The sequence below is a fragment of the Dipodomys spectabilis genome, unplaced genomic scaffold (assembly GCF_019054845.1).
Source record: "Dipodomys spectabilis isolate Male_0828 unplaced genomic scaffold, ASM1905484v1 ptg000343l, whole genome shotgun sequence".
Taxonomy (NCBI): domain Eukaryota; kingdom Metazoa; phylum Chordata; class Mammalia; order Rodentia; family Heteromyidae; genus Dipodomys; species Dipodomys spectabilis.
This window is the reverse complement of record NW_024871020.1, coordinates 876,909-948,997: the sequence shown is the minus strand read 5'-3', so window position 1 is coordinate 948,997 and position 72,089 is coordinate 876,909. Positions and strand designations below refer to the sequence as shown.

At 41.0% G+C, this 72,089-nt stretch overlaps 1 non-coding gene and 1 pseudogene across 1 annotated transcript; one reads left to right on the top strand and one right to left on the bottom strand.

The window, feature by feature from the left end:
* Positions 1-42,059: 42,059 nt before the first annotated feature.
* LOC122095305 lies at positions 42,060-67,141 on the top strand (annotated as a pseudogene).
* LOC122095321 lies at positions 45,764-45,927 on the bottom strand. The gene has a single exon (XR_006145094.1). It is a non-coding gene; the product is annotated as a U1 spliceosomal RNA (small nuclear RNA).
* Positions 67,142-72,089: the final 4,948 nt, after the last annotated feature.

Genomic DNA, 72,089 nt, shown 5'->3' with positions numbered 1-72,089 from the left:
AAGGTTCCACCTCCTGACACTGCTACATTGAGAAGTTAAACTTCAGTGTGAGCTTTGATGGTGACAGGCCATTAACAGGCTTCTGGTAGAGACAGGTGAGACCATTGGAAGCCTAGGGCATTCATACAACTAGGAACCCTAGACTGCTGCTTGGATCTCATTGATTCTGGTATTTGCTATATTTGGGACCATATCACAGCCAGGATCCATCGAGTCCATGTCTGTTCCATGTGCCAGCTTCAGTTATGCTGACTGACACAAATTGCTGGACAATAGGGAGGACAAGGATGGAGGTGGGCACGAAAATGGAGGTTTGGCGTTCTTCGTGACACTTAATTAACATTATTGATTTATGTAGAAAAAAATCATTAGAAAGCTGAATGTCTACATAGAGCCATGTAATAACTACTGTATAACCCAGAAAGATACCTTGTAGAGCAGTCTGTTTACACATAATGCAGACATTCCTCTGAACACAAAAGATAAAAAAAAAAAAAACAAGTTCTGGCCTACAAAATTAATTTTCATTAAATATATGGTTATGGACCAGTACTAGGTCTTGAACTTATGGGCCTTCTTCTTACTTCCACACTTCCAACTGGGATCTATACCTGTCTTTAATATTTTATTAATTTTTTCAAGGATAGATCTAAACACTGACCCTAATTTTTGTCTAAAATAAATTTTGAAAGTTTTCCAGTGAGTGAAGTGTTCTATTTCACTTCGTCATTCTATTATCTTCAAGTTTCTAGTGTTTCTTGGAAATTAAAGACAGGCTCTCGGTAGCATTTAAAAGGAAATCTTTTTTGCCTAGTCCTGGTCTATAATCTTAGATTGTTAGGAAGCTGAGATGAGAAGAATGTTGCCTTAAAGCAAAGGCAGAGAATTCCATGACATATCATCTCCAAAATTGTGTATTTTTTACATATATAATATTATATGATATATTTAATATGTAATATATTTGTGAAATATATACATACTATGTATGTATATATATACTGTGTGTGTGTGTGTGTGTGTGTGTGTGTAGAGCACGTGGGCAGCAAAGATGGCGCTGAGAGGGAGGAGAGTGGGCAGAGCCCGATTTACTGTAGAGCACATGGGCAGCAAAGATGGTGCTGAGAGGGAGGTGAATAGGCAGAGCCCAATTTGCTTTATGTTCAGTGTGTAAACAGACCATGGAAGCTTAGGTGCATGATAAGGTGTGGCCTTGACAATGACTGGTTTCTCTTCCTTTCCTGCCATGCCACCCACTCTTTTTTGCTTTAAAAATGGCTTGCTCTGTGTTAATAAACGAGTTTTCCGGCTTGACGACTCCCCGCTGCGTCTGATTGTCTACCGGGCTGAGGGAGGCTGGGGAATGGGTCTGTGGCCGGCCGCACTTACCTTTCCTCGGACCCTGTCCATCTTTCGTGGGATAGATGGACGAAGACCTGACATCTGGTGCCCAACGTGGGGCACGAAAGGAAAAGATACCGGCCGAGGCTAAGTGGTCTCTCAGGGTAAGTGAAACCCTTAGTATGGGTAATACTATCTCACAGAAGAAGGAGGAGGAGGCAACATTAGGCTTAGAAGGAGTAAAGGAGGATTAGGACTTGGGAAGTGAGAAAGAAAAGGAATGGGTCAAATTCGACGGAGAACGCACTGAAACATACACAGTGGAAGTCAAAACAAGGGTGAAGGTTACCCCCTCTGATTCAGGTGCCCCTGATGGTCCTAGGCCCCCTCCCTATTCCCCTGATTGGAGAGGAGGTACGTGACCTGCGAGAGGGACCTGCAAGACTCGGACCCCTACCGACCTTCCATGGAGGGGCCGAGGGCTGGGGAAGTAACCTACTCGGAGGCCGACCCTGGAAGTAAAGGGCCACCGGAAAGCCTGGACCCTAGGCCACAGAATTCACTTCTCTAAGCGTATCCGGTCACTCTGGCACCAGGAGCTTATAGGTCCTTGGAATGGTATCCATGGGAAGCTAAGGATCTTAAAGAGCTCTGTAAGGCGGTGGCGGAGTACTGCCCAAATTCTCCTTGGGCTCAAACCCTATTACAGGACATTGCTTTTCACCCATGTGTCCCTAGGCTGGATGTGGCCAAAGCTGTCCTTACTAGTTCTCAGTTTATTAAACGGTGTGCTTTCTTTAAGGGGGAATGCAGAGTGAAAGCAGAGAATAACCCGTGATACCTATTATTTATGCCATGTTAACAGAGACGGGGGAAGGGTACTACACTGGTTCTCCAACAGGCCACAATACCTGGCCCATACTCTGACCAGGTGAGGCAGGTAGGACTTGCTGCTTGGTACAAACTGGATGATTGGACTACTGAGTCCCCCATAGCAGGAGTGAGACAAAAACCGGGTAAGCCTCTAGCTGAGTTTGTAGACCAACTCTAAAAGAGTATTAACCACAAGCTGCCAGCAGGAAACCTCCGAGATCAGTTTATAAAGCTGCTAGTCTGGGAAGGGATGAATGCAGACCACCACATGGCCTGCAAGGGATTGAGAGAGAGTTCCCCGAGCAGGTGGGTGGTGGCCTCACAGGATGTGGTAATGCAACAGGACCAGTCCCAATCATTAGCTTTAGCTTTACAGGTTCAGACATCTGCTATGACTGAGGCTATTACCCAGGCACTGGAAGCCCAGGGCCGAGGAACTCCAGGACCAATGGGGAGAGGGACTTGTTTTAAATGTGGGCAGGAGAGGCACTTTAAGAGGGACTATTCACAACAATCCCTCCGACAACAGGCCTGGGTGGTCCAAACCGCTCCCTACACCCTCCCCCAGGTGCAGGAAGGGGTACCATTGGAAAAAGGATTATCAATACAAATTTTTTGTAAATGGGAAGCGTTTAAACTAGGGGAGGGGCATCCTCCAGCCCCGTTAACTCAAGGAGGAACCCCCTCTGCTGTGAGGCCCAGGCAGCCTCGTGGCTGGGTGACCGAGGTCCATTGGACCGTCCCCCTGGTAGAAGGAATCCACCCTAAAATGAGTATTCTCATAGGCAGAAAGAGGTTTCACTGTTTAATTGACACGGGGGCAGATCAAACCATACTCAGGGAGGAGGAAGTACCCTTGGACTTTAAGCTTGCACATGGGCCCCCGATATTGGGGGGTAGGGGGCAACTCCTAGTCCAAAGAGACAGTCGCCCTTATGAAATGGACTAGCCCAGATGGAGAACAGGGAAAGATATGCCCTTTAGTGGCAAAAAACCTCACTGCCAATTTACTAGGGCAAGACACGCTAAGACAAATGGAAGTCGTGGTCACTACAGACCATTGAGCAGCCTATGATGATATCCTGGATGGAGAAGAAGCACAAAGGCTTAAACAGGATCTAGAGGGAGTTAAGGAAAAGGATTTTTTTAACTTTCATAATTACAGAGAAGAACATAGGGGACCCGCTCGGTGCACCCCCAATCCTAAAGGCCACTGTCCCCAGAAGCCCAGAAGCCCTATCTGAGTGGAGCAGTGGCCATTGACCAAACCTAAACTTGTAGCCCTCCATGTTTTTACTGATGGAGGTAAAGCAGGCTCTGCATATGCAGCATTTGAGGAGCAACAAAAGACCCCGAGCCAACAAAGATTTCAACCTTGTCAAGGGTCAGCACAATATAAAGAAATGCAGGCCGTAATTATGGCTCTTCAGGACATTCAAAAACCCTTTAATTTGTATTTTGATAGCCTATATATGATTAACTTGCTTCCTCATATTCCCCAGGCACATAGTAAGCTGGATGAAAACAATATTTCCCCTCTTATGGTTATCCTTAAAGGCCTATTAGAAGGGCGGGAGCCCCTATTCATATTCAGCACTTGAGAGGGCATTCAAAACTTCCTGGGTTTTTATCCCTAGGCAATAATTGGGCAGACCAGTTAGCGACTTGCATGCAAGTATTAATGTTACAAGAGGCTACCTGTTTGCATGATTTAACCCACATTAATTGGAGAGGTGTTCAGCATAGATCTCCTCAGATTCCTGTAAAGGACCTCAAAAGGATATTACATACCTGTAAAACATGCCAGCCCTTCTTAAAAGTACCCCCATTACAACCACCAGGGGTAAATCCCAGAGGCCTTAAACCTAACATCCTCTGGCAAATGGATGTTACTCATCTCCAAGCTTTAGGCAAGTTTAAATATATCTTTGTCTCTATAGATTCTACTCAGGAGCATGGTGGGCCACATCATATACAGGAGAAAGAACTAAACATTCATAAGCACATTTTCTTCAATGCTTTGCCACCTTGGGTCTACCAGCACAAGTTAAAACCCATAATGGACCCTGTTTTGTTAGTAAAGCAATGTCAGAGTTTTTTGACAAATGGCACATTAAATATTACAGGAATTCCTTATAATCCCCAAGGCCAAGAAATTATAGAAAGAAATCACCAATGTCTTAAGGAGCAATTATTAAAACAAAAAGGGGGAGTTAGCCCCCATATACAGTTACAGATAGTTTTGCTTACCGTTAACATTTTAAATTTTTCAAAAGGGGCAACTGAATCCAGATTACGGAAGCAATGGGGGCAACTAAACTCTAAGCCCCAAGTGAAAGTCAGGTGGAAGGACCCCCTGACACAAAAATGGAGAAGACCTGACCCCCTAGTTACTATGGGCAGGGGATTTGGATTCTTTTCTCCCATAGGGGAGACAGCCCCCATTTGGATCCCTGCCAGGAACCTTAAGTTTTTACCAATTTCCTCTATACAGTAGGATGCCTAAGGATAAGCTAACCAACAAGGAAAGAAAAATGGTTATGGTGGCCGAGGCTTGTGTTTAAAAGAGAAAAGCCAGAAAGATAACTACTAACCATCCCCAAGGGCAACCAGCCCTTGAGAAGCTCTTGTGTTCTCTAACAATTGCAGTTGTTGATACTCCAGCTGTTGGCTGTCCTGGCCCTCCCAGTCTTGGCAGTGGCCCTATGGAATCTGCATCAACCTCAATGGGTGACCTGGGCAATGATCAGCACGGGCAATGCAGAAATCATCAATAGCACCACAAGAGAAGCTGTCCCTTCGACCTGGTGGCCTGACCTTCATTTTGATACATAATGACCTATGTCATTATGTATCGACTGTTTAATATTTCTGTAGGAGCCAATTATTTTAATGTTACCTGCTGTAATTATTCTTTTACTAATTGCTCGTATAGCAGCATTATTGAATCCATACTTATTGCTAAACAACCACTTTTTGTTATGCTTCCAGTTTAGGTCTTTTTCAACCCCACAGGCAAATAGCTGGATTAGAACAAGCCCCCCCTCTGGACTCTGAAGTGGCAAAGACTGCTATCCCATCCTTGACTAATGTAAAAGGACTGCTAATGACATTTTTTGGCCTGGTAATGCTTTTGCTGATGGTTTTTCTATGACTTCCTTGCAAAACTCTTATGAGCTTAGCCAGCCAGTTACATAAGATCAAGCTCCAAGTGAATAAAATTCCCCGAGAGGAATCGCAGCCAGAGATGGATAAGAGGGGGTGTCAGTCTGACCAACCTAAGACAGGGCCTTCAGCTTCGCTTTGAAGAAGTTCCCAATGATGGGTAAGGCAGACAAGGTGGTCCACCCAACCTAAGACAGGTGGGTTCGCTTCTTTAAACAAAGACTGGGGAGATGTTGGGAGCCTTTGGGAGCTGACAGTAAAGCTCAAAGGTCATTTTGACCCCTGTGCTTGCTTAAAGGTACGTACAAGGAACTGTCTTACTTAAAAGACACCAGTTGCCCAGGATTCCTTTGCTATGTCTGCAGAATTTGTTTTAAATTTTCCTTGTTTTTCTGGACTATAGTAGAATGGCCTGAGTGTGGGGTCCCACGAGGATGCACCATGCCGCATGTGTGGAACTCCCAATACCCAAGCGATGGCGCTGAGAGGGAGTTGAGTGGGCAGAGTCCAATTTGCTTTATGTTCAGTGTGTAAACAGCCCGTGGAAGCTTAGGTGCATGATAGGGTGTGACCTTGACAGTGACTTGTTCCTCTTCCTCCCCTGCCATGCCACCCACTCTTTTTCTGCTTTAAAATGGCTTGCTCTGTGTTAATAAATGAGTTTTGCTGCTTGACAACTCCCTGCTGCATCTGATTGTCTCCAGGGCTGAGGGAGAATGAGGAACGGGTGAGAGGCCGCACTTACCTTTCCTCGGACTCCGACCCTCTTTCGCGGGACAGATGAAGACCCGACATATATATATGTGCATGTGTGTGTGTTTGTGTGTATGTGTGTGTATACCTCACAAATTAAGCCAGGTTCAGTAACTGAAAGATTCAATAAGTAAACTTAAAAAAAACGAAGAACTGAAAGATTTCCTCCCATATCCATCCTTTCTTTAAATATTATGTGGGTTGTAGTCTAAAAAGGTAAATCTTCCACCAAAAAGGAAAACCTTATTTTTGATACATCCTAGGCCTTTTTTCTCCAATATTTAAAGTACTAAAACACCTACCTGGACAATGGGTATTGTCCATGTCATCCAAAATGATGAATGATTGTTAGATGAACTGTCCAAGTCTGTAGATAAGGATTCAAGCTGGAATTCTCCAGTGTGAAATTGAATTGAAGACCTGGGTACTGTTGTTTTATTATGGAAGGGCTCTGAACCCTTTCTCTTGAAAAAACTTTCTTTGTAATCTGTGAATGTTATTTTTAGGCCTGCACACAGCATCATATTCTGCAAATAGTGGTAGGTATACTGCTAGCAACTCTCCTCCAATCCTGTCTCTTATTTGAGATAGAATTTGTGATCTTATTATCCAAAGGGAAGGACTTTGTCCTCTTACCAGCATCTCCCATTGTTCCTCAGGAAGAAAGAGGAACTAAACTAAACCATAGATTCATGGTGTGTGATCATACTGGAACAGGAGTTCTTCTGCAGGAAGCAGAGGAGAATGGAAGGAAGAGTGGCACTTCTCTTCAGTATTGTTGGTTTGTCATCATAGGACAATTGAAATTCCAATGACAGGCAGGAAGTCAGGTTTTCCATTGTAGAGGAACAGGAAAGGTGTAAATTTCTACATGAGATGGGCGTACTGGAACAATTGTAGGCATTGACTTAATTTTGCTGCTGGCATTCTAGTTTAAGTCATTTTTAATAAAAAAAAAAAAATAGATGGCCATGATTTCATTGAATGTCCTGTCCAATATTGATTTGTGGGTATCAAGCAGGCTGTAACTCATGTCACACATGAGTGCAAGAATAATAGGGTTCAGCTCATTACATAGTGGTTCATCAGGATATAAGAAATATTCCTCGACTTGGTTGAGCTAGACTCCATTATTTGTTCTATACTCTGCCTATGCTTTGAGTCTGCAGTTTACAGTTTCAAGATGATATTTTGTCCTTTTGGAGACAGGTGAATGGAGCAATATACGTGACCTCCAAGACAATTATCTGTATCTGGCTAAAATTCATATATTCAAATGGGAAATTTGCCATCTCCATAAAATACAAAAGATGACTCCCAAGCACCAGATGTCTACTTTGCAGCCATTGTGGTTTTCATGCAGGAATATTTTGGGGGGGGTCCAATCGTGGGGTCTGAACTCTGGACCTGGGCTCTGTTCCTCAGCTCTTCAGCTAAAGGCTAGCACTCTACCACTTGAGTCACAGTGCCACTTTCGGCTTTTTTTTCTGCTTATGTGGTGATGAGGAATTGAACCCAGGGCCTCATGCATGCAAAGCAAGCGCTCTACCACTGAGCCACCTTCCCAGCCCTGCAGGAATATTTTATAGGGACAAAATCAAGGTACCAAATATGTCCTTAAGCAACCACCCTTGGGTAATCCTTGTGCTTATGCCAAAGTCATTGACCTTCACATTGCATTTGTCATCCAACAGGATGCTATTGGGTTTAAGGTCTCAGTGTGCATTTCTATTTTTGTTAAAGTAATGCACAGTACACACAGTCTGTTTGAACAACCTAATTATTGAATAGGCGGTATGATTTTCACATTTATCTCAGGAGGTCTCTGGGTGGCCAGTTCCATTACCAAGTATTGGTGCTCATCCTTCTCCCTCACCTGGTACGACCTGATCATGTGTCTGTGATGGAAAGTCTTAATAATATCCATCTCAATTTTGATCTGACAATTGTTGAACTCTCCCTTCACTACCATCTTGAGGTTTATGAGGTGGTGCTAGGTCAAATTTACATTTGGATAGCTACCATAGCAAATGATCTCCTTCATACTGTATTGTTCAGTGAAAACCTCTTCCGTCCATAGCCAATGATCTTCTTCATAATGTATTGCTCAATTAAGGTCTCCTCCTCTAAAGAGTTTGAGGATAATTCACTGTGTTCTCCCATCTTTCTGCTAGGATGGCAAAGAGTAAATCTACCTAAACTTGGCTAAGAAAATAAAAACCCCAGAGCAATAACCAAAAGGAAATACCCAAACCCAAACAACACAAAGTTCCCACTGCCCCCAAAAAGTACGCGCGCGCGCGCGCACACACACACACACACACACACACACACACACAAACACACACAATTGTCAACGTAGCACTGAGTCAAGCAGGTCACCAGGAACTTCCAGCACTGTAATAGATTGCAGAGACTGTTCACAATGGCTGCAATAGATCAATCACAGCTTGGCATGAGCCAACTGGCTCTTTTGGTCTTGAGCCTGGAGGACTACTGCCAAGGTTTCCACAGGGATGCGAGGGTAGAATAGGATGCCACTGCTGCTGCCATGGCAGTGTTGCAAGAAGTACAAGGGAATCAGCCAATGCCTTCTGTCCTTGGTGGCTGCCAGGTCCTAGTGTTTGCTCCCAGGGGGACATCAGCCAGTAGACTTTGTCCTTGAGTACAACCCATTTCCTTAGGCCTGATCCTGCTAGATCCCTGGCCATATGCAAGAACCAAACATATACCCACCAGTGGCTTCCATTCACCACATGTGTAGGTTTTGGAGCTTGCTCCAACACTCAAATAACAAAGTAGATTCCTATGTATTTCTAGGAGAAAGGGGTGCATGACAGTGTCCAACTGGGAAACTCTCACTAAAGTGGATCCAGATATTTTTGAAGGTAAGTAGTATTAGTCTCCTATAAAATGACTATTGCCAAGATGAATCCTCTGTAGAAATAAGTTTTTCCTTTTCAGTATTTACTAATACAATACATCCATGTATTAATGACAACACATTACAACTTTAATATAAATTAAGCATGTTTTCTATTCAACTCAGTGAATTTTGACAACTATTTAAATATGTAATGCTAAGAGTCCTCTTATACATCAATAAACTGGCACTTTTTTCATTTACATTAAAATGCAAAGAAACTAAGACCAAGAACGTTTTTGGCTTAGGTGGGTCATGGAAGCTGCTGTTTTCTTACTTATAAATTAAATCCAGTAGGATGCTACATGGCATTCATAATCTGAAAAGCTGCTCTAACTTTTGGCTTTTAAAAACCTCTTCAATTTACTCAAGATATTCAAGGACTTTTTTTTATACCTGGAGTGCCTGATATAAAAAAAAATAGTGGTATCGTTTCAGAATCTTCTGATAATGTAGCAAAATTCCCTATTCCATACAGCACCATGGAGTGGGTTACTAACATCTATAGGAGTGAGAGAAAAGAGAGCATCATCATACCCCATGATAGTTTCTTATCAGATAGTTTACAGCAGAAACCTTGAAATCCATAAGTTATTGTGTTGATATGTTCAAAGTGAAGGACAAGGGATGGAGTAGGGGCTTATGTGGTTGAACCCCTTCCTAGCAAATTGGAGGTCCTCAGCTTGAATTCTCCGACTGCCAAATCCATCAGTCTTTCCTACAGCTAGAGAAAGACTACATCCTTTAGAGAAAGAGATATATATGGGTGTTTCAATGCCATTGTGATGCTATAACAAAACTCCAGGTCCCAATAGCTTAGAGCAAGGTATTTGTAGTAAACAGACATTCTGAAGGACAAGATCTAGAACCTAGAAAATTCAAGATACAGAGAGGTCAGCTTCACCAGGTTTAATGTGCTCACTTTTTGCTGCGTCCTCATATGGTAGAAAGGCTAGAAACTTATTTTAAAGAAAACAATATAGTTGACAGACTTCTTTCCACCATCCAGATGAAGTTTAATTTGTTTCAGATCTCTATTTTTTTCTTCTCTCATGGTCCTCCTCCTCCTCCTGTTTATTTGTTGTGCTTTTTTTAGCTGACTGGTCTTGAACATTTGAACCACCAAAGAAATGGAAGTTTGGATTCCAAGTACGTACCACCAAAATCATCTGCTGCTACTTCTATTTTGGAAGTAAACCACTTACCTGCCCCAAACCCTGTGCTTTATTGTCCTTCGTGTATTATGTTTTTAAATTTTTGGTCTGTTTCCAATTTTGCAGGAGATTTATCAAGGACCCTTCACAGATAATAGGCAAATATTCTACCACTCAGCTACAAATTCCTTGCATAGATTTTATTTCTTCATTGGTTGACTTCATGTTAAACCAACTTACTGAATAGTTCTTGGTGTATACCTGTAAACATGTTTGAATTTTTATGTAGACTACCATGTCATCTTGCTCACAAATTACAGTGTTTTCTTTCCATTGTGATCTTCTTCTTCTTCTTCTTCTTCTTCTTCTTCTTCTTCTTCTTCTTCTTCTTCTTCTCCTTCTTCTTCTTCTTCTTCTTCTTCTTCTTCTTCTTCTTCTTCTTCTTCTTCTTCTTCTTCTTCTTCTTCTTCTTCTTCTTCTTCTTCTTCTTCTTCTTCTTCTTCTTCTTCTTCTTCTTCTTCTTCTTCTTCTTCTTCTTCTTCTTCTTCTTCGTTAAAACATCAAATGTGTCATCGAATTCCATCACTGAAAACAAATTTATCTCTTGATTGCATCAGAAATACCTCAGCTAATTTTTAAAAAACAGTGTGTGTGTTTGATAGATATTCTACATAAGCTAAAGCTATTTTCCTTCAGTTTCAGAGTTTTCAGAAATATTAAAATATTAAATACTTTTGTGTCATCATCTGTTCAGATGAATATATGGGATTTCTTTGTTACTCAGTATGATAAATTGCATTAGGTTTTCTAAATTTTAACTATGTAAGTAGGGTTGCAGCTTGGTGTTAGAATAACTTGATTACCATGTGTAAATCCAGTGTTAAATCTTCAGGAAAACACACGCATAGGAAAGAGGGAAAAAGGATAAATGTAAACGGTCCTTCATTTCTGATACATATTTTCTTCTGTTTAGGATTTTTTGCCTTTCTCTTCATGAATAAAATTACTATAAATACATTCTCATTTTGTCATGGGGATTATAAAGTTAATTAGGAGGTGTTTCTTCTTTTTAAAAATTTCTGCAGTAGTCAAATAAGAGATATATAGTATATGTATGAGTCAAGCGGAAAAGGTCAGATAATGTGATGTTAGGAAAACGAAGCCTTAAATATGTATTTTAATGTTTTTTTTTCTCTCATGCATGTGTTTCTAATGCATTTATAAGATTATTTCTTTGTTGCTTGTATGTCCCTCCCCCACAGTATAACCCCCCGCTTTCACTATATTTGATGTCAGCATAACTTGTGGAGGAGATGGGGACAAACAAGTCGTTTAAGGATTCAGGTGGACCTGTTGCAACAATGAGAAGTACAAAATGTCATGTCAAAAATGAGCTTTACAATGTCGGTGTGGGGGGGGAAAGGGGGGAAGGATTGGGCAGGGGGGAGGGGGGAGGCTGGGAAGGGAGGTGAAGGGTAAACAAAGGAGTAGGCTGCAATGCTTGGTAAGAAATGTATACATTATCCTGCCCATGTAATTGTTTTTTTTTTGTTGTTGTTGTTGTTGTTGTTGTTTTAATTCAATTTAATTTTATTTGTGAACATACTGTACAGAGGAGTTACAGTTACATGGGCAGGATAATGTGTACATTTCTTACCAAGTATTGCAGCCTCCTCCTTTGTTTATCCTTCACATCCCTTCCGAGCCTCCCCCCTCCCCCCCTAATCCCAATCCTTCTCCTTCCCCCCCCCCACCCCCCGCACCAACGTTGTAAAGCTCGTTTTGGACATGACAACTTGTACTTCTCATTGTTGCAACAGGTCCACCTGTATCCTTAAACAACTGGTTTTTCCCCATCTCCTCCACAAGTTATACTGACATCAAATATAGTGAAAGCAGGGGTTATACTGTGGAGGAGGGACATACAAAGCAACAAAGAGATAATCTTATAAATGTGTTAGAAACACATGCATGAAAGAAAAAAAACATTAAAATACACATCTAAGGGTTCAATTTCCTGACATCACATTATCTGAACTTTTCCGCTTGACTCATACATATACTAGATATTACAAATAAGGGAAACCTTGGGACCTACGTTTCTTTGGGCCTGGCTTACTTCACTTAATATAATTTTTCCAAGTTTTTCCATTTCCTAACAAATGGGGCAATGTCATTCTTTCTGATGGAGGCATAGAATTCCATTGTGTATATATACCACATTTTCTTGATCCATTCATCTACTGAGGGGCATCTGGGTTGGTTCCATATCTTAGCTATGGTAAATAATGCTGCAATAAACATAGTTGTGCTGGTAGCTTTAGTGTGGTCTTGTTTGTAAACATTAGGGTAAATGCCCAAAAGTGGGATTGCTGGGTCATAGGGGAGCTCTATGTGAAGTCTTTTGAGGAACCTCCATACTGCTTTCCAAAGTGGTTGAACAAGTTTACATTCCCACCAACAATGAAGTAAGGTTCCTTTCTGTCCACATCCCCTCCAGCATCTGTTGTTGTTAGAGTTCTTGATTTTTGCTGTTCTAACTGGAGTGAGGTGATATCTCAATGTTGTTTTGATTTGCATTTCTTTTATGGCTAGGGATGTTGAACATTTCTTCATGTGACTATTGGCCATCCTTCTTTCTTCTTCAGAGAAGCTTCTCTTTAAGTCTTTCGCCCACTTACTTATTGGGCAGTTGTTTCTTTGAGGATTTGTTGTTGGGTGGTTTAAATAGGGAAAGAAGAAATAAAACTCTCCCTCTTTGCAGATGACATGATCTTATATTTAAAGAATCCCATAGACTCCACTCCCAAATTACTCAAGCTGATTCAAAACTTTGGCAAAGTAGCAGGTTATAAAATTAACCCCCAAAAATCAATGGCTTTTCTGTATGCCAACAATGAGAAAAGTGTGGCTGAAATTAGGAAAGCAACTCCATTTGTAATAGCCCCACAAAAAATAAAATACCTAGGAATTAACTTAACTAAAGAAGTGAAGGACCTCTATGATGAAAACTTTAAAATCTTGAAAAAGGAATTCAACACAGAACTTAAAAAATGGCAAAACCTCCCACGCTCCTGGATTGGAAAGATTAACATCGTGAAAATGGCAATACTTCCCAAGGCTATCTACAAATTCAACGCAATACCTATCAAAATTCCACCCTCATTCTTCAAGGAAATAGAAGAGGCAATCCAAAAATTCATATGGAACAATAAAAGACCCCGAATAGCAAAAACGCTCCTCAACGGAAAGAACACTGCTGGAGGAATATCAATACCAAATTTCAAACTCTACTATAAAGCCATAGTAATCAAAACAGCTTGGTATTGGCATAAGAACAGACCTCAGGACCAATGGAATAGAATTGAAAACCCAGAAATGAACCTACAGACCTATAGCCATCTAATCTTCGATAAGGGAGCTAAAACAATAGAATGGAAGACAGACAGCCTCTTCAGTAAATGGTGCTGACAAAACTGGTTAACTACATGTAGAAAACTAAAGCTTGATCCTTATATATCACCCTGCACCAGAATCAACTCCAAATGGATCAAAGACCTTGAACTCAAAGCAGACACTCTGAAAACATTACAGGATGGAATAGGAGAAACCCTGGGTCTCCTTGGCTCAGGCCGAAATTTTCTGAATAGAGACCCGGAAACACAACAAATCAAAGAAAGGCTGGACAAATGGGATTGTATAAGGTTGCAGAGCTTCTGCAGGGCAAATGACATAGCTAGCAAGATCAATAGAAAGCCCACAGACTGGGAGAAGATCTTTACTAGCCATACAACGGACAAGGGTCTCATATCTAAAATATACTTGGAACTCAAAAAATTAAACCACCCAACAACAAATCCTCAAAGAAACAACAGCCCAATAAGTAAGTGGGAGAAAGACTTAAAGAGAAGCTTCTCTGAAGAAGAAAGAAGGATGGTCAATAGACACATGAAGAAATGTTCAACATCCCTAGCCATAAAAGAAATGCAAATCAAAACAACATTGAGATATCACCTCACTCCAGTTAGAACAGCAAAAATCAAGAACTCTAGCAACAACAGATGCTGGAGGGGATGTGGACAGAAAGGAACCTTACTTCATTGTTGGTGGGAATGTAAACTTGTTCAACCACTTTGGAAAGCAGTATGGAGGTTCCTCAAAAGACTCCACATAGAGCTCCCCAATGACCCAGCAATCCCACTTTTGGGCATTTACCCAAATGATCACAAACAAGGCCACACTAAAGCTACCCGCACAACTATGTTTATTGCAGCATTATTTACCATAGCTAAGACATGGAACCAACCCAGATGCCTTTCAGTAGATGAATGGATCAAGAAGATGTGGTATATATACACAATGGAATTCTATGCCTGCATCAGAAAGAATGACATTTCCCCATTAGTTAGGAAATGGAAAGGCTTGGAAAAAATTATATTAAGTGAAGTAAGCCAGGCCCAAAGAAACATAGGTCCCATGGTTTCCCTTATTTGCAATATCTAGTATAGGTATGAGTCAAGCGGAAAAAGTCAGATAATGTGATGTTAGGAAAACGAACCCTCAAATATGTATTTTAATGTTTTTGTTTCTTTCATGCATGTGTTTCTAACGCATTTATAAGATTATTTCTTTGTTGCTTTGTATGTCCCTCCCCCACAGTGTAACCCCCGCTTTCACTATATTTGATGTCAGTATAACATGTGGAGGAGATGGGGACAAACAAGTCGTTTAAGGATTCAGGTGGACCTGTTGCAACAATGAAAAGTACAAAATGTCATGTCAAAACCAGCTTTACAATGTCGGTGGGGGGGTGGGGGTTGGGGGGTATGATTGGGTGGGAGGGAGGGGGGAGGCTGGGAAGGGAGGTGAAGGGTAAACAAAGGAGGAGGCTGCAATGCTTGGTAAGAAATGTATGCATTATCCTGCCCATGTAATTGTAACCCCTCTGTACAGTATGTTCTCAAATAAAATAAAATAAAATTTAAAAAAAAAAATCCCCAACAATTAATGTCTTTGGATCTATATGGGATTTGAGGGAAAGTAGTGTTTCTTGGATAAATTTGGGTGCTCCATTGTTTGGCGAATAGATATTTAGAATTGTAATATCCTCCTGAAGGAGAGATCCTTTAATTAGTATGTAGTGACCTTCTTTATCTCTTCTCACGAATTTTATTTTGAAGTCTATTTTATCTGATATTAGGATTGCAACTCCCGCCTCTTTATGGGGGCCGTTTGCTTGGTAGATATTTTTCCAGCCTTTAACATTGAAAATGTGTTTGTTTTTACGCTGCCCATGTAATTGTAACCCCTCTGTACAGTATGTTCTCAAATAAAATAAAATAAAATTTAAAAAAATAAAAAATAAAAATTTCTGCAGTAGTCAAATAAGAGATATATTGGGAGAGGTGGCATATACCAATTATTCCAGCTATTCAGGAGGTAAAAACAGGAGGATCACAAGTAGAAGACTAACCTGAGCTAAGCATGGCCTATCCCCACAAAAAATAAATAAAAAGAAAAAAAAAACAAAAAAGAAATGAAAACTACCAACCAAACAAATTAAAAAACACCATATGAATAAAAAGGCTCGAGGCATACTCAAGTAGTAAAAAACTTGTTTACAATGGGCCATTTTTCGGGTTTGACACCTAACAATAAGGAAAATAGAAGGTATTTTCTTTGACACAATTGCCCATGAAATATTTGGTTGGAGTTGTTTATTCTCCCTTTCATCTTTTTCCTTTCCCTTTCTTTTATCTTTGAGACGTACTTTTCGTATAACCTATATAACAACTTTCAATCCTCTAATTTAGCCTCCTAAGAGTTGAGATTACATGCATATGTTATCACACCTGGCCTTTTTGGCATTTTTTACAATAAATTGTGTTGGCATAAGTTTAGTATACAGAAAAGTTCAAATGTAGTAAACATTTTGTATGTCCCCTCATTCTCCTAATGTTAATGGAATGTACCAGCAGTATGTAACCACTGGATGTTTGTAAAATAAAAAAGCAACATTGGTCTTCTATTGTTAAATAAATTGCAACCTTTACTTCATTTTGCCAATTTTTGTAACACTTTTTTGTCCTTTTCTAGTATCCACTACTTTGCTTTTGCCTCTGGCTTTCTCCTTTCTTCATGTTACTTAATCAGCTCTTCCATTAATGAGGAAAATTAAAAGTAGGTTAAAAATCACCACTTGCCAGGCACCAGTGGCTCATTGTTTGTAATCATAGGTATTTAGGAAGCTGAGATCTGAGGATCACTGTACAAAGCCAGAATGAGCAAGACAGTGGAAAACTCATGATAAAAAATGGCATTTAAAAGATAACCCAAGGGCTTGGAATGTGGCTTAGAGGTAGTGTGCTTGCCTAACATTTATGAAGGCTTGAGTTTGATTCCACAGTGCCACTTAAACAGAAAAAGCTGGAAGTAATGCCGTGGCTTAAGTGTTTGTCACAGATGTGCAGGCAAAGGAACATAAAACAGGGCTGGTGGGAATGTGAACTTGTTGAACCACACTAAAAATCAAACAAACAAACTAGGACTACCCTGTGGTCCAGAATACCAGTTTGGGGCATTTACCCAAAGGACTACAAATCAGGATAAAGGAAGGCCACCCATATAACAGTTTATTGTCAAGGTATAGATATAGCACAAATGCCTTCAATAAATGAATGGATCAAGAAAATATGGTATATATACACAGAGGATTTTTACTCTTAGATTAGATTTTTACATCATTTGTAAAGTAGTGGATAGACCTGGAAAAATTTTTGTGAAGTCAGGATGCATGTTTTCTCTCACATGTGGAAGATAGGTCCACTTTTTAAATATACAAGTAAACACATAAAGGTTTTGTGCACATATACATAAACATATTGCACAAAGTACAGTAAATGTAAGAAAGACTTTAAATGTTGTAATTAATTGGAAAAACTAACAGTACAATAAAATGAGTATGAAGAAACTGAAAATTCAAAAGTGGGGAGCAGGTGAATGAAGTCATATTTTTCAATGCATATCCAATGAAACTAGGAAAATTGAAGAGAAGGAATTGAGTTTCAGGGATGGGGGAGATGATGAGAAAAGTGTCATTGATCGGGATTCAATGTACTTATAAATAAATATGTAATTACTATAATAATGCCTGAGCTTCCCACTTATGATTTCCATATTCACACTTCTGGGAAGCCATCCTCCTTCCAAACCACCAGGAACCACCTCATCTTACTTAGAAAGGGTACCACTTTACAGTCTCTGTGAACCAAGGAATTGTAAGAAGATCAAATTAATGCTGTCCATATATCCCAAGCCATCAATATAAGGCCAGACACCATGAAACAATTACAAGAAGTGGCAGGGGAAACACCATGGCTCCTAGAACACAGGTCCAAACTTTCTAAGTAAAGATCCAGAATTACAACAAATCAAAGAAAGACTACATAAATAGTATTGGATGAAACTTAAACGTTTCTGCCTGGTAAAGGACATAACAAGCTAAATAGAAAACCCACTGAATGGGAGAAGAATTTTATGAGCTTTGCATCAGACAAAGGTCTAATAGAAAAAATATACATAGAGCACAAAAAATTAGCCCCCAAGAAACCCTCAAATAACACCCCAATTACACCCCATTACTAAATGAAGTAATGCCCTAAAGAGAGACTTCTCAGAAGAAGTAAGAATGGCCAATTGATTCATGAAGAAATGTTCAACAAATCTGAACATATAAGTAATGTAAACCAAAACAACACTGTAATTCCACCTCACCCCAGTAAGGAAGGCCAATAAAAATGTTTTTTAAAGTGATTAGCAACAAATGATGTCATGGATGTGGCCAAAGGGAGCTCTATCACCGTTAGTGAGAATATAAATTGTTCAACCAGTCTGGAGGCTGAGATGTGAGTATTGTGGTTTGAAGCCAACTTGGGCAGAAAAGTCAGTGTGTTTCTTATATCCAATTGGCCATCAAAAAGCCAAAGTAGAGCTGTGATTCAAATGGGTAAAGTGGCAGCTTTCATTACAAAATCTCAGGGACATTACACATATCCTGTGTTCAAGCTCCAGTGTGTGTGGGGGGGTATGTGTGTGTATGAGAGAGTGTGTGCTCGCGCGTGCACACAGGTGTACACCCACCCTAGTGATTTCCTACCTGAATCACATATTTTTGTCTATTTAAATTATTAAGAGAACAAGGTTTATATGTCCTGTGGGGTATTTTTGTGTCTCTGTGTATGTATGTGACTATCTGCTGTAGGTGTGTGTGTCGGTGTATGCATCTGTTTGTGCATTTACTTTTTATCTTGCTTATTCTCCAGCTGGGTTAACAATATTGGCAGACTTGAAAGGTGGACACTACTGTTTAACGTTAAGACAATTTTCCAAGATTCTTTTTCAACAAGTTACATTTGAATTGTCCACTGAAGGACAGAGAGTGTGGGGAAAGAGAGAGGGATAGAAAGTGGACTTGTAAATCTAAGACTGCAACAGTCATGTTCCAGAACAAGTCTGTAGAAAGAGGTATAAACTAGATCCAGTGTTGTATCTTCTGTCAGCTATCTGTAAGAAAGCCCCCAGTTGGCCACAGTTGTGGATTGTAGGAAAAAAGACAATTCTGTAAAAAAAAAAAATTCAAATGTTCTGAGACATTTACACAAGTTCTGGACATCACTTCCACTTGAGCTGCTGCTGTTGTGCAGGCCCAGTATTTGATCTGAAGCAAAACTTGCCATTACAAAAGTTAAGCCCCAATGTCTAGTAATCTCTGAAAATCCTGTGTAACTCCTTAGTCCTCATAGCTGATACTGTGACCTATTGGGAAAGGCAGAGAGCGGACTTCCAGCTATTGAAGATTTCTTCCTTGGTTAATTAAGAGCTATCACCTTCAGTCATGTGGTTCCAGCACAGACTTGGCTCAGGGCTATGAACCTGAGTGTAGAAGTTTCAATCTCTATAGTGTGAAAGGAAATTTGGCCTTGTTTTAAGCTAGCAGTTTGGTGGACCTCTGGTAGCTGTGGACAATAAGTCTCCTTTTGTGAACATTTACTTTAGATGTAGGAATTCCTAACTAACTAGTAGCAGTGGTCACCCCAGGTTGGAACAAGAGAGCCACAGTAGAGGGACAGGGGTAAAGCTCACACTATCTGCCATTTTGTGCTTCTTGAATTGACAGGTTCTGCATGCATTTTAGTAATTCAAGAATAAAAATTAACATTACATATAGATTTTTTAAATTGCCTCTTTGTTTTCCAATCTACAAGATTATTTTTCTAAGGGAGCATTGTGAGAATCAAGGAGTCAAAAACCCCCACTATTAACCAAATGTGAGACCTACAGTAAGTCTTTGCCCTTTTGACCTCAGTTAATGTATCTTCTAAATATCTTCCTGCTGTCCTCTGGAAATTCTATGGAGCCAACCTTATGTGTCAGATGAACGTATGGCCAAAAGGACAAAACTGTCCTTCCTGTGCCAAAGATTAGGTGGGGTTGGGGTGAGGCCAGGCCAGGCCAGGCCATGGGGGACAGTGCTAGGATAGCAAAACCTGTATCCCTCCAGATCAGGCCAGTAGCCAACAATGGCATGTGATCCACATCATCTTTTCTCCAACTTGTTGGTCAAACTCCTGTGAGTCCCTGCTCCAAAGTGCTGACTGTAGGATCTGGTCCCTGAGAGGCATTCATTGAACTTCTCTACAGTTCGTGGTCCACTTTACATAATGAAGACTGCTGCCAAGTATGTGTGTTTGTATGTTTACAGAATGTTATACTTAACACTATGTCCTGATATTCTTATGAGAATTTTTTGCTTAATCCATGCAAAAAAAACTAGTGCCAAAATACACAAAAAGTGTCAGCTAATATTCCCAGGCATGGGTTAGTATTAACACTAGCATTAGTATAAATCAGAGCACATAGAAGGACCCATCTGATCTACCAGTTGAGAATTCGGGTATCATTTCCTCCTCTGCTGCATTTCAGGCAGTGAAAGACAAATCTTTTCAGTAGACTTGGGGAAGAAGGAGTAAACACCTGTGAGACCAAAAGAAGCCCCATGCTGGCATATGAGTACTGTCACACACACACACACACACACACACACACACACACACACACACACACACACACACTTGTGGGTCCATCAGTATTCTCAAGCATCTCCCCTGATCTGTGAACTCTATACAGCAAAGGCTATAATTGGGTGGAAACAGGATTAGAGCAGCTTGTCCACACTTCACCAGCTGTTTGAATGATCTTCCACTGCTAGATGTTATCTTAGATGCTCTGCTCTGAGCTGGAGGGACAGTATCTTCCCTTGGGAAGACAGTGAAGGGATTAGACAATCTACATAGGTAATATGAGCAGTCCTGCATCACAAAAATACTTCCTTTAAATGCTAGTTTATTAGAAAGCTTTGAGCACACTTGTCCAGTACTGACATATATTCATGTCGTCTCCCTATTTTGTTTAAATAAAAATCTGTATTTATGAACTCTCATTTCTCCTTGCCCCCTCTGGTATATTCGTGTAGTATCTAATGCCTCACTTTAAAGCTTCATTCCCCCCTCTCTCTGGTGAACTTTGGTGAGAGTTATCAAGTAATTTTCTTACTTAATGCAACCAAGACAAAGCTGATGAAGAAAACAATGTTACCTTCAGGTTAGCATAGATATCTGCTCTGATAAAGGAAGATGATGGTCTTACAACCATCATACCAAAGGTCCCTCTGGAGATAGGAGATTGCATTTCCTCTGCCTTCCTAGCTTCCAGGGTAACCTCTGGCCTCCCAGTAAAGGAATTCCTTTCTAAGAAAAAAAGCATGCCACCAAATTGCACAAGGTCAGCACATCCACATTATTTCTGCTTAAGAACACTTCTCCTACCATATACTGCTGATTCACACCTATAACCCTAGCCATTCAGGAGTTTGAGAGCAGAGGATCTCCGTTCAAAGCTTGCCGGGGCAAGAACAGTCCACAAAACTTTTTATCACCTTCACCACAAAAAGCCAGTAGGAGAGTTGTGGGCCAAGTGGTACAGTACTACCCTTGAACAAAAGCGCTCAAGGACAGTGCCCAGTCCTGGAGTTCAAGCCTAATACTGGCACACAGACACACAGACACAGACACAGACACACACACACACACACACACACACACACGAAAAGCTATAAGTGGAGCTGTGGCTCAATGGTATAAGATTAGTCTCTTTTTGTACATTTTTATTGTAAAAATGCTGGACAGAGGGGTTACATTTACATGAGCAAGGTACTGAGTACATTTCCTATTGATCATTGTTACCTCCTCCTTTGTTTTCTCCCTACCCTACCTTCCCTCCCACCTCCACAAAATACCCTTCCCATCCCACCCCCACCAAAGTTGTAAAGTTCATTTTCAACTTAGTGTTTTGTACATCTTATTGTTACACTGGGTCAACTGTATCCCAAAAAAAACAAAGTTCAGACTTATGTGAAAATTTTCACTAAGGTAAAATGTCAATGCCCAGAGTTCAAACCCAATATCAAAATACATTTTTTTAAAAAGACTACTTTTAATAAGCTTTCCAAACATAACTGGTTGTCTTCCTTTTATGGTACTGAGGTTTGAACTCAGGGCCTCATGTTTTCCAGATACACACTGTAGTATTGAGCCACACTTGTATAATTTTTGCTGTTTTTGAGACAGGGTCTCATTACCTGCTCAGGTGTGCAACTGGATTTCAGTCCTCCCACTTTCCTCTCCCATCACTGCTGGGATGAGAGGTGCACACCCCTGTACACAGCTTCTTCTGTTCAGATGAGGTCTCAAAGAATTCTGCCTGGGTTGATCTGAAAACACAACTTTTGCAGTCTCAGCCTCCCCAAAAGCTAAGCTTTTAGGTTCACATCACTATGCTTGGCTTATTGAAGCCCTAAATTCAATCACCAATACAAAAATTGAAAATGAAAATAAATTTAAATGGAAAGGCAGTATGGTAAGAGCAGGGAAAAAGGATGGAGCAATGATCTTGGGCAGCTCCTGAAGTCCAATCTGATGGCTTTATTTACCAACATTGGAGAATAAAATGAAACTATGTAACAAGACAGCCCTGTCTGTTTTTCCTTAGCAACAAGACAGCCCTGCCTGTCTTTTCTCATTTATGCCAGAGCCAAAGGGCTCAGTAGACCACGACTAAAGGAGGAAGTTAGAGCTGTGTAAGATGAAAAAGAACAAGCCAGGGACATGTCTGGAAATCAAGAAAGCTTCTGGAGCCTTAGAACTCTTAAGCATTTCAGAGACTACTATTCCAAAAAAAAAACAAAACAAATGTTCAGAGAGAAAGTCAAGATGTGCTCTGAGGTGTGTAGATTCCCTTACTCAAAGAACATACAGACCTCCCAATGGCACAATCCTCCCTGCCAACTATAGTTCTTCACAGTGAGTGTCAGGGGGTAAACACACTGCCCTTTTCTACCCGCCAGACACCAGCCCACATCCTGAGAGCACCAGGAGAGCAGGGAGGGAGGGCTCAGCCCTATAACAGCCCAAAGATGAAGCTCAGAGGACCACACCTAATCACATAATGTTTTCAGACCTCATAAAGTTCTAACCGCTGCCAGAAGGAGTCCTCAGCCTTTCAAAAAGAACAAGCTGTAATACCCAGTTTTACAGCCTATCCCCACCCGCAGGACTTCAAGGAGGGCAATGAACCTAAGCAAGAAGGAATGAAGGGACAAGAGACACGAAGAATGACAGCAAGACAAGGATTCTGATCAAGATGCAAATTTTTATTTTTCACACAGGGGTATTTATATGCTTAGAATAAGAAAGCTTTTTCATTGGCGGTAGCAGCTGCAGGATGTTTGCTTAGGGCAGTGTGAAAAGGTGGTCGTTAGCAGCTACCTGGTGTTTGGGGCAGGATGAAAAGACCAGATTCTGTAAACAGCCTCGAGATGTTCCAGTGAGATAGTCAAGCCTATCATGCAGAAAGACTCCCTTTAGGGCTCCCGACAACAGCCCAAACTCCCCACCCAGTATTAGTCCTGCTGTGACATGCAAGCTAAGTAGGGCTCTCTGATAATTTTCCTAAAATTATCAGGCTCCATGCCAGTGTCCACTCATTTGTCCTCTGGTGACAAAGCCTCAGGGTCCTTCAAGACAGAAGCAGCCATGACCTCAACTCCACCTTCTGTGGGCAGTTCAGCAATCCTTACTCTTTTGCTCCCTCAGGGGTTTGTTTCATTTGGGGATAATCTCACAAACACTGTCTCCTAATATCACTGTCCCCTAGGGGCGACTCCCTACCCAAGCAAACAGCCAAACAAGCTGGAGGTGCTCTCTTTGGGAAAGACACACCAGCCTTCCCATGAGCCCATTTTGAGGAGCTCCCCTTTCCCGAGAAGCCTTGGAAGGGGCATCTGCTCCATCCAGCAGCAGGCCTGCCATTCCTCCCAGACCCAAACTGACCAAGCATCCTCTAGTGAGCTGAACACTCATTTCCAAGTTGGGAAAGCTGCTGTCCCCAAGTTCTTTGTCTGAGTAGATGCTAGGCAGCTTCTTGTGCCTTCAGGTGCCTCAAGTTGCAGACTCTGCAAAGCTATCCAGCAAGGTTTCACCTTCCAGCCTGTCTAGTGTACAGCTAGCCAATCCTGGTGTCTGCTTGAGCTCTGGCTTCCCTGGACATGCAGTGTTAGGGAACCCGCAGCTCCTCCTGCCAGTGCCAGCGTTGAATTGCCCACCAAGAGCACCATGTACTCCTGGTCTGTCTACTTTGGTCTTTGGGATTTTGCCCCTCACCAGCATGGGACTCTCTGGTGCATCCAGTTTTAGGGGGATATTTCTGGGTAGCAAGAAAGTCTAACTTTTCATTAGGAAGCCGGCAGTCTACTAATACAGGCTCATCACCTGTCCCCCTGCCAAACTGGATAGCCCTGTTCCTCCAAGGTCCATTGCCCACCCTGTGTTTAGGGGCCCCTTGAGTCAGCTTCTGCTTCCTGAACATGCCCATGTATTCTGAAAAGAGCCCAGAGAAGCCTTTGACATATGTTGTTCCCCAGAAGTCAGGCCACAATGAGGCTTCTGCAGTGCACAGCCTTGCTCCTAGCACAGTCACTAACAGGGCAATGCCCCCAGGATCCAACGCAGACCTCTGACTTGGGTAAAAAAGGCTGTGCTTGAGTCGCCCACAGTCAGCAGTCAGCAGTCCTGGCACATTGGCATCTACTATGTCCACCCCAGTAGCTATGGGGGCTTTGACATAAAGAAAGAGGCAGGCACACCTGTGTAGGCTGACTTTGGAACAGCTCCTCTTCCAGGTGCAGGCATGGTGGCCTTTGAAGCACAACATGACAGTGGACACACTAGAAGATCACAGCACACACTAGAAGAACTTGGTAAGCCATGGTCCTGTGCTCAGAGACCTGACAGGCAGGAAATCAGAGAGAGAGAGAAAGAGAGAGAGAGGCTAGCTCTGATTTGTACCAGTTTAAATATCCTTGCTGAGAAAATTTTCACCAAGAAATAAAATGGAAAACTTCTAACTCTAACTCTGATGGAGTAGCTGGGATCAATCTAGACTTCCTCCATAAACAATCACAAAAGAGGATGTCATGTGAAAAAAAAATGTATATAAATGTATATATAATATAAATATGTAGGCATATACATGTGTATTCACATACGCAATGTGAATATGTATTGTATGTATAATGTGTGTGTGTGTGTGTGTGTGTGTGTGTGTGTGTGTATATATATATATAACATACAGGGAGAAAAAAATACATAGTATTTGAAGGAATAATTACCAAAACCATCCCAAATTTGATTGAAAGCATGAACCCTTCTATGCAGGAATCTAGCAGCTTAAAGAAGTCAATTAACATAATTACACAGGTCCACACTAAGACCCATTCTAATTAAACAGTCAAAGACAGAATATCTCCCAAAGCACAGAGACACAACTCATCACACACAAGTGATCTTCAATGATATTATGACAAATTTCTCATCCAACACTAGATTAACTATTAGACAGCAAGGGCAACAAATTTAAGGTGCTAAAGGACATATCTAATACCAACCTTTCTAACAAATATATATACTTCCTCCAAATGTGAGCGATGAGCTAAGTACCTAACGATGGCTCAGGCATATAATCCTAACTACTCAGGAAGGTGAATTGTGAGGATTGTGGCTCAGATATTCTGGACCTTGTCCCCTCAGGAGCAAGTTGTAGGACAGCTGTCCTTGAGAAGGCAGAGGCCTTTTTGCCATTTCATTGGTGGAACAAGATATAGGATAAGGTGGGCATCAAGAATGGAGGCTATTGGTTAGTGTCCCCACAGAAGCAATTTATGAGATTCAGGAGTCTTCTATAAGGTCAGAGGACTTTGAGTACTGTCCTAGTGGTTTCAGGAATGGCATAATATGACCAGAGCAACCTCAAGCCCACATGGAGTCCTTAGCCACAGTCTTTGAAGCCTATGAGCTACAGTAGCAATGCTGGCAAGCTATGATTGGTCCACTTTTTCTCTGACCTCACTGGCCCAGACTCTGATTGGTCCATTTCCTCTATGATGTCACTATGCTGGGCTGTGATAGCTCCATTTTGAGAGGTCATGCAGGATATATAGGAAGCCACTATACTCCAACCTATGTCAGTTAACACCTTTAGGAGCTCTTGATTGGTGACCCACTGGACTGTCTCAAAGCTAAATCCATGATATTTTTGGCTGGGGGGTGAGTTGTTATTTGGATTTTAGTATTTATTTTTACTTTTTCTGGGTTTTTCATTATTTTATTCAGTTAATTTTAGGTAGACTTGCTGCCTGCCACCATAGCAGAAGCATGGAAGAATACAAAGAATCATCCTCCAGATCTTTGAAGGAGGAGATCATCAAACAATACCAGATGAAAGAGCTCATTGACCATGGTACTAATGGACAAGTGAAGCTGGCCCATCCTCACCTCACACACATGGCAGTGGCAGTTAAAATACTCCTGAAAGGAGAGTTCTCCAGTCATCAGTTAAAGAATGAGGTGGACATTTTTAAGACGGTATGGCACAAACACATCATGAGGTTGTACCAGGTGATGGAGAAGGAAGAGTATGTGTATTTCATCATGGAACTGGTCAGTAGAGGATACCACCTGGGTTGGATCTGAAAATTCTGCAACCTATATGAGGATGAAACCAAGAGGCTCTTCACACAAATTATAAGTGCTGTTCACTACCCACACTAGAATAGAATCACACACCAAGACCTTAAGTCCAACAACATCTTGTTGGATACCAAAGGTAATAACAAGGTCAGCGGTTTGGTCTGAGCATCTGGTTCACCCTGGGGCAGTTGCTATCAAATATATGTGCTGCTGTGCTATTCAATCCCCCTAAATTTTCCTGGAAAAAAGAAATGATGGCTGGGTGCCAGTGGCTCACACCTAGCTATTCAGGAGGCTGAGATCTGAGGATCACGGTTCAAAGCCAGCCCAGACTGGCTCTACCCTCTGAGCAGACTCATACTGATACCAAAGACTAATTTGAGGAGGAAATGGCAGTGGATAGAGGAGGCTAGCAAAATAACTACCACTCTTCTCAGAACAAGCTATTGAATGTGGGCCTAAGAACAGAGCAGTTCCAGACAAAGGGGAGGAGAGCCCTAAGAGATATCAAAGATAACTTCACTTGAAACACAGAAGACCCTGTTATTGAGATGGGAGAGATTTGTAGGTGGTCTACTAAAAAAGAGTTGTAAGTGGGATTCAAGAATGGAGATCAAAACATTTTGCCCAGCAACACCCTCAGTCCAGCCAAGAAGACAGATGCATCAACTGCCTTAGGTTACCTCAGGAGAGATTCCAGCCAAGGGGCACCTTATACTGCAGTGTAACTGAACGTTGTAGTTATCAAAGCATGTAATTTTTGTGCATTGTATCAGTTCCTTGCACATTCAAAACTACTTGAATTACACTTGAAATACACCCTAGTCTTTAAAAATATAGTTTGATTTATTTTATTCTTTGCAGTCTCATTATATAGCCAAGTCTGATCTTAACTTCATAATTCTCCTGCCTAGTATCCCAAGTGTTGGGATTACAGGTGTGTACATCTATGTTATCCCTCATACTATTATTTGCATGTTTCCTTAAGTTTAATACTTTATTTTATCCCTTGGCAGTGCTGTGGTTTTGATTCAGAGGCTGGTGCTGGGCAAGCAAGTGCTCTACCCTTTGACCCCTGTCCCCAGCCCCTGTACTTCATTTTACTTTAGATGAGTTCTTATTGTATTATTTTGCTTGGGTCAGAATCAGACTGTGATTGTAATGTATTTTCCTGCTGGGAAGCTTATTTTGTCCTTTTATATTTTTTGTAAATATAATTTTTCTTCTTATTAAAAAGAAGGTACACAGAGATGTTACATTTATATAAGTCATTTTAAAATTCAAAATCTTATTTTAAAAGAGTAAAAAATGCAAATAATCACTAAAATTTATCTCTAGAAAAAAATGACTACCAGATTAAATTTTTTTGGAGGCTAGGTAAGTGGCATTTGGTATTGTTCTCACTTCAGCTCTAGACAATGCTTCACAGTTCCAGGCCTGCATGACCTAAATAAAAACAAGTAAAAAGTAAGAAAAATGATCCTTTAGGGCACAGCTGTGGAAGATTTGAAATACTCTTGTGTATTGTATTGACCATTTTTACATTTCTGTGGTAATGAAAAGTGATATAACAATTATGGTAGAATTTGACACATTCTTCTAACAAAACATAGCATGACCACATTACCCAGCAATCCCATTGCTCATTGCATAACCAAAAGAACTGAAAAGAAAAAACTAATAGCTCATATGCCAATGATAACAGCAACATTTACAATAGTCAGAAGTTGGAAATACCTAGAGTGTCTATCAGATGAACAGGTTTATAAAATATGAGGTATGCATAAATGGATTATGACATCCACAGAAAAGCTGCAATTTAATATATGTCTGTCATGGATGGACACCAAAAATAATCTACTATTTATGTGAAACATATTGACTAAACCATTTCATAAGAGAAACTGGAAGATTACAATTTCTGGGGCAGGTCATTGGGGTGATTATTACTCAATGATTGTGTGGATTCCATCAGTATCGAAAAGATAGTTCACAAATAGAGGTAATGGTTACAAAGCAGTGTGGATATAATTAATGTCACTGAATTTTATACCTGCCTAGCAAGCATGAAGCCCTACGTTCAACCCCCAGCACATCCAAAAAAAACGCTAAATCTTCCTTCTGTTACCTACCTTGAGTGGTAGGTGCTTTTCTACTGTTTTGATTGTATTCCTCAGAGGATCTCTGGTGGATCTCTGATGTTTAGTCATTCATTACAGAAAATCCATTATTTGAATATTAATTCTGAGTTTTAAAGGAAACCTCATATATTAAAATGAGAGCAATGCTTGCAGTATTAACTCAAGAGGCTAAAGCAGGAAGATCCTTACACAGTTAAGGCTTCATAGAGAGGTCATGTCTAAATCACTGTGGTATCTGCTGAAACTGGAGGGATAATTATTTGTAAGCAATTACAAGTGAGAGATAAGAGAGAGATAAGCTTTTGATCACATTATATTTTGGTCATGTCAGCTTGTATTTAATATTTACATGATTTTTAAAAATTTTCCTTTTTCCCTTACTCTCACTGTCATTTTGAAACTTTGTACTATGTTCTCATTTGCCACATTAAAAAAAACATAGCTTTTCTTTATATCATATTAAACTTTTTTTTATTTTTTCTATATTACAACTACTTTTATTTATTTTTGAAAGCTTTTAGCATTTTTTTTTCTGCATATAGGGAGTGGCCACTCTCTCAGAGATTTTTCTCAGTTCTGCCAATTGAACCACAGATCAACTTCCAGATTCATTCTTTTGAAAAGTCTCATGCAAAGCCCAGCACAACTAAGGAGGATGAAATCTGAGGATCTTGGTTTGAAGTCAGTCTGAGCAGCAAAGTCTGAGATTCTTATCTCCAATTAATCACCAAAAAGCGGTGGGTAGTAGAACTCTAGCCTTGAGTAAAACAGGGCAAGTTCAAGCCCTAATACTGGTAATTACACAAACAAGTCTCATGGACTTTCTTGCTTGGGCTGGCTTTGAACTACAGCCCTTAGATTTCAGCCTCCTGGGTAGTTAGGAACCAACTGCTGACTTATATTAATTTTTTTTGGTCGTTCATGGGGCTTAAACTCTGGGCTTAGGTGCTGTCCCAGCGCACTTCAGCTCAAGGCAAGCACTCTACCGCTTGAGCCATAGAACCACTTCCAGTTTTCTGGTGGTTTATTGGAGTTAAGAGTCTCACGGACTTTCCTGCCCGGGGTGGCTTGGAACTGTTCCTCAAATATCAACCTCCTGAGTAGCTAGGATTACAGGCGTGTGCCACTGGTACCCAGCTTATTTTACTATTTTTAACCATCTCTTTCTTGCCTTCAACCTCAATACTTTTTTAAATTTTGTCCAGTAGACTTGATCTTTGGGCCACATTGCTGTTTCTTAGTTATTTTGAAGGGAGGTAGGGGTTGAACTCTCAGCTTGGGTGCTGTCTTTGTGCTCTTCAGCTTAAGGCAAATGCTCTACCAGTTTACCCACAGAGTCACTTCAGGTTTTCTGGTGTTTAATTGCAGATAAGAGTCTCATGAACTTTCCTGACCAGGCTGGCTTTGACCCATGATCTTCATATCTCAGCCTCCTGTGTAGTAGGATTACAGGCTAGAACCAGCAGTGCCCTTCTGTTTCTTAGCTTTCTGACTCAAGGATGATGTTTTACAACTTCAACTACAGCTCCACTTCTAGATTTTTTTGGTTTATTGGACATAAGTTTCAAATGTACTTTTCTGGGTAGTCTGGCTTCAAACCATGATCCTCAGATTTCAGCTTCCTGAGGTGCTCTGATTATACATATGAACCACAAACCCATTGATCAATTAAAAATATTAATATGTTTTATTCACTTTTATTTTTAAAATTTTCCTTGCTTTTATTGTTGTATATGTTCTAGTCCTGGGACTACAAATCAGGGCCTGATACAATGCCAGAGATTTATTTCAAGACTAGTAGCTTACCACATGGGCCAAACTATAATTTGTGGCTATACTTGTTTTGTCTTCGTGCTTGACCTAAAGCCCTGGGTGCTGTACTAGAAAGTGATTGCCCAGTTTGCATCTTTGGTCACAGCTCAACTCCAGGTTTTTGTTTTTTTTACTTCTTGGTAGTTAATAGGAGATGAGTTTTATGCAAAGCCCAGCATGAATCAGTGGGCTGAATTCTGAGGATCATGGTTCAAAGCCAACCAGGGCAGGAAAGCCCATGAGACTCTTAGCTCCAATTAATCAATGAAAACCTGAGAGTGGTAGAGCTCTGTCCTTGAACAAAACAACATAAGTTCAAGCCACAAGATAGCACACAAATGCACATACAGAGAAAGCTTCATGGACTTTCTTGCATGGGCCAGCTTTGACCCATGCTCTCAGATTTCAGCCTCTCTTCATCCTCTCTCCTTTGAAAATTTTATTGGTCCTGTAGCTTGACCTCTGACTCTAAGGCCTATATGTTAGCTTTTAAACTCAAGGCTGGTGCTTTACCACCTCATCCACAGCTCAAGGCTTTGTGCCATGTGGCTAGAGATAAGAATGTCAAGCACGTTCCTTCCTAAGCTGACTTGACTCTTCAATGCTCAGTTGTCAGCCTCTTGTGTAGTAAGGATTACACACATGGCCATCAACATTTGGGTCATTTTAAAACTTTAATATGTGCTTGCTTCCACCTTTTTTTCTTTTTCTTTTTCCATTTTTGCTTGTCCTGGGAGTAGAAATTGAAGCTCAGATGTTGTCTCATGGCATACATGGGACCAACCATAACATTTGGCTTTTGAGGGGAGGTTAATTGGAGAGAAAAGAATCATATAGAGCTAGGCCAATTTCAGGAGGCTGAAAATTTAGGAGAGTTGATGACACTCCTATCTCCAAGTAACCACTAAAGTCTGAGAGTTGTAGACCATTGAGCAAAATAGTGCAAGTTCAAGCACCAGGACTGGCAAACCCACACACACACACACACACACACACACACACACGTATCTTATGAACACCTATACCTGAGCTGCGCTTTAAAGAGTACCCTCATATGTCAGCCTGAGTATATAGAATTACAGACATGAGCCACCAATGATTGTCTCATCAAAACCTCTGTTACTTGGTCTTTCTTCTTCTTCTACCCTTCTTTTCATTTATTTCACTCCTTTTGTGTGTGTTGGTGCTGGAGCTCGAACTCATGCAAGGCCTGGCCTAATTCAGAAGCCTGAAATCTGTCCATCATGGTTTGAAAGCAGCCTGAGCAGGAAAGTCCATGAAGCTCTTATCTCCCTTCAATCAACAAAAACTTATCCCCAGTGTGGCCACCACACACAAAACAGTTTACTGTAATTTCTTGATTGGGTTTGCTTTGCCTTTACACAGGATCTTATATTTCAGTCTCCTGCATTTCTAGAATTACAGACATGAGCCAACAGTTCTTGGTTCTCTACTTCCAAGCATTTAATTTTCTTATTGTGATCCTGAGGCTGAATCTCTGAGCCAGGGCACTGTTTCAATAAGTTATTCTTTCAAGGCTGGTGCTTTACAACTACAACCACAGCTTTATTTCTGGCGTTTTTTGCTGGTTAGTTGGAGACTTATGCACTTCCCTGTCCAGGCTGGCTATGAACAACAACCTTCAGATTTCATTCTTATGAGTCAGTAGGATTACACATATCGACCAAATATTCTTACATGGATCATTTTGAAAATTTAATTGGATTTTCTCACGGGGGGGGGGGGGGTTCGTTTTCCTAATCCTGGGGCTTGAACTCAGGCCTTGGGCACTGTCCTTGAACTTCTGTTACTCAAGGTAAGAACTCTACTACTTGAGCCACTGTGCCACTGCTAGCCTTTTTTATTTATGAGGTACTGAGGATACAAATCCAGGGATTAAAACATGGTAGGCAAGCACTCTGTCACTAAGCCACATTCCCAGCCATTCTTACACCTTTCTATTTGTATTTTTATTTTCTTGTGTATGCTGGTCCTGGGTCTAAAAATCAGCCCAGTTGCAGTCCCAGAAGTTTTTATTCAAGACTAGCACACTAAGACATGAACCACAGCATAACTTGTGGCTATTAGTTTTTGTTTTGTTTTAAGTAGCTACTTAGATTTGAGTCAATGAATTCTCCTACCGGGGCTGGCTTTCAACTGTGATCCTCAGATTTGAGCCTCCCGTGTGGCTACCATCACAGATGTGTGCCACCTATGCTTGGCTCATTTTAAGCTCTGGAATTGGTCATTTATTCTCCTAACTTTTCTGCAATTATTTATTTTATTGTTTGTGTGTATGTTGGTCCTGAAGTTAATATCAAGATCTGGGTGCTGTCCCAGAAATTATTTTCTCATTTCTGCCATTGAAGCCACAGCTCAATCACCAGGTTTTATTTTTCTTCCTTTTGGTGGTTAATTGGAGATAAGAGTATCATGTAAAGCCCAGCAAGACACAGGAGGCAGAAATCTGAGGATTGAAGTTGAAGCTATCCTGGATAGGAAAGTCCATGAGACTATTTGCATCAACTAAATACTCAAATTCAAGCCCTAGGCACACAGTAAAAAAGCCCCATGGACTTTCCTGTTTGGACTGGTCTTAAAATGTATCTTCAGACTTCAGCTCCATGAATAGCTAAAATAATAAGCAGGAACCACCAGCCCCAGGCTTATTTTCAAATCTCAAATGGTCATTTCTCCTCTTCTTTCAGTTTTGTTTTTGGTCGACTTTGGGCTGAATTATGGACCAGGGAACTATTTCCCAGTTTTTTTTTTTCATGAAATTTCAGTACTTTACAACTACTATCACACCTTCATTTCCAGCTTTTACTGGGTAGTGGGAGAAAAGAATTTCAATCACTTTCCTGCCCAGGCTGGCTTTTAGCGGTGATCCTCATATTTCATCTTTCTGAGTAGCTAGGAATACACACATAAACCAATAACTCATGACTCATTTTGAAACTATAATTTTCTCATTCTCCCATCTTTTATAATTTGTGCTTTTTTTTCTTTTCTTTGTAAGTGTCTGTGCTAGGGCATCAGCACCAGGGTCTGTGTGCTGTCCCAGAGCTTTCTGTTTAAGACTAGCACTCTACCACATGTGCTAGAGCACAGCTAGTGGCATATTTTTGGTGACAAGTGAGACATAAGAATCTCAGGGATTCTCCTACCTGGGCTAGCCTTCAACTGTGATCCTAGGCTTTCATTCTCCTGAGTAGCTGATAGAACATCAGTGAGCTACCAATGTCATTGGATCTGTCATTGAACTCTGTCATTGGATCTTCCTTCTGCACTTCTACCCTCCTTTAATTCTTCTGTGATTGTCCTGGGGCTTGAACTCAGTGCTTGGTTGCTGTCCTAGAAACTGATTGCCCAATTCTGCCACTTGAGCCATAACTCAATTCCCAGGTTTTTTTTTCTTTTATTTTTGACAATTAATTGGAGATAAGAGTCTGAGACAAAGCCTAGCATAAATCAAGCTAGCCTGGGAAGGAAAGTCCATGAGACTATGACCTCCAATTAACCACTGAATAGTTGGGAGTGGTAGAACTCTATCCTTGAACAAACCAGCACAAGTTCAAGGATGGCACACACAAGCTGCAGGATGGCACCGAGATGCACACACACAAAGTCTCATGGATTTTCTTGCTTGTGTTAGCTTTGAACTCTGATCCTCAGATTTCAGTCTCTCTTCTTCCACTGTCCTTTTTATTTATTGTTTTTATTTGTAATTTTTAGTGGTCCTACAGCTTGACCTCTGGCTCTGGGGACTATTTCTTAGCTTTTTAAACAAAGGCTGCTACTTTATCACCTCAGCTTCAGCTCAGGGCTTTGTGCTAGGTAGCTTGGATAAGCATCTCAAGCACGTTTATGCCCAGGCTGACTTGATATCACAATCCTCAGATGTCAGCCTCTTGTGGAGTTAGGATTATACACAGGACCAACAACCCTTGTGTCATTTTAAAACTTTAATATGTGCTTTCCACTATCTACTGTTGTTTACTCTTTTTTTGCATGTGTGTGTTGTTACTGGGTCTACAAATTGGGGCTCATATTCTGTCCCAGAAGTTTTTATTCAAGGCTATCCTCTATTACATGAGACACACTATAACTTTTTGTCCCTTTTTTGGGGAGGGTGATTAATTACAGACAAGATTTTCATGAACTCTCCTGCCAGGGCTGGACATAAACCATCATCCTCAGATTTTAGCCACTTGTATAGCTAGTAGAACATGTATGAACCACCAATGCTTGATTCATTTAAGCCTTTGTCACTCACTCTTCCTTGGTTACTTCTACTCTTCTTTATTTCTTCTGTGCATGTCCTGGGGCTTCAACTCAGGGTTTAGGTGGAGTCCCAGAAAATATTTTCCCAGTTCTGCCACTTAAGTCATAGCTCAAATTCCAGATGAATTAGGTGGCTGAAATCTGAGGACCACGTTTCAAAGCTAGCCTGGGCAGAAAATCGATGACACTCTTATCTCCAATTCACCACCCAAAATCTGATAATGCTAGGGTACTAGCAAAGTATGGTACACAAACACACACATCACAAATACAAACACACACACACACAAACAAACATACACACACACACACACACATACACCCAAAGTTTCCTGGATTTTGCTTCTTGACCTGGCCTTGAAAGTTGATCGTCAGGGGTTGGGAAGATGGCTCAGAGGTAGAGCGCTTGCCTTGCATGCATGAAGCCCTGGGTTCAATTCCTCAGCACCACATAAGCAAAAAGAAAAAAGCCAGAAGTGGCGCTGTGGCTCAAGTGGTAGAGCACTAGCCTTGAGCTGAAGAGCTAAGGGACAGTGCCCAGGCCCAGAGTTCAGGCCCCACGTCTGGACCCAAAAAAAAAAAGAAAAAGAAAAAAAGAAAGTTGATCCTCAGATTTCTGCCCCCACGATCAACAAGCACCAGGCTTATGTTTCAATTTACAATTGGCCTTTCTTCTCTTCTCCTACATTTTTTTAGCACCAGGAATTGATCCCTGGATCAATAAACAATTTTTTCTTTTTAGCTTTTTCAACAAATACAATGTTTTACAACTACAATGATATCTACACTGGGTAGTTGGGTATAAGAGTCTCATGTACTTTCTTGCCCAGTCTAGCTTTGAACCTTGAATAGCTAGGAATACACATATGAACCAAAACCAATGCTCATTTTGAAACTGGCTTTCTCTTTTCCCATCATTTTTAGTTTGTGTTTTTTTTTTTTTGTTTTTTGAAATATGTGTCTAGGATTTCAACTTAGTGCTTAGGTGCTGTTCCAAGCTTACTGTTTAAGACTACCACTCAACCGCATGAGCCAAAGTACAGCTTGTAGCTTATTTTTGGTGGCAAATTAGATAGATGAGTCTCATGGGTCTCATGGACTCTCCTGCCTTGGCTGGTCATGAACTGTGATCCTTAGATTTCATCCTCCTGAGTACCTCGTATAACATGTGTGAGCAACCAATGTTTGATTCATTTCAACCTCTATCACTGATAGAGGTTTTGTACTTCTATCCTCCTTTTCTTTTATTTCTTCTGTGTTTGTCCTGCAGCTTGAACTCAGGGTCTGAGTGCTGTACCAGATACTATTGCCCAGTTCTGCCAGTTGACCACAGCTCAATTCCAGGGTTTTTTTTTTTTTTTTCTGTTTTGGTGGTTAATTAGAAATGAGTAGAGCCAGTCCACATTCATGAGGCTGAAATCTGAGGATCAACGTTTGTACCAGCCTGGGCAGGAAAGTCCATGATATCTCCAATTATAACAACTAAAAAGCTGAGAATAATAGAGCCTTGAGAAAAACAGTACAAGTTCAAGCAACAGGACTCTCACACAGACATACAGACACACACACACACACACACACACACACACACACACACACACACGTGTCTTATGGACTTTCCTAATTGGTCTGGTCTTTAAATATTATCCTCATATTTTAGCCTCCTGAGTAACTAGAATTACAGTTATGAGCCACCAATGATTGGCTGATTGGCTCATTGAAGCCTCGGTTATTGGTTCTTCTTCTACCCTTCTTTACATTTATTCATTTCATTGTTTTGTGGGTGATGGTCCTGGAGCTAGAACTCATGCAAGGCTTGGCCTGTTTCAGGAGGCTGAAGTCTGACCATCATGGTTCAAAGCCACGCTGAGCAGAAAGTCTAAGATCCTTACCTCCAATTAACTGCCACAAATCTGGGAGTAGTACAGTTCCAGCCCTAGGATGTGCCACAAAGAACTGTCTTCTGGGCTTTCTTGCTAAGTTTGGTCTTTACACTGGATCCCCATATTTCTGCCTCCTGAGGTTCTAGAATTACAGGCATGAGTCACCAGCCCTGGGTTCTATTTTTCTTATCTTTTTTTTTGTGATCCAGAGGCTGGATCTCTGAGGCACTCAGGGCACTGTTTTGTAGCTTTCTCACTCAAGGCTGGTGCCTTACAACTCCAATCACAGCCTCACTTCTCTTTTCTTGTTTGTTTGTTTTGTTGGTGATTTGATGATGAGACACCATAATCCTAAGATTTCATCTATCTTAGTTTCTAGGATTACACACATGAAACAAAAACTCATGGCTCATTTGGAAAATTTAATTGGATTTTCCAATACATTTTTTAATTTCTATTTTTTATTTCTATATGTATGCTGGGCTTAGGGCTATAAATCAGAGCCTGGGTATTGTCCCAGTACTTTTTGTTTTTGCCGGTCATGGGGCCTGAACTCTGGGCTTGGGCACTGTCTCTCAACTCTTCAGCTTGAGGCTAGAGCCCTACCACTTGTTCCACAGTGCCACTTCTGGCTTTTTTTCTTATTTTTTGCTGAGGAATTGAACCCAGGGCCTCATGCATGCAAGGCAGCACTCTACTACTGAGGCAACTTCCCAGCCCCGTCCCAGTACATTTTTAATACTAGCATGCTAATACGTGAGCCACAGCACAATTTGTGGATTTTTTTAAAAACTGTAGTTGACTAATTAGAGATGAGTCCATGGACTCACCTGCCTTGGCTGGCCTTGAACACTGAGTCTCAGATGTGTGACCCTTGAGTAACTTTAATAACAAGTGTAAGCTACCTCAGTTTTTATTTTATCCTCTGAAATTTGCTCTCCCTTTTCTTCTTCTACCTTTCTTTTCATTTATTTATTTTATTCTTGTTTGTACTGGTCCTGAAGCTTATCTCAAGATGTGGGTGCTGTCCCAGAAATCAGTCTCATTTCTGCCATTGGAGCCACAGCTCAACCTCCAGCTGTTTATTTTTGTTCTTTTCTTTATTTTTTTGGTGGTTCATTGGAGATAAGAGGATCATGCAATGCACAGAATACCTCAGGAAGCTGAAATCTGAGGATCACAGTTTTGAAGCCAGCCTGCAAAGGAAATTCCATGATTCTCTTTATCTCCAGTTAGCTGGTAGTGATCCCACCAAAAAGCTGAGATTGATAGAACTCCAGCCTTGAATAAAGTAGAACAAATTCAACTCTCATGACTGGCACACACAGAAAAATGGCCAATGGGTTTCCCTGCTTGGGCTTGCCTTTTAAATGGTATTTTCTGACTTTAATCCCCTATGTAGTTAATATAACATGTGTAAGCCACCTGTGATTGATTAATTTAAAACTCTGTCACTGTCTATTACTTTTCTTCTACACTTCTTTATTTCTTTTGTGGTGGTCCTTAGGCTTTAACTTGGGGCTTTGGTGTTGGTCTTTTTATGTCTTCTATATAACTTGTTCCAGTTTTGTTCTAATGTTTCATTTGTTTATATTGCTTTTTATATCTTACATAAGTAAATTTTTATATCTCACAAAAGTAACGTTTAGCTGGTGGCTCATGCCTGTTATCTTACTCAGGAGGCTGACATCGAGGATCACAGTTTGAAGCCAGCACAGGCAGAAAAATCTTGGAAATTCTTATCTCCACTACACTACCAAATGTACTAGAAGTGAAGATATTACTGAAGTAGTAAATTGCTAGACTTGAGCAAAAAACTCAGAGCCCAGGTCTCAAGTTCAAACCCTTGGACTGGCACAAAAAGAAAACTTTCATTAACTTATATTATACTAGGATTACTGGTGTGAGACACCAGTTGGTTTTAAGAACCAACTTTTGTAGCAGCTGCCACTTTTGATGTTTTCCCTAGGAACTTTTATGTTGTTTTTTTCCATGCCTTACATTTACATTCCATTAAATGGCATTCTTACTTCTTTTGTTTGGAGGGACATATCAATAATTCAATGACAAATCAAAAAAGGCATGTCTTGAATTTTTCTTTAATTTAAATAGGAAAGGGAAACGCTGAGTCTAAACCTAGCAGAGAGTGAATGACGGTTTGTTTAATGTATTCGTGAATGTGGGAACCTGCCATTTTGGGTGCTTTCATGGTGGGGTCATCCTGCAGCTTCACAATAACTTCTATGATGTCACAACCTCTTTTTCCATCACAACGGATAGGTGTCAGCCACTGATCTCACCCTTATGTGGACTTAGATACACAAGGAGGAAAAAAATAATTAGAAGAAATGACTATTAACTACAAGACCACAGCTTGATGAGTTTTCCTGACTGAATTCTGATATTACATGAGCAGAGCAGGCTCACCTCTATACAAGAGTACTAAGCACTAAGGCTCATCTCTACACAAAGCTACTAAGCCGTAGGCAACTGGAGAAACATGTGAATGCAGCTATAAATGGCCTTCTCCATGCAAATTTCATGCTGAAGGAGAAAACCAGAAATCCCAATGATAATATCAATGAATCAGAAAGATGGTAATCTGGGGAGACAACTTCACATTGAGGATGGGAGGAAGAGACATATGATCTAACAGCAGGGGACTTCATCCATGCTGGCACCAATCTCAATCCCAGATCTCATCCTTCTGAGTAGACAATTATAGGTATGAAGTACCTGCAGTGGGCTCTTTGATATCAATATCTAACCAATGTGTGCTAAGTTTCTTGGAAGTTTCTTGAGAGGAAGGTTCAAAATTAAGCATATTATGTATCCTAAACATTCATTTCATTATCTTCTAATTATTTGAATATGAGCTGTATTCCTCACTTTTTGGAAAAACCAAGACAATTTTTTTTTCATTGTTCAAATCCTGGGGAGGGAAGGAAAATCACAGCTTCTTTGCCAAACTAGAAAGTAATAGTCATTTCAACTTAACAGTTTTTCCAAATAGTATGTCTTGTCCTTGATGGATTTTTCATCTTCAACAATGTTAGATGGATGAAATTATAAATGGGAGAAAAGCAACCACATAGTAGCAAGTTTATCACAATGACATATAATCTGTCCACTTTCTATCCAATGAAAACATTTGCCACAAGAATTAAAAAACTTGAATAAAAACTTGGAGATTCTACTCTTTATACAAAGTTGTTTTTTTGTTGTTTTTTGTCAGTCGTGGGGCTTGAACTCTGGGCCGAGGGGCAGTCCCTTAGCTATTCAGCTCAAGGAAAGCACTCTAGCACTCGAGCCACAGCACAACTTCTAGTTTTCTGGTGGTTATTTGTAGATAAGCTTCATGGAGTTTCCTGCACAGGCTGGCTTTGAACTGCAATCTTCATGTCCCAGCCTCCTGAGTAGATAGGAATACAGACATGAGACATCAGCACCTAGCCAAACTTGTATTTTCTTCAGTTTTGCTGGCTTGAATGATTACCAAGGAAAAAATAGAACCTAAAATTATTATTTTGTGCTAAAATTTGCAATAGTTTTACCACGAAGAATAGTGAAATATTTAGAATTACATATTTTGAGAAAATGTAGCTTATTAGCTTTTATTGTTCTAAAATAATAGAATCTCTTTTTTTGTAGACACTGTACTCTGCGTTCAGAACTTGTACATGTTGACAGACACTCTATTCTGTGAGCCACATCCTTCTCATTTTTAAATCAATCATCATTTAAATAATTTGAAGCTCACAGGCATCTTTTGTTAAGATTAAGTAAAATAAGCCTAAACTCCTGCCTTTTGAGTAACAGAAGAAATCCTAATATCTAGAATATATAGACAAAAAATGAAACACCCTAAGAACAAATAATCTAATCAATAAATAGGCAAGTGAATTGACTAGATAGTTCCCCAAAACTGATGTAGGTGTCTAAGGAATACATGAAAATATTCAACACCGTTAGTAATCAAGGAAATGCAAATCAAATCTATGTTGAAGTTCATGTCTGCCTAATCAGAATGCCTATTAAAAAAGAAAACAGAAATACTTGCAAGGAGGTGGGGAAAGATACCCTACACAATGATGGCAATTAAGTGAATCATTGCAGCCCCAACAGAAATCAGTGTGGAAGTTCCACACAAGAAATCCTACATATACACCTGAAGAAATGTAAGTCAGCCTTATAGTACAGCTATTTGCACACACATTTTTTACAGCATGATTCAAAATAATCACATTCCAAAATTGGCCACCACAGGCAGAAAAGTGTGTAAAACTGTTATCTCCAATTAACAATTAAAAATCTGGGAGTAGGACTGTGTACCAAGTCGCAGAGTACCAGCCTTGATGGAAGGAAGCCAATCAAGAGATTAATGTCCTAGGTTCAAGCCTCAGGACTGGCAAACACACACACACACACACACACACATACACACACACACACACACACACACACACACACACACACACACAATGCTTACTATATTTTTTAGCCAAGTTTCTTATTCCCCTAAGATTCATACATCTATGACAGATCTAAATGTAATGGGAAAGAGATATTTATAATGATAAACTTCTACTGAAGAACCCAACTTTTTCTTGTTTTTTTTTTGTGGTCTTTGGACTTGAACTCATGGCCTGAGTGCTGTCTGTGTGCATTTTCCCTCAAGGTTGGTGCTCTACCACTTAGATACAGTGCCACTTCCAGGTTTGTGATAGTTTGTTGGAGATAAAGAGTCTCAAGAACTCTGTCCTCCACACACTGATTTCTAACTGCAATTCTCAGATTTCACATTCCTGAATTGGTAGAATTAGAGGCCTGATCCACCAATGCCGGGCTAGAACCTGAGTATTTTCACCTTTGCTCATTAGAAGAGTTCAATTCTTTTTCCTCCAGAACACTTACCAAGCACAGTTCTCTCTCGATGGTAATCAAGCAAATACTGAGGCACCAGTAGCTCACACCTGTAAATCCTAGCTACTGAAAAGTCTGAGATATGAGGATAGTGGTTCAAGGCCAGCCCAGATAGGAAAATCTGGGAGACTTTTAGTCCCAATTAACCACAAAAAAATGCCATATGTTGAGTTGTGGCTCAAGAAGTAGAGCTCTACCTTGATCAAATACCTCAGGGATAGACCTCAGGCCCTGAGTTCAAGGCCCAAGACCAGTGCACATGCAAACACACACAATTTAATAACATGGTTCTCAAACCTAGCAAGGTGCCATCCTAATCCATTAATGTCATGCTTTGTTATGAGAACTGGAAAAGTCTAACGTCTGGCGTGGGCTGGTAAACAGCATCTGGACATAGTAATTAGCTCACAGCCAGTCAGACCAACCCAGACCGGAAGCAAGATTGAGTTGGTACAGGCACATGGCCCCTACTCCTTATTCACCCAGACTGGAATCAGGAGTGAGGTGACACAGGCAAGCAGCCCCCACTCACCAAGACCGGAAGACAGAGTAAGGTGACAAGGGCACCAAGCCCAGACTTATCCAGCCAGGAAGCAGTAGTGAGGTGATGCAGGGACATGGCCCCTACCCACCCAGACCGGAGGTTGTCGTGAGGTGACACAGGCAGCATGGCCCTTACTCCCCCACTCATGCAGACCAGAAGCAGGAGTGAGGCGAAACAGGCACGTGGCCCCCACTCACCTAGAGTGGAAGCAGGAGTGAGGTGAAACAGGCATGCAGCCCACACTCACCCAGACTGGAAGTGGGAGTGAGGTGGTGCAGGCACACGGCTCCTACCCACCCAGACCAGAAGCAGGAGTGAGGTGACACAGGCATGCGGCCCCTATTCATCTAGCCAGGAAGCAGAAGTGAGGTGATGGTCGCATGCCACACCAGAGGCATGATCCTAGCATTCCATGGCAGCTCTCTTCTCTCCCAGCCTTTGTGAAGGGCTGCTAGGTTCCATGATGCACTCCGGAGGTCAAGGGGCTGGAGCCAAGGTTGCTGCTGCCTCCCCCAACTGTTACTCCACCTGCTGCAGCTATGGTAGCAAATTTAATAAGTTCTAATTCACAGACCATATACTATGAACTATTAGTGTCTTCATGTACCATGTTCCACTTGCTAGTCACTTAATTGTATAGTTGCCAATGTCTTAAGTGTTCACTGACTTGTAAATATGCTGGAATGGAAATCCTAATATCACTGATGTCTTTTAATTTCTAGGAATGATGATTTTGAAATGACCCTTTCTGAAGAGAAGAGGAGGGGACATAGACTCAACTGTTCAAGAGTGCCTTTGGTTGACATTATTGGCCCAAGAATGAGTCGACACAGCTGGTATCCAGTTGTTTTGTGTTAGTCTTTGGGTCATGTTTTCTGTTTGGCCTTGGAGTCTTAGGCTTCTCTTTGTAGACACAGAAGATGGGAAAGTAATTGCCAAGGCTTATATAATCAGGAGCCATTTACTTCCTGCCCTTCTGAAATGGCATCTCACTACATAGCCAAGATGGCCTTGAACTTATTTTGCTTCTGCTTCAGCTTCCCAAGTGATGGAATTACAGGCTTACCATACCATGCCGAGCTATCTCTCATGGACCATTTGAAATAGAAAAATCATGACATGTGCGCTGTATCTACTAAGAGACTTGTGCAAAGACCAAATAATTTACAACCCTGTTGTTAAGAATATAGACTCATATTCAACTGAATTTCAAATTCAATTTTGGTTTCTTACCTGCTTTGGGTTAAAGAGGTAGACACTATATCACTGAGTTTTATTCACTTGTACAGAAATGTGGATGGTGCCAGGGACAGGTGGCTCATGCCTATAATCTTACTCAAGAGGCTGAGATGTAAGGATTGTGTTTTGAATCCAGCCCGGGCAGAAAAGTCAACATTAGAATAGGAGGGCAAGAGCCAAACTGATGAGCCAGATACTCTTCTGAAAAATGGTTTAATATGGTACAATGTTTCCCATATGTCAGTTTGTCATTCTGCTTCTAGTCAGAAAATTTATAAGGCTCAGAAAAGGATTCAAGCTCTCTGTTAAACCATACTGTAGCCATTTTGATTTGTATTAAAGGAATAATCAATTTAGACATTGGTAGCTCATGCCTATAATCCTTGCTGCTTAGGAGGCTGAGATCTGAGGAACATGATTTCAGGCCAGCCCAAGCAGAAAGTCCATGAGACTTGTCTCCAATTAAGCAGTGATAAACCCAGAAGAAGAGGTATGCCTTAATACAGTATTATTCCTAAGGAAAAAGCTTTATTTAAGCTGGCTTAAAACTTTGGGTCATATGTTGGGACATTGCCACGTACAATGCTGCTGGACCCTGCCTTCCTTTGGTGTGTTTGCCTAGAGCCTGGCTTTCACTCCTGTGGATATAGGCTGTTTAGCCCACAACCTTGGGGGTGGCATGATCCGTGTATGCCATATACTGCCCAGACAAAAACCTATGATGGAAGCAATGATTGACAAGGTGTTAGTCCAAAGTTACAATGGTAAGGATGTATTCTGTTTAGCTTTTTTCTTTAGTTAATTGCTTTTTAAAGTTTATCTGCTTATTTAATGTACTCTAGGAAATCAAAAGTTAATATTTGGAATTTTTGGTGCAATTTGCAACTAGGCAAGTAGAGCACCCATTGCCCCCAAATTCAACATTTAAAATTATTAAAACTCTGTTCAGATGTTTTAGTCATCAGAAATTTGAGCCAGGGATGGGAGCTCACACTTGTAATGCTAGCTGCTGGGTCTTGACAGATACAGAGAGGATTATGATTTGATGTTAGCCCAGGAAAAACATTCAAAATATTGGATCTCAATCAATATTGAACCCAATGCATTGTGCTTCTTATTTCATCTACTCAGAAAGGGTAAAAAGAAGGATTATGGTCCATGCTGGTCTGGTCATAGACATAAAACCCTACCACAAAAATAGCTAAAGCCAAGCCAGGCGCAGGTGGCTCATGCCTGTAATCTTAGCCACGCAGGAGGCTGAAATCTGAAGATCACAGATCAAAGCCAGGCCAGGCAGCCCAGTGAGACTCATATCTCCAATAAACCACTAGAAAACCAGAAGTGGTACTGTGGCTCAAACAATAGAGCTTTCACCTTGGGCTGAAGAACTCAGGGACAACTCCCAGGCACAGAGTTCAAGTTACATAACCAACAAAAGAAAAATGAGGGCTGGGAAGGCGGTCAGTGGTAGAGTGCTTGCCTTGCATGCCTGAGGCCCTGGGTTCGATTCCTCAGCACCACATAAGCAAAAAGAAAAAAGCCAGAAGTGGCGCTGTGGCTCAAGTGAAGAGTTGAGGGACAGTGCCCAGGCCCAGAGTTCAGGCTCCACGACTGGACTCCCCCCCAAAAAAAAAGAAAGAAAGAAAGAAAAATAACTAAAGCCAAAAAAAGCAGGTGTATGGCTCATCTGGTAAAGTACCTACCTAAAATGCATGAGGCCCTGAGTTTAAGTTCTAGGATAGAAAGGGGGAAAGGATGTGAAGGAATAGAAGGAAGAAAAGAAGGAAGGGAAAAGTTATTCTGTATATTGTACTTGCCTAGCTATTTCATTAAGGTGGCTTCTCATTCCTTTTTTTTTGTTTTTTGGTCGGTTGTGGGGCTTGAACTCAGGTCCTGGATCCTGTCCCTGATCTTTTGTGCTCAAGGATAGTGCTCTACCATTTTGAGTTACATTGTCACTTACGGTTTTCAGTGGTTAATTGGAAATAAGAATCTCATAGATTTTCCTTCCTAGGCTGGTGTTGAACCTTGATCCTCAGATCTCAGCCTTCTAACTAGCTAGAATTACAGGTATGAGCCATTGGCTCTGGTCACTCATTTGTTTTCTTTCTTTTTATTTGTAAGTCATAGGACTTGAACTCTGGGTAATGTCCCTGAGCTCTTCAGCTCAAGTGAAGTGCTCTACCACTTGAGCCAGAGCCCACTTCTGGTTTTCTGGTGGTTAATTGAGGATAAGAATCTCATGAGCTTTCCTATATGGGCTGGCTTTGAACTGCAATCCTCAGATCTCAGGATTACATGTGTAAGCCACCTGCACCCAACTTCCTCATTTATTTTCTCATGGTGAGTTGTAGCTGATTTCCCTACTCCTTGTAGTTCCTAGCAACTACAAAGTAGTCCTAGAGGTACCTCATCCTTTATAGTAGTCCTTAGGACCAAGTGACTGCTGAGTGCAGGAAAGCAGATGAGGCCAATATAAAATACAATGCTATCTATCTATCTATCTATCTATCTATCTATCTATCTATCTATCTATCTATCTATCTATCTATCTATCTATCTATCTATCTATCTATCTATCTATCTATCCAGTGGAGAGAACTAACACAGTCCCCCACTACCACAAATTATACAGTCGAATTTCCCACATTTGGGGAAATCTCAGGGGTCAGCACATCTGAAGTGCAATAGATAAGCCTGGCCCTGGGAAAACCATCTTCATGATCATAGTATCTCCCCTGCCAGGTAAGTAACAAGTGCCAGGTAAGTAACAAGGCTGACTTGGTATTTAAAAAACTAACAAACACATGAGAGCAGTTCACATTTGTAATCCTAGCTACTCAGAATGCTGAAATCTGAGGATTAAGCTTTAAATACTAGATAAATTTTGCTGAATTTTTATTAAAGCTCCTTTGGTGTTTTTAATTGAAGGTTTTATTTATTTTCTTATTTTACTGTTTCTTACTGTGACTACCAAAAAGCTGAGTGACTTCCGTGGCTTGTATTCCTGGATTACTTTGGAGGTGCTCTAAGACTTCATCAGAGGCCAGACTTGTTCTACTCAGTGGAGTAGCCAGCCACAAAGTTGTAAGTGACAATACTTACAGTAAGCAAAATTACATAAAATTAAAAATTCAGACACACATTTCCACTAGCCATATTTCAAATAAAAATAGAATTCAAGTTTCAGTGAATGTTAGTAAAGTTATAATGCATTCATTTTATGTGTCCCCTGTCACACTGCCACAGAAGAATGGAATACTTAAGGCATATCATGTGACTCCCAAGGCCTGGATGTACTTACTCTGTTCCTTTACAGAAAATGTTTGCCTGACCATGTACCCTAGTGAATATCATTTATTATGCAGAGCTACCCTCTTTTCTATATGCTGTTATTTCTCCCTATACTTTTCTCCCTCCCTCTCTCTTCCCTCACCCAATCCCTCCCTTTCCTTGTTTTAGGGATCAAAACTCATGCATGGTAAGTTGCTAAGCTGAATCTCAGCCCTGTGTATGATTTTGTGTTTGGTGAGGGGGTACTTTTTCAGGGCTTGAACTTTGGCCCTGGACACTATCTCAACTTTCTTCCTCCCTCCCTCCCTCCCTTCCTTCCTCCCTCCCTCCCTCCCTTCCTCCCTTCCTTTCTTCCTTCCTTCCTTCCTTCCTTCCTTCCTTCCTTTCTTTCTTTCTTTCTTTCTTTCTTTCTTTCTTTCTTTCTTTCTTTCTTTCTTTCTTTCTTTCTTTCTTTCTTTCTTTCTTTCTTTCTTTCTTTCTTTCTCTCTTTCATTTTGTCAGTCATGGGGCCTGAACTCTGAAATCTGGGCCTGGTCACTGTCCCTCAGCTCTTTAGATGAAGGATAGTGCTTTACCATTTGAGCCACAGCACCACTTCTGGCTTTTTCCGACTTATGTGGTGATGAGTAATGGAACTCAGGGCCTTATGCATGCATGACAATCACTCTACCCCTAAGCAACCTTCCCAGCCCTCATTTTATTTTAAAAATAAAATTCAAAACATGCCTTTTATGAATCTTCTTTCAATTTATTGAAACATAGTATATATTCTTTAAGCTGTTTTTAAAATATTTTTAGTGTAAAAATATTGTACAGAAGGTTTACAGTTACATGAGTAAAGTAGTGGGCACATTTCCTAGTGAGCATTGTCACCTCCTCCTTTCTTTTTCCCCAAACATCCCTTCCCTCCCCACCTTCCCAACACCTCCCATCCACCACAAATGTTGTAAAGTTTGTTTTCAACATAGTGTTTTGTACATCTCATTGTTACAATGGGTTAAACTGTATCCTTATTTAAACATCTTGTTATGTACATATAAGACGCAGGTCACCAGAAACAAATACAGTGAATACAGAGTAATACCCTGGAGGAAGAACATACCAGAGAAACAAAAAAAATCACATAGTACATTATAAATATGTTAAAAACAATAGCAAGAAAGAAAAAAGCACTTGAGTTACTATCTTGAGGTTTATTTCACTTAACATCATCCTATATGGTCATATGTACATAGCTTTTGATTTTTTCTTCTTGTCCTAGACATATACTAGATATTGAAAAAAAGGGAAACTATAAGACCTACGTTTTGGGGGGGCCTGGCCTACTTCACTTAATATAATTTTTTCCAAGTCTTTCTATTTCCTAACAAGTGGGGTGATGTAATTCTAATGGAGGCATAGAATTCCATTGTGTACGTGTGTATGTGTGTGTTTGTGTGTGTGTGTGTGTGTGTGTATTATATATATATATGTATGTATATATATATGTATATATACATATATATGTCACATTTTCTTGATCCATTTATCTACTGAGGGACACCTGGGTTGGTTCCATATCCTAGCTATGGTAAATAATGCTGCAATAAACAATTGTGCTGGTAGCTTTAATATAGCCTTGTTTGTGATCATTTGGGTAAATGCTCAAAAGTGGTATTTCTGGGTCATAGGGAAGCTCTATGTGGAGTCTATTGAAGAATATCCATACTGCTTTCCAAAGTGGATGAACAAGTTTACACTCCCACCAACAATGCAGTAAGGTTCCTTTTTGACCACATCCCCTCCATCATCTGTTATTATTAGAGTTCTTGATTATAGCCATTCTAACTGGGGTGAGGTGGAATCTCAACATTGTCTTGATTTTCATTTTTATTCTTCATGTGTCTATTGGCCATTCCTATTTCCTCTTCAGAGACCTTTCTCTTTAAGTCTTTAGCCCACTTATTCATGGGGCAGTTGTTTCTTTGAGGATTGGTTTTTGGGGAATTTAATTTTTTGAGTTCTAAATATATTTTAGATATGAGACCCTTGTCCATTGTATGGCTAGTGAAGATCTTCTCCCAGTACTTGGGCTTTCTATTGATCTTGCTAGCTATGTCCTTTGCCATGCAGAAGCTCTGCAGTTTCACGCAATTCCATTTGTCCAACCTTTCTATGATTTTATGTGTTTCTGGGCCTTTATTAAGAAATTTTCGGCATGTGCCAAGGAGACCTAGAGGTTTTCCTCTTCCTTCCTGAAATGTTTTCAGGCTATCTGCTTTGACTCCAAGGTCTTTGATCCATTTGGAGTTGATTCTGTTGCAGGGTGCTATATAAGGATCTAGTTTTAGTTTTCTACAGGTGTGAAATATAGTATATATTTTATAAGTCTTTGTCCATCTCTCTAGAGGCCTCCACAAGTTTATATGTATTTGTAGCTTGGGAAGGGAAATAAGATTTAAATCAGGACAGTAGGAGGCTATGGTTTATAAGACTCATTTGAGACCCTTTTGGAAGGAATGTTGACTTTTTCCATCTGATATCCTACAGATGACAATCTTGGTACAGGTATTGAGTAGTCACAGGATAGGAAGCTTGTACTGATTTCTCCTGACTTTCCCCTGGGGACAAAGAAGGTGAAGTAGCCATAGGCATGAATCTGTAGGGGGATTGCAATTTATTTGTACTGACTGTATATTTCTAATTACTGTTGCCACAGGCCAGTGGGTGAAAGGTTTTTTTTTCCTTTCCTACTTTAGCTGTAACTAGTTATTTTTCATTTTTTAAATTTTATTTTATTGTAAAGAGTCTATAGAGGGGTTAGAGTTACATAAATAAGGCAATGAGTACATTTCTGGTCAAGCATTGTTACCCCTTCCCTTGTTTATCTTCCACTATCCCTTACCTCCCCCACCTCCCACACTCCTCCCCTCCCCACCCGAAGTTGTAAAGTTCATTTCCAACATACTGTCTTATGGGTGTCATTGTTGCAACGGGTCATCCTGTGTCCTTGTTTTAGCATTTTGTTATTTCCCTTCCCCTCCCCAAATTAGAAAAATGTATCTACAAGATGCAGGGTATCAAAGTCAAGCACAGTGACAACAGGGGATATACCACAGGGGGAAGAATATACAAAGGAAACCAAACACTTACATAATAAATCTAAAACAACAACAACAAATGAACCCCAAGATATAGTAATTTGTTTTTATAGGATATTTATTCTAAAACTCCCTAGACATCTTAAGTTTGGACTGTTTCTTTTTTTTCTGCCAGCCTGTGGTTTGAACTTAGGGCACTCTACCGCTTGAGTCCCAGAGCACCACTTTGAGCTTTTTCTGAGTAGTATATCTTATATAGAGTGTCATAACTTTCCAGCTTAGGCAGGTTTCAAATAATGATCCTTAGTTCTCAGCTTCCTGAGCATCTAGGAGTACAAGTATGAGCCACTAGGACCTGGCTTGAATAATCCCATAGTTTTAACTAGCTGTTTTCATATCCCCTACCAACAATGCTTTCTCATACTTTTTAAAGTTATCTCTAAATAGCTTAGGAAGGAGTTTGAGCATTGCTTAATCATTTTTTCACTTTCATTAGTATATACTAGTTGCACACACTGAGAGGTTTGATGGAATTACTTCCACACACGCATATGATATACTTGCTCACATTCATCCTGACATCCCAGTGCCCAGCCCTTGAATTCAAGGCCCAGAACTACTGTGTACATGCAAACATTCACGGAGACACACACACACACACACACACACACACACACAGAAGAACAATTAGCAAAGGTTATACTATTGATCAGGAACTGCAAGGAAACATGGGAAGGTAGATTGTCTTTTCCCAGTTTCTCTGTCTTCCTCCATTCTCTGCTTTTCCTCAGAACAACTCAAGCCCTCCACACCTCGCTTCTGTCTGTTTGAACACCCTGAGCCTGGCTTCCAGTATGCCATTCATAGGGAGCTGCCCTTGCCTGGATAGATGGTCCTCAAAGTAAGCAGAGTGTCTCAGGTTATATTTTATTTTTCCATTTGGAGTGTGAATGCAGGCCCTGGGACCATAAGCAGCATCTTGAAGTGTATGGACAGCTGTTTTGAGCTACAAAACTCACCTCAGAAAACAAGCAGAGGAAGTGGGATGCAAAATACACAACCTGAACCAATAGATCTATAGGTGACTGAGAGCCAATTTCCACATTAATGTGAATACAAGGGTGAGTCCATTTGAAGACAGGTCTCCAACGATTTAATGGGACCCCATGGACAAGCCTGGCAGGAAGACACGTGTGTGTGTGTGTGTGTGTGTGTGTGTGTGTGTGTGTGTGTGTGTGTGTGCCTGAAGGCTGGGCTGGGGCTCAGGCTGAGGCTGAGTGCAACCTGCCCTTATGCCTTTTTTGCTGCTCTACCACTTCATCCACAGCTCCACTTCTGGCTTTTTTGTTAATTGATTGGAGATGAGATTCTGATGGACTCTCCTACCATGGCAGGCTTCAACTCTGATCTTCAAATCCTCGCCTCATGAGTAGCTAGTATTAAAGAAGTGAGGCACTGGAACCTGTCAGGAAGCCTCTTAAATAACAGAGCTATTTTTAGGGAGACAGGAAACACCTCAGTCCAAAAGATGGTGTTGCGTTTTCATGTTTTAAAGGAAAAAATGCACTCAATATTGAAGTGTGAAGTAATATTGAAGGAAAGAAGACAGCAAACTTTCATAAATCTGGTGTTGTGAAAGCCCATCAGACATGAGTGTTTCATATAGGAATCAAAATAATATCCATGTGGCAACATTGAGACTCACCCATGTGGTCACTTGAACTGGTTGAAGACCTATTCTCAGACTGACTAACCTTCAAAAGTCTGGGATTCTGCTCTGTGGAAGATGTTTTCCAGTCACACTTGTAAGTCTCTTAGTTCTGTTTTTCACACTTCTCATCCCTCATTCTTAGTATTCACCAAGTATCTTTTCCATTGCTGCTCCAGAAGATGCTTTCAATGTCACTGTAAGAAGTGGCGCTGTAGCTCAAGTGGTAGAGCGCTCGCCTTGAGCTGAAGAGCTGAGGGACAGCGCCCAGGCCCAGAGTTCAAGCCCCACGGCCAGCCAAAAAAAAAAAAAGAATCTTTGGGGCTGGGAAGGTGGCTCAGTGGTAGAGCACTTGCCTTGCATGCCCGCGGCCCTGGGTTCGATTCCTCAGCACCACATAAGAAAAAAGCTGGAAGTGGCGCTATGGCTCAAGTGGTAGAGCACTAGCCTTGAGCTGAAGAGCTGAGGGACAGCGCCCAGTCCCAGAGTTCAGGCCCCACGACTGGACCCCCCCCCCCAAAAAAAAGAAAGTAATATCAATGTCACTGTAAGGATTCATCTAATAAGAGAAACTTGTTTGAAGAACTTTAATACTTATATTAATAATATCATTACTAATAAAGAGTATTATTCAAGAACTACTTTAAGATAAATAAAACATGATTCAGAGCAGTTATGTAGTTTGGATATTAAATCTGATAACACACATATATTCCTAGGCCATTACAAATCTGTAGTTACTTCAATCTTACAATACAAATGTTCTTAAGAAAGAAAGTGTTGATAATATAAGCAACCCAGTAGTTGTTGAATGAGATAAATATAGTGAGGACTTCTGTTGAGCTAGTACACACTGGTTCTTGCTCTGAAAGCATCACCTATCTGTTCTGAGAGCCAGTCAGGCTTAAGTAGGACACATGCTTCTGGATGACAGACCTGCCTGGCATTCACTGCCTAAGTCCATTCAGGCCCACAGCCCATAGGCAATATAGAACAATCTTCAGAACAGTCATCCTGACTTTAAAGTTCAAGCCTCTAATCCTAGCACATCAGCAGACTGATGTCTGAGGATTGTGGTTCAAAGTCACCCTGGGCAGCAAAGTCTGGAAGACTCTTATCTCCAGTTAACCACAAAAAAGCCACAGTGGAAGGGATAAACTGAGAGCAAGGGAAGGGGTGTAATTGTCCCCAAAAAATGTATTCATTACCTGACAACTGTTTAATTTAACTGACTTAACTGTTACCCCTCTGAACGTCATATTCCTAATAATATTTTTTTAAGAAAAGGAAAGATGAGTCTGGGAAGGTGGCTCAATGGTAGAGTGCTTTCCTTGCATTCATGAGGCCCTGAATTCAATTCTTCAGTACCATATAAGCAGAAAGAAAGCTGGAAGGCACACTGTGGCTCAAGTGGTAGAGCACTAGCCTTGATCTGAAGAGATGAGGGACAGTGCCCAAGCCCAGAATTCAGGCCCATAACTTACAAAAAAAATAAAGAAAAGGAAATAAAAAAGGAAGAGTATTGCTGCCAGGCTCAGTGGCCAAGCCTGTAATCCTAGCTATTCATGAGGCTGAGGATCAGTGATTGAAGCCAACTTGGGTTGGAAAACCTATACCACTTTTAGCTCCAATTATGTACAAAAAAACCTAGAAGTAGAGTTGTGGCTCCAGTGGTAAAGCAGTAGCCTTGAGGGGAAAAACATAAACTACAGGGATAGTATCCATTTCCTGAGTGCAAGCCCCAGAAAGGCACAGAATAAAAGAAGGAAAGACACTATGAACTTGGTTTATCTGTACCTGAGATGTCCTTGTTAGAGACGATTATGGACTGAAACTCTGAACAGGGCATACTAGGTCTGGCATTTTTTCTGCACAAACTGTGTGCACAACCATCTTAACTCCTTCGCTATTCTATAGTTGCAGGTTGCATTATCTTCTCACCATGGAAGAGGTCCAGTATTTACTTTCCCTAGGGTACCTGTTTCCTTGTCTTCTGCTCTTTATTCATGGACAGCAGTATTTTAACTGAGAATGCAAGGAGGAGGATTGGCAAGGCCTTGAAAAAGAGAATTTGCTAGAAGTGGGTGAGACAGTGGTGATAATGCCCAGGACCAGGTGAGCATTTTGGTGATGATTGGGCATGGTGTGTCATTCTTTATCAATATGCTGAGGGGCCATGGGCATGAAGAGGAGGCCTCAATGCCTCCTGGGGTCATTCAGATTGCACAGATATAAGCCAGCTAATCTTCCTCTCACTTTCCCAGCATGGAGTTATGGGTCCTGCCTGGAAGGGGACTCATGCCCAAGTATGGACAGCTATCCACACAACATCCAGTTGTGTCCTCTACATTGTTACTACATTGAGAGCAGTGCAGCACAAATCACATGGAGCATGTCTAAATCATTAAAGGGATGGGAAAGTGGTTCTATGTTATATGGACCAAGACAGACAGAGAACACCATATAAGTTCCCTTTCAGAGACCCCACTTCTGTTCAATGGCCAAGAGAACATACAGGAAAACCTCCAGAAGGAGGAGCTATGTTCCTAACCTGGACCTTCACTGCATGATTTCCCAAAGCTTATGGATACAATAAAACTAAATCTCTCCAAGATCAGGCATGAAGTCTCTCAGAGACCATTGCCCACATCTGTGAGGAGAGCATAGGAGGTAAAATGGACTGTCAGGGAGGGGAATAGCCACAGAGTGTCTCCGTGACATCTCTGGCATCCAGTATTCAGATAATTAGGGAAAGGTTACGAAAGCCTATTTGGTGTGGATAATGAATCATTGCAGCAGGTGGCACAGAGGATGGGAAAGCTAGTTGAAGAATACATGGGTCCCATCAAGTCCCAAGATGTGCAGATCTACCATCAAGAGAGCTGGACTATATGTTGGATATGTTACATGATAGCCTTTGCTAATGCCAGGTCTTAGACATGTGTTATACTACAGTGACTCTGCTGTCTACTACCACAAAGGCATGTAAGAGAGAGAAACTTGATACAGTTGCTGACGTCACCAAGATCATCCTAAGGAAGAACTTCGTAGACATTATCATCTGATTGTGTGTGGGGTCTGGGGTGGGGGGGGTGTATGTGTGGACACTAGAGATTCAACTTTGGGTCTGGACAGTGCCCCTGAGCCTCTTTTGCTCAAGGCTTGTACTATAGCTCTTAAGCCACAGCTCCACTTTCAGCTTTTTTGATATTTTATTGAAGTCTCACAAGTATTTACTTACAAGATAAACTTTAATTATGAGGTGATATGATTTTAAGGATGATATACTACTATGCAAATGCAATAAATAAAAATAGGAGGTAAAAAGACACTCTAAGGACTATATAGGAAGTTTTATGAAAGCCATGAAAGTATATCTTAAAAAAGTGTTATTAGTGACTTAAACAGCAGTGCTAAATTTTTTGTCCTGTATAAATGAATGAAGTCAGTTATTTCTGTTTAAATGTATAATGTTATTTTTCTCTTTTTACTGTTTGTAATCCATACTATTAATATTAATAGGTGTAGGAGACTCAAGCTTAGCTGTTGAACCTGGAAAAGGTTTGAGAGGTTGGAACATCACCTGAATAGTACTCAGAAAGCTGAGAGCTGACTATGCAAAGGTTAAAACACAGCTCTGTGAAGTAAGCCAGGCCCAAAGAAATATAAGTCCCATGGTTTCCCTTATTTGAAATAACTAGTATATGTCTGAGACAAACAGAAACTGTCAGACAAGTTGATGTTAGGTGAAATGAACCCCAAGATAAGGATTCAAATGTTTTTTTTTTTTCTTTCTTGAGATTGTTTCCAACATATTTATAAAATGATTTCTTTGTTGCTTTGTATGTACCTCCCCATGGAATTAGCCCTGCTTTCACTGTAGTTGTGTTGGTATAATTTGTGGAAAGGAAGGAAAAAAAACAAATTGTTTAAATAGGGATACTGGTGGACCCATTGCATGAATGAGATGTACAACACGTTATGTCGAAAAGCGAACTTTACAACTTTGAGGGGGAGGTAGGAAGAGCTGGAGGGAGGGGTGGGGGGCGCGACATGGGGAGGGATGGGAGATGGGAAGGGATAGGAAGGGAAAACAAAGGAGGAGGCAGCAATGCTTGATAAGAAATGTACTCATTATCTTGCCCATGCAATTGTAACTCCTCTGTATGGTATTTTCACAATAAAAAAAAAAAAACAAATATATAAATAGGGTTACAGGTGACCCCATTAAAACAATGAAATGTATAAGATGTTATGTTGAAAAATGAACTTTACAACTTCGGTAGGGTGTGGGGGTAAGGAAAGGGGGTTGAGAGGGGAAGGGATGGTAAGGGGAAACAAAGGAGGAGGCAACAATGCTTGATAAGAAATGTACTCACTATCTTGTCAATGTAATTGTAACTCCTCTGTATGGTATTTTCACAATTTTTAAAAAAAGCACAGCTGTGGAGAGTGTTAAGCTATTGCCCCCTTCCATAGTGCTTTAAAGGCCTTGAAGCCTGGGAGGTAAAAGAATTGACAACTTAACCTAGGAAGCTAGATAAAATAGACCAAATGTCTGGATTTTCTCTAGGTTGCATTCTCCTTTCTCAAAACAAAAAGGGAACCAGTGTTTCTCTCTCACTGTGGTGGTTCTGATTGCAATATAGAAGCTTCATTTTTGCATGTATCCATGGTAACCTTCCCAGTGTGAATCCAAATAAATATGATTGCTTGTATGACCTGGGGCCCAAGTGCCAGTAAGCCTTGGGACCCCAGGTCCTCATTGATTTTTTTTTCTTTTTCTCTATACCTGTCCGTGTATTTTCTAATTTTCTTCAGCTTGGTATCCTATTGCACTGCCTTGGGTTGCAATTAGCAACAAATATGAATATTCTTGAGTTGTAAAACATAAAGGACTTATCCCAGATGGCTTCAAACCACAGTCCTCAGATCTAAGCCTTCTGAGTAGGATTACAGGCATAAGCCACTGGCAACCAGCATGCATCTGAAGACTTGATGTCAGTGAGATCTTTCTTGGGGAATGTCTGCACATCTCAGTCCTCCTCAGCTCTGTTCCTTCCTGTTACCCAAACAGAGTCAACATTTTCACTCCTTTATGTTCAAAATCCTTGAGGTTAGTGAACTGACTTGCCTGCCATGTACCTCCTTTCTATAAATACAATAGTGGGTTTTACTCCTTACCATCGATTAACTAAATTAACTGGGATCCACACAGAGGTGACATGTCCTTTTCTGGATTGCACACCGTACACCTATGTTTTACTTTATCTAATAAAGTTAACATAACTTACCTTGTTTGAGGGTTCTTAGTTCCCATATTTCTTCCTTCTCATCCCTCTTTCCCTTGCACAGAGGGAAGAACCATTTGGAATTGTGAAGAGTGAGTTTTTAGTCATTTTCTGAAAAGCTTTGCCAATGGATCCTGATTTCCAAGTCCTGAGTAACTGGCCTGTAAAGCCTTGTTCTTTAATCTCTCCTCAGCTGACACAAATGACCACATATATCTAAAAAAGGCTTTGGGAAATGAGTTCAGGTTATCAGTTAGGAATCCTTATTACCTGGTCACTGTGCATAAGTTGTTTTTGTTTTTTTGTTTTGTTTTGTTTGAATAGTGTACAATTAGTACCAGAATTAGACTTCCAAGTATTTTTTTTTAATTCAAAGCTAGCAGGCACTCTTATTTGAACCACAGATCAACTTCTGCCCCACACTCTTTATCTTCTGGTGGTAAATAGGACAGAAGTTTCCCACAGGAAGCCAAGGGCACTACACAGTATCCTCAAACCTGAAGACTGTGGTTCACAGCCAGCCTGGGCAGGAAAATCAATGAGCCTCCTATTCCCAACTAATCAGCAAAAAGAAGTGGAACTGTGGCTGAAGTGGTAGAGCAGCAACCTTGAGCATAAAAAAAGCTAAGAAAAAGCTAAGAAAAAAAGTTTTAAAAAAGGTAAGTGAAAAACAGATCTAGCACTAAGACAACCACAAAATAAATTTTTTTAAAAAGTGCAAGAGAGCACAAAGAGTCTTAAAAATGATAAAAATTAACAAGAAACTGGTGGCTCACACTTGAAATTCTAGCTACTCAAAACACTGAAATTGAGCATTACTATTCCAAGCCAACCAGGACAGGAAAGCCTATTGTGTGTGTGTGTGTGTGTGTGTGTGTGTGTGTGTGTGTGTGTGTGTGTGTGTGTATGAGTGTGTGTGTGTTCCTTTCTGGGATATGATCTACAAGTTTTTGCTTGACCATTTCCAATCTTTTGGAGGTTAATTTGAGATAAGAGTCTCATGAACTTTCCTTGTCTCCTGACAATGAACCGCAATCAGTATAAGTCAGGACTTTGTGGGAGTGTCTATACTTACCTCCTACTAACCACCAAAACCAAAAAATGAACCAAATTGCAACTGTTACTAAAGTTTTAGAGCATTCTATCCTTCAGCAGGATTGGTGAGGCCCTAAAAACAAGACAGAGAACCAACAAATAAATAAATGTATTTGAAGAAGAAAAGAGCCAATTAGTTTTTTATAATATAGACTCATATCTTTAATCCAAGCTGAAATGTAAAGATCACAGTTCGAATCCAGCCTGGGCAGGAAAGTCCAACTAACTTCTTTTTGAGTGTGCTAGACATGGGCTTGAACTTGAGGGTTTTTACTCAAGTTTAAAAATACTACTTCCTGTATCATGTGCTGAATTGGAGATGAGACTGATGGACTTTCTAGCCCAGGCTGGCTTTAATCTGTAATCCTTAGATTTTAGGATACTGTGTAGTGCCTTGGTTCCCATGGGACTCTTATTTACTATTAACCACTAAAAGAAAAATAGAGGCGGAAGTTGAGCTGAGGCTCAAGTAGTAGAGCCTGCTAGCTTTGAAATGAAAAACAAAATACCCACAACAAAACAAAACAACCCTCAACGAGAGTCACTAGGCCTTGAATTCAAGCCTCCTCTCCCCCCAAAAAAAGACCTCAGGAGTTGAGTTTTTGTTCCTGCTAGCTTTGAGCAAAAAACAAAAGGCCAAAAATCTCATGGACAGTGAAGTAGTGTGGCCTAAATATAGAGCCTGCTAGTTTTGATCTAAAAAAAACAAGCCAGGTGCCTCTGGCTCATGCCTGTAATCCTTGCTACTCAGGAAGCTTAGATCTGAGAATCACATTTGGAAGCCAGCCTCGGCTAAAAGGTCCCCTGGTGACTGTTTTTTCCAACTAAGTAGAAGTGGCACTATGTCTGAAAATAGTAGTGTGCCTGCTGTGTCCCTGATGGACAGTTCCTAGGCATTGAGTTCAAGCCCCAAAACTGACAATATCAATAAATTGATTAATTAAATACTGAGCATAAATGAGTAGGCCCTAATAATAAAGGACATGAACTTTGAAAAAGGGGGAAGGGACAATCAAATAAATGAAAAGGTGGAAAGGGAGCATATTAAGGCCTTCTAAATCAAAACTGTAATTCTACCTGCTCAGATTACTGAAAACTGAGGACTTTGGTTCAAGCCAGCCCAGGCAGGAAAATACAGGAGACATATTTTACTGTGTTCAGTATGGAGGCTTGAACTTGCTATGTTTTGCTCATGGCTACAGGTCTACTTCTTCCAACCTCTAGGTGGTTATTAGAGATAATTGTCTCATTGACTTTCTTGCCCAAGACTGGCATTGAAACATGATTCTCAGATTTCAGTCCTTTCTGTAATGCTCTTGACTTTCTATTGATATTCTAATCTCCTATTAACCATAAAAAAATGCAAAAGTTGAGCTGTGGCTCAAGTAGTGAAACCAGCTACTATTAAGGTAAAAATAAATAAACCTCAAGGAAAGTCATCATGACTTAATTTCAAGACCTAAGAACCACCACTCAATTAAAAAAAAATAGAACCTCAGTCACTGTGACCTGAGTTTAAGCCCTAGAAAAACAGCTGCAAAAAAGAAAAACAGCCTGTAGTTTACCTGTGGTCAAAGTTGTAGGTCATGGTAGTTTCAAGGGAAACAAAAAATCAGCATAATAGCTAGTGCCTAATAACAAATGCCAAAAAGAAAGAAATAATAAATAACTGAAAAGGTGAAAGAAGAGGTAATTAAAGATTTGTAAATGTTGACTCACACTTATAATTCTGAATGCTAAGGAAACAGAAATCTGTAGGTCATGGTTCAAAGCCATACTGGACAGGAAAGTCCATGAAACTTGCTTCAGTATGTTCAGTCGAGGGACTTAAAATTGAAGTGTTTTGCTCAAGGCTACAGCTCTACTATCTTCCACCTATTAGGTTGACTGGAGATAAGAGGCTCATTGACTTTCCTGCCCAGGCTGACTTTGAACTCTGATCCTCAGATTTCAAGCCTCTCTGTACTGCCCTGGACTACCCATGGAATTCTTGCCTCATATTAATCACTTAAAAAAGGCAGAAGTTTAGCTGTGGCTCAAGTAGTAGAGCCATCTACCCTTCAGTTAACTAAGTAAATCAATAAAACCTCAGAAAGAGAGGAGAGGAATGAGAGTGAAAGACAGAACGTCTTACAATAAGCAAAAGGAAAGAAATGTATATATCACCTGGAAGAAATAATTGTATTGTCAAAGCTTATAGAATTGTATTGTCAAAGCTTATAGAATTCACAAACTTTATCGACCATAATAATGACAATTTGCATTGTGAAGGTTAAAGTATGTTTGTGACTTCAACTAAATATCACTATTCCACAATATTCTGAAATAAGAGAAATTTAGGTAATCACCTAATCTCAATAATAGTAAAAATCTCAGAAAGAGTCACCAGGCCTTAATTTCAAGCCCTAACACCAACGTGCCTAACTCCAGCCAAACACACACACACACACACACACACACACACACACACACACACACACACACAGAGCAGGAGCTGAGTTCTCACTCTTGGAGCAGAAGCCAAATGAAACAAAAAGTAGACTGTAGTAGACCTATGGCTTAACTAATAAAGCAAGCTGCTTTTAAGAGAAAAGAAAAGAAAACTTGAGTATGAAGGCAAGGCCCTAAGCCCCTGACTCTTCCCAGAATGGAAATCAGTCATGGAATCCAACAGAACGTGCCCCTTCAGTTCTAGGCCCTCCTATCAAAAATAGATGGTAGGCTTGTTCTTGGCTTCTGGCACAAGTACCTTGTGTAGAGGAAGCCCCTCCTCTTGCTTCCTGGATCCCAGGGTTCAGCCTCTCTTGTGAGTCAGGGTGGGAGGTGGATGGCAGTGTGGCAAGAGGTTCCAAATAGAGTGGCAGCTGTGCTAATTGACTTGAGGCTGACAGCTGGATGCCAGGGCTAAGTGATAACAGGTAGCTATCTCTGATTACCCAGCAGTAGGCAGACTGAGTTGGAGCACCTGCTGGCTCTGCCTATCAAGTCCACCCCATCTCCTCTGCCCCATAACAACCAGAGGTTTAAATGGGGATCTGAGTTGGCTGTGTCAGATTCCTGCTCCCCAGCCCTACCTGTTTTCCTCGGTGTACACCACTGCTGAGGACACGCATCCAACTGCTTTGCAGCCCTACACCGTGAGGGAGATCGTGTACATACAGGCAAGCCACTGTGGCAACCAGATTGGCTCAAAGGGGAGCATGACACTGGCCTAGGATCCTAGTCTCAAATTTAGGGGGATAAGGAGGAAGAGGACGGGGTTGGAGGGTGCAGGTGGTGGTGGTCATGTCTAGGCTGAGGTAGGTGGGGCTCCATAGTAGTCCCTAACCTCCTAGAAATCAAGTCCCCCAGATAGTTTCCCCAATTTCCCTAATTTGTGTGGCCCAGGTGGGTGTGGTTTTTTAAGCAAGGCTGGGGTGGTTTCAAATCCCTTGCATGTCTTAGTCTTACCTGAGACTCAAGTCATTGTACTTAGTTTCCTGGGAATAGACTAATGCATTTTTGGTCTGATTTGAAAGAAAGGAGTGCAGTGTCTTTGAGCTGACAGATACAGAGGATTCCCTTTTTGTCAACTGATGAGTATTAGATAATTGAGAACAGTTCATCAACCTTAATGCAAATTTCTCTGAGTTTTCATGCCCTATCTCAGTTCCCTTAAGTTGGGTGTTTTCTAAATCCGTGGTTGTCGATGTATGCTCTGAGGACCCTTGGGGTTCTGGAGACCCTTCTAGCTGAGTCTTCAAGTTACTGCTTTGGCAATTTCATGTCCATATAAGGCCAGGTTCTCATCATAGAATCCAAACAGAATATTGTATCCCGTAAGATAGAATAAACATAGGAGAACCCAGATGTCTTCTATTCAGCCAGATAGCAAAGAGATTAACAAAACTAAAATACCATCAATTTTTGTGCTTTTTTTAATTTAAAAAATTAATTTTTTTACAAAAATATTTGTGTCAACAGGACTTGGATTTCTTATAGTTATTTTAAAATCCATTGTTTGGACAGTTAACATTCTAGGCCATAATACACTTCTAGTTCCATCTCAGTTTTGGGAAATGCTAAGCGATGAGCACAACATTGACTGCACTGGCAACTATTATGTAGACAGCAGCTTAGAGAATCGAGGTATATTACAACGAGGCAGCTAGTGAGTGTCTCCTGTCTGGCTTCCAATACTGTGGCAGAATAGGTCCCTGGGGAATACTAATGACAAGGAAGGAGTTCCTGCCTTTCTTAGGGTGGTATTGTAGTTCGAATTTGGGGCCTCAATCTTGTAAGTCAAGTGCTGTATCCACCTGAGCCCCTCCACCATATATTTTGTTTTAATTTTTGAGTATACACTTGTGAATTTCCTCAGGAAAGCCTTTTACTGAATTCCCCCTACCTGAACTTGCTGACTAGCCACACCTGGATTTTTTTTTTTTGTCATGGGGCTTCAACTCTGGGCATAGGCATTGTCCTTCATCTCTTCAATCTTTCTTTTCCTTTTATTACCAGGGGTTCCTTTTTTTAGAACTCTCTGGGCTTCTGGGATAACTCCTTCTAGCTTAGTTTAATTCATTAATTCTGCTTGTTGTAACATATTTGGAAATTTTAAGTTTTTATGTTTACTATGCGTGAGCCGCAAAACCGCTTGTGAAGTTGTAGGAGTTTTTGGAGGCAGCGTCACATCAGATGATTGATTGGGGCATCGCCCACATTTAATCTTTGGTCCTAGTCTTTATTATTTAGAGAAGTCATCTCTATTGGACTGGAAAGAAACAACATGCTCTGTTCACGGATCAATAGAAAAATAGCCAAAACGAGAATAAAAGCAATGAATGTACAGCCAAGAAGAATATAGTAAGAATAAAGGTAGAGGCTATAAAGGTGCAGCCAAGTGTATGGGAAGCCTTGAACCAACACCCCCTTCCTGCAGGCATGCTTCCTTAAAGCTCTTTGTCTAACGCGATCTCATGCAGACTCCGCAGGAGGTGGCATGACACCAACTATTTCAGGTAGTTTCTTGGAAATGAGAGTCTCCCAGAATTTCCTGCCCCAGCTGGCTTCAATCTGCGATCCTAAGATCTCAGACTTTTGAGTAGCTAGAATTTCACCCTTCAGCAACCAGAGCCCAGTTGCATTGCCCTCTTTAAAATACAGATTAAATTTCTAAAAAAAAATTTTGAAATTGAAAATTTTAAAATTTTAAAGAGGGATGTTCAGTCACTAATATATATGTGAATAGTCCAAATCATAAAGCATAAATAAAGTGTCTCACCCTGAAATCTATAACACTTCTGGACTTTAGCATTTTGAATATGAATACTTAGCCAACAATAAATTCTTTTTAAGGTTTTTAAAGTAAAAAACATTGTTGTGATGTAGAAAAACCCAATAATAATGTGTAAACACTGCTTTTAAGTGATATATATTGTCTTTCCTAACACAAACAACCTTACTGAAGTCTACAGAGTAGATTGTCAGTTTTTGTAACTGTCAATGTGAAATTCATTTAATTTTATATAAAGAGTTTCCATTCTACATCATTGTATACAAACAGAATCGTAGATAATTGGTTTTCCTGTGTAATAAACCAATGAAAAAGTGCAAACAAAAGGACAGAGCTATTTAATGTATTTGAGTTTTATAGATCTACATTTGGGGATGTCCTCACCTTCGTATTTTGTGGTGATATTGCTTAAGTAAGATATAAGACTTTAATCTTGTGGTTCCTTGGTTGAGAGTCGTTGTGTGGAATTGTATCACTGCTATGAACAGTATTTTATGTTGTGTCTTTATTAGATCCTGTATATCAGGCAGGATGGCCAGTTTTCTTCATGTCATTGTTTAGGAAGGGGGCAGTCTCAAACTCATGTTTATATCATTTTAACTGATATCCCTTTTGAAAAATCAGGTTAAATGGCAAATTGCAAGTAATTGCCCAAGGTTGCTCTGAGTATTTGAATACAGGGAAATGTGCTATTTGATAACAATTATTGAAAAATTGTAACACAAGAAATATGAATTTTATGTATTTTCCCCAGGAAAGCATTATACTTGAATTTCCCCTACATCTACTTGCTGAAGAGCCACACCTGGCTCTTTTGTTTTATTTGTTTGTTTTTTTGTCGTCAGTGGCACTTAAACTCTGGGCCTATGCACTGTGCCCCAACTCTTCTGTTCAAGACAAGCAGCTCTACCACTTAAGCCACAGTGCCATTTCTGGTTTTCTATCAGTTTATTGGAGATAAGAGTCTCACAGACTTTCCTGCCCAGGCTGGCTTTGAACAATGATGATCTCCAACTCCATAGTTGCTAAGATTATAGGCATGAGCACTGGTGCTCTGCACCTAGCTACTTTTAATTGGGGAATGGAAGGGATAGTGGGAGAACAACAAAGGAGTGGGTAACAATGTTCGACAATAAATGTTCTCATTTCCTTACTCATGTAACTGTAACTCCTCTATACAGCACCTTTACAATAAAAATAAAATTAACAAAAAAGAGAAAGCTTCTTGCTGATAGGCAATGATGACTCACACCAATAATCCTAGCTACTCAGGAGGCTGAGAAATGAGAATCATCGTTCAAATCCAGCCTGGGCAGGAAAGTCCCTGAGACCTTTATCTCTAATAAACAACTCAGAAAACTGAAAGTGGGACTGTGCCTCAAGTGATAGAGTGCTAGCCTTGAGCTGAAGAGCTGAGGGACAGTGCCCAGGCCCAGAGTTCAAGCCCCACCATGAACAACAACAACAAAAAAAAGGTGTTGTCATCTTTCTTTTGCCCCATTAGACTCAAAGCCTGATGCTCATCTTTGCCTCCTGAGTAGCTGAGATTTCAGCCACCATGCCCAAAGCAAAGGAATAAAATGCATGGAAATAGACAACTGCAAACGTCCTTAAAGTTGCTGAAGCCTCTTGCATGGTGATTCATTCTCAAGATATCTTTTCTGTTTCCATGTCTGAAATGCTGTAATTTCTATAATGAATGCTGAGAGCCACTTAGAATCATAAGCTCTGCTCCTAAGTTCCTTGTCAAGTATAGGCCCAAGTCAACTCTTGTTCCCACAGGCAACAAATATGTTCCTCGGGCCATCATGGTGGACCTAGAGCCTGGCACCTTAGACTTAGTAGGATCGGAACCATAGAGTTTCAGACCAGACACTTCATATTTAGTACGTCAGCATGGTCCATAGAAGATGGCTAACAGGCACCCCTCCTTCGTAACATCCAGACACTCCAGTTCCCAGAGCTGAGCTGAGCCTTTATTCATCTAGATAACATCCTCACCTAACCCACCTATTTCAGTCCACGGGAGTCATGTCCCTGTCCACTCAATCAGCACAGATAAATACCAGTCTGCAAACAGCCTCTGAAGGGAATGAACAGCGAGCAGGGAATGCCTCCAACAAGGTTTCAGCGCTGCTGGCCCTTTCAAATACCTGGCAATAACAGGGAACCATTTCAGGACACCAGAAATCAAAGCACAGCTATATGTGAGCAAGGTGCAGACAAGTGCCTTCAGCTTAGCTTCCCTCTGACCATTCTGTTCTCCTGTTCCTCCTGTGAAAGTAAGTACTTTTCCAGTATTGATGCAGGCTCTGTTCATTTTTTTTGGTCGGTCGTGGGGCTTCAACTCTGGGCCTGAGCACTGTACCTCAGCTCTTCAGCTCAAGGCAAGCACTCTACCGCTTGAACCACAGCATCCCTTCTGGCTTTTTCTGTTTATGTGGTGTTGAGGAATCGATCCCAGGGCCTTGTGCATGTGAGGCAAGCACTCTACCATTAAGACCCCTTCTCATCACCAGGCTCTGTTCAATTTTAGAAGTACGTGGTTTGGGTTAAAATGTATCTTCCTCCACATTGTCTTTACTTTCTTTAGAACCTGGTTGATTTGTAGGGTCCCAGATACATTGAAAACATTTCCTGGGGGCTAGGAAGGTGGCTCAGCAGTACCGTGCTTGCCTTGCATGCATGAGGCCCTGGGTTCGATTCCTCAGCACCATTAATCAGGAAAAAAAGCCAGAAGTGGTGCTGTGGCTTAAGTGGTAGAGCACTAGCCTTGAGCTGAAGAGCTGAGGGACAGCTCCCAGGCCCAGAGTTCAGGCCCACAACTGGACCCCAAAAAAGAAAACATTTCCTTTATTTCACCAGTGTATCTAAAATAATAGCCAAAGTTGCTCAGAGGAGCCTATAGTCTTCACAATGCATATAGCAAAGTCATTATTCCTGGAGTATGTGTCTCATCATGTCTTTGTGTCTGATAGGCCAGAACAGAGCAGGCAATAACTGGGCCAAGGGCCACTACACAGAGGGAACCGAGCTGGTGGAGTCAGTGCTGGAAGTGGTGAGCAGAAAGGTGTGTCTGTCTCCAGGGTTTCTAGCTGGCCTACTCCCTGGGAGGTGGCACCAGGTCAGGCATGGGCACCCTGATTCTCAACAAGATCCGAGAGGAGTTGCCAGACAGCATCATGAACACCTTCAGTGTCATGCCCTTGCCCAAGATGTTGGACACTGGCACCTTAGACTCAGTGAGATTGGAACCATTTGGCCAGTGTTTCAGACCAGACAACTTCATATTTGATACGTCATCATAGTCCATGGGAGATGGCTAACGGGCACCCCTCCTCCCTAACATCCAGACACTCTAGTTCCCAGTGCTGGGCTGAGCCTTTATCCACCTAACCCTATCATCCTCACCTAACCCTACAACACCATCTTGTCTGTCCACCAGTTGGTGGAAAATGCAGATGAAACGTTCTGCATTGACAACAAGGCCCTGTATGACATCTGCTTTTGCACTCTGAAGCTGCCCATGCCCACCTATGGAGAACTGAACCACCTGGTGTTGGCTACCATGATCAAGGTCATCACCTGCCTGCGCTTCCCTGCCCAGCTGAATGCAGACCTGCGCAAGCTGGCTGTGAACACGGTGTCCTTGCCCTGCCTGCGCTTCTTCATGCCTGGCCTTGCACCCCTGACTAGCCGTGCCAGCCAGCAATACAATGCTCTCTCAGTGCCCAAGCTCACCCAGCAGATGTTTACACCAAGAACACGATGGTCACCTGTGATCCCCGCCATGGCTTCTACCTGACAGCGGCTGCCATCTTCCGAGGCCGCATGTCCATGAAGGAGGTGGATGAGCAGATGCTCAACTTGCAGAACAAGAACAGCAGCTACTTTGCAGAATGGATCCCCAACAACGTGAAGACACTTGTGTGTGACATCCCCACACATGGCCTCACGATGTTGGCCACATTCATTGGCAACAACACGGCCATCCAGGAACCCTTCAAGCACACCTCAGAGCAGTTCAGTGCCATGTTGCAGCACAAGGCATTCTTGCACTGGTATACAGGTGAGGGCATGGATGAGATGGAGTTCACTGAGGTTGAAAGCAACATCAATGACCCGGTGTCCAAGTACCAGCAAATCAAAGATGCCACTGCTGATGAACAGGGGAAATTTGAAGAAGTCTCGTGGAAGAAGAGGTTTAAGACTTCCCATTGCTAGCAGTGCAACAGGAATGCCAGAGCCTGCCTACTGCTTCTCAAATAAATGGTGCTTTCCTGAGCTACTGTTGTCCTGCAGTGGGACCTTGCTATGTATCATCATGCTCAGCCTTCTCTGTCAGGAACTCACTGACAGTGAATGTAAAAATGCAGATTTCTTTTAAATATGATTGTTTTAAAACCCTATTTGTATAAATAAAGAAGTATACATTTTATACCCTGAGCCCTTATTCTTCTTTAGAATCCTTTTTATTCTTTCAGTGTATTTGAAATATAAATTTGGCCAGAAGGATTTAATCTTAGCAATATAGGACTGGTGCTCAAGAGGAGTATTAAATTCATGGTTTTTCTGCTATTTTGAAGAGGAGGATGACAAGTGCCAAGTTGTTGTTTTTCCCCCTGGCCCAGTTTTATAGTTTTCAATCTCTCAAAAGCATGCAAGTAGCAAAAAAGCAGTTTGAAGAGAAAGAAAACTAGATCCAGATGCTACTTCTCCTTCAGACAACCACAGGTTCTTGTCTCATGTCCCATCAGAGGGATTTCAGTCACATTCCCCAGAAACAGTATCAGGAACACTGATCCCTGTGTTTAGAGTTCAGTTGGCAATGAAGCAGCACTCACAGGATGAGTGCAAGTTCCTGGTTGCCAGGGTAGTTTCTCAAGGTGTCTGGCAGCTTTAAGTACAGAAGTGATTCTAGCTGTTTGAGGGAGTGAGAGGCTGAGAAGCTGACCAATCCCATAGTGTATCAAGAACTGCTTGACACAGTACTTCCAAGTCAAACAGAGGAGGGGAGACATGGCCTCTCCCAATGACCCATTCTCATGTTCATTTTTCCAGCAGTCAAAGCTGTCTGAGGCCCACAGGGTGTTGTAAGGATATAAGGGATGGATGGATCTAGCCTGTTGGGTATGTTTACTTTACATGAGTGAAACAGAAATCTCAATTGCTTAGAACCTACAATGGCCAGGAAGAGGGTGAACACTTCTGTTTTCACTGGAGGCCAAATCAATCACTGGTTCTTTTTGCCAGAATCTTTCACTCTTCTTTCAGTGAGGCTCCAGGCAGGTTGTCTGTGCCAAGCATTCCTCCATGGCCACCAATAACCTGTAAGAGTACCTTTTTCTTCAGAAAAAGGGCTATGGGAATACTGCAACTTATAGAAAGCTCTAAGGAAAAGGTACTTCTGGGTGAGGTGCAAGTACCTTGTTGCTAGTAAAGTTGGGAGATGGTAAGTTCCGTAAGTTTTCCTCTACCAGGCCTGAGGTTGGGGTAGGGTAGGGAGGGGTGGGATAGAGATCTTTAAGCCAAGCTGGTCTCACTCATTAGAAAGTAAACTGTCCCAGAGAGTGATCTGTGACTAGAAGCAGGTTATTTTGTGTCCTTGCCCCAGGGAGATCAAAGTGCAAATAGCTTCCATTGTGGGAGTCCTATGGAGTAAGTACTGATACCCCTGGGTCTCTAGTCCTAGAACTGACCAGGTTGGATGAACCCAAATCTTCTAAGGCTGCTGGGTCAGAACTGAAGGCAGGCCTGGCCAAGGCACTCTCATTCCTCAGTGGGTTAAGGATTGAGGCCAAGCTGTGATGGAGGCACCACCCATCCTATCTACCAGTGTTTGACTAAGAACATTTTTGTTTTCTCTTAAGTACCCATTTATGAGTCTTTTCATGAGTCTTTTCTGGTGGCTTTGGCTTATTTCTTTACACTTTTGAAGAAGTAGTTCTTGGTTCATAATTAATGACTCATGCCTCACTCCTTAGAAAACTCCTGTTGATAATTTTACCAGTAGACCACCATGTATTTCTCAGGCATGACTTTTGTTTTCTCCTAGCCAGAGCTCTGCATTCATTGCCACACAAGCTAATGTGGAGGTGATTCCTATAGATCAGTGATTTTTTGTCCAATTGCTAAGTGCAGCATCTCCCTTATTCTCATGTACCTTAGTAATTGTATCAAATACTTAATAGAGTTCTTGACAAGTATGATAAACAAAGTTCAGAGGTGAAGATGCAGCTCAGTAGTAGAGTACATCCCTGGCATGCACATGACTCTCAGTTCAGTCCCTAGCACCAAAAGGAGGAAAGGCAACAAATGTTAGGCTCAGGAGAGGATACATTAGGACTCATAGAACAGCAGCACCTAGATTGGCAATGAGGAGTTGTGAAATGAGGGAACATTGGTAGAATATTTGTAGGGGGAAAGAAGAGAGCCCCTTGATGTGTGTACCCTTTTAGAAAGCAGAGGTAAAAACAGGGAATGAACCTCTGGTAGTCAGCCTAGGCCGTGGAAGGAAGAAGCCATGACATGTATGTTACTCTATTGGGACCAGAGTGTAAAGTGGCACCACCATACCAGGTCATGGCCCAACAAGAACAAGTTTGTCAGAAACACATTCTTGCATTGAGAGATGTCTTTTGACCACTTTGGCCATGTTAATATTTCCTTATGCTGCTTCTTTTTCCTTCCAACTTGTCATACCTATAGCAGATCCTGTCCAGGAGACCCATTCTCTCTAATCTTATTCTCTAAGTCTCCCAGTTTATAGCTCCATATATCCTAGACCAAAAAAGTAGGGGGTAGATACTCTGTCAGACATAGATTGAAACTGAAAGGTATCTTTGAAGTAGACTTTGACAAGGTTCAGGTATTGACAGTCTTGTGTTGATATGTGCTGTGATTGCAACCAGCTTCTGGTCTAATTCTGAGATGACAGTGGGAGAGAAATGGTGATAGGACATCATGGACCACTATGGTTTCAAAACCTTCGCAGGTACATCTCCATTCATGGATGTGCTATCAGCCAACATACAGATGTCTGTTAAAGGGATGATGGCCGGGAAAAGGAAATTTATTGGCCACAGATGAGACCAGCCTTTGGACAAGTGGTTGCCTTTCAGTGTGAGGCAAAGAATGCCTACCTATACAGAGATATTTTTCAGGAAGCAAGATGATTCACTCACATCTTCTTATCCACAAAATAATCTGAGAATAACTCTGGAAGACCAGGGGTGAGAGTCATGTGCTTTGTGTTTCTACACGACTGCTTTGCTTCATGGCTCTTTATGCTCTTCTGAAACCTCCTTCTGAGCTGGCCCACAATGTGCCCAGGAGGCAGGAATCAAAGGGGACTTGGAAGCTTGGCTGCTAATCACTCTGGCCACACTGACTTGGGGCTGTAGGCATGTGCTGGGAATCTGCTCCATTCTAATGGTATGGGCTCCAGTGGGAGCTTTGGTTCTTACCAGGAGAAGATAACAGTGCCTCTGTTTTTGAGCCATCTCCCAGGTCAGGATGTCTTTATCTGCAGAGGCTGGAGCTTTGCCATATCTCTCATCATGACAGGTTTTTTTCTTTCGACTTTTTCTTTTTTCTTTCTTTCTTTCTTTCTTTTTCTTTCTTTCTTTCTTTCTTTCTTTTTTCTTTCTTTCTTTCTTTCTTTCTTTCTTTCTTTCTTTCTTTCTTTCTTTCTTTCTTTCTTTCTTTCTTTCTTTCTTTCTCTCTCTCTCTCTCTTTCTCTCTTTCCTTTTTCCCTTTCTTTCTTTCTTTCTTTTACTTTTTTTTCCTTTATTTTGTCAGTCATGGGACTTGAACTCTAGGCCTAGGGGCTGTCTCTCTGTTCTTCAGCTCAAGTCTAGCTCTCTATCACTTGAGCCACAGTGCCACTTCCAGTTTTCTGGTGGTTTCTTGGAGATAAGTTTCTCAAGGCCTTTCCTGCCCAAGCTGGTTTTTTACTGGCATACTCATATCTCTGCCTCCTGTGTAGCTAGGTTTACAGTCAAGGGCCACTGGTGCCCAGTTTGACAGGTTAATTATTTGCTAAACATAACAATGGCCACATTCTGTCCTGGGAGAAGTTTCCCCATCATCCTACAACACTGATGGTCTTAGTGTTGTGGCAGAGCACACAGCAAGGGGGCTTTCTATGCATGCATATTGACTAATACCTGAAAAGGCAGCTTGCAAAGGCCAAGGAGATTGTTGTTGGAGAGATTGTTGTTCAAAAGCCCTTAGTGCTAGGAAGACTCTAGAAATGCATACATCTCAACTTGCACTGGGCATTTCCAAATTTTAAGTTCTAGTATTGTTTCTTTTCCTTTGTACACAGCTTGAGTAGGTTGTTCCAGACAAGGAAAGCTACCTACAGAAGGTCTGTGTGCTAGCTACACTCATACAGAACAAGTTCAGGGCTTGATTTTTGGTACATTTTTAGACTGCAATCTGTTCACTGGTGAGGTTTTTTAATGTTTCCAAGATCATTTTAAATGATTTTGTGCCCTCTCACCATATCACTTAGGTTTCTATCCTAAGCTAAATCAGCAACAACAATAACAAAAACAACAACAAACAGACTGGACTCACTTGTAAAGTAGTTAAAAGTGCCACCTGCTGTTCAAACTGCAGAAATACCCATTTCTTGTAACCTTCAGAGAAACAAAGGCTTTCTTCTTCTTCTTCTTATTATTATTATTATTATTGTGAAAATACCGTACAGATGGGTCTTTCTTTTCCTATGCTATTCCTCTTGTTTCATAGTTACAGTGTATTTTGTCCCCAGCACATATGTCTCTCCTTCCAGAAAATAAGCAATGTACAGACTGTTTATTGCTGTTCTATGCAAAGCAAAGCACATCAGTCTGGGCATGAGTTTTCTGTAGTCTAGTTTGTCGACTAGTAAAACGCTTATAGTAGTCTGTACCCAAAGTGGTTCTTATCATTGGAACTTATGGTGACTTCCAGGTGATAAAAGAAGTCCAGAGTGCCCTGAAAACAGCCACTGCCGATGACAGCAGGTGTATCTCAGTGCACTGGGCAGCGTCTTCTATTGTGGCCTGGATTTAACTTACTTCATAGACCATCTCACAGATGATAGAAAGAGAAAAGGCACCAAGATGGCAGATGCAATCAGGTTTGCAGAGCCAATGTGTTTGCATCAGGGTTGGGGTTAGTT